Genomic DNA, 72,089 nt, shown 5'->3' on the forward strand with positions numbered 1-72,089 from the left:
GCAATGACAAAGCTCTGCTCCAACTATTTATAACCAAGACGAAGCTCCAAATCCAATTCATGATTTCCATTAATTTGATTCCATCCGATCTGATCTTCAACATCTTGATCATGATACAATTTCCCAATCGTTAGGCTCAAATTCGTACCCATATTCACTTCATGAACGTTACTAGACGAGAAACGGTTTGAACCACACGAGTTTTCATGATGATGATGATGATCATAGTCGATCACGTGATGAAGATGATCACGATGATGCTTTTGATCATCTTTCCCGGCCTTTGATCTTGAGGCTTTGGTGGCCTTCTCTTTCCGGTGAATATTCATGTGCCCTCCTAGGGCTTGAGCATTTGTGAATCGTCCCTTGCAGAAATTGCACTCATAGAATCGGCCAACGAAAGTGGTGACTTTATCTGTTGACTCGTGATCAATCGATGATTGTGGACTTGCAGTCTTTGTTCGATCCATGCTTACGAAAATATAGAAGATTTTCTAGGGTTAGCTTGTCTCAAATGAGGAGAGATGAGTGGTTTGTATGGGACAAATATTATATAGAGACTTAAAAGGACTTGACAAAAACCTTTTGTGTAGGGCTAAGTGTATATATAATTAATATGTTCACAATTTTTGATGGTTGCTATTGTTGTTTTCTATTCAGCCGGCTTTGACAAGTTGTTTTCTCCTCACAAAATTTCCTTTTCACATTTAAATTGATTATTAATTAAGACAAAACCATCATCAAGTCCGCTAAACTTTGAAATATATACTTTAACCTAAAGCAGCCTATATCATTAGATAAATCTCGTTAATTTTTCACCCAGCAAAAGTCAAAAACTCCTAAATCATTTGAAGTAAACATATAATAGCTTCTTAATTCATGAGTAAAATAATTAGATTAAATTACAAAATTCATGTAAAATTGATCCCAACTAGTTCGAGAGCTTTGACTGTTTTGATTTGTTGCAACAAAAATAGATCCTCGTGCACCAAGGTTCATATATATAGCTTTTTCATATTTGAATTTTGTACTCGATTTCAAACTGTATATTTTCTTTATTTATCTAAATATGAATATTTAAATCGTGAAAATATCATTTAATTACATTTAATTTCAGTGAAAGTTATAATGTAATAAGATTTAATGTGTAGTATATATTCATATATATATATATATATATATATATATATATATGAATATATATATATATAAAAGGTGGTACATAGGATTTCATTTATATTAATATCACAATTTATGTTGGAATAATTTTAAGGAGATTCCTAGTAGAATGTTGACTGACAGAATATCCAACAATGTTGAACTAGGTTTAGCTCATTCATGATGAGATGTATTTATTATTGTTTGTTTGTTTTTATTTTTATCCAAAAGATTGATCAAATAGCTATGCCGTGAAATAGTCAAATATTTATATATTATTTTTTTAATCTATTCAAACATCTTATTGAACTAATTGAATTAAAAAAATATAACAATTTGTTTGGGTCATAAATAAAAAAAATAAAAAATTTATATTTAAAAAAAGTACCTTCAATAGAGGTCATGGAAAACTTGGACTATGTTAAAAAGGGGAGAACATTTAAATATTATGATTATATTGGATTGTTGCGGGCAGAACGAATGGGGCGTGCTTTGGAAGAGGCGATTTGTTACCGAGCCGTCTTATTGGGAATAACAAGAGCATCTCTGAATACCCAAAGTTTCATATCGGAAGCGAGTTTTCAAGAAACTGCGCGAGTTTTAGCAAAAGCTGCTCTTCGAGGTCGTATCGATTGGTTGAAAGGCTTGAAAGAAAATGTTGTTTTAGGAGGACTCATACCCGTTGGTACTAGGTTTAAAGGATTAATGCACCCTTCAAGGCACCATAACAATATTCCTTTGGAAACCAAAAAGAAGAATCTATTCGATCGAGAAATGTGAAATGAATTCAATATTTTATTTATGTATTTATATATATTATTATTTTTTATTTTGTGAGTGTAGGAATATAGTATTACACTAATTCACTTTCTTTTAAAACGTTTTAGGTGATTATTCAACATCATAACTTTTAATTTCTTCAAAACCATTATTTTCACTTAAACTACATTAGTGAACATTAGTGAGAGTAATTCAATAAATTTTCATAACCATTAAAAAGAAAATTTTGATTATTGTTATCATTTGGTGGATATATTAGCACGATATTTAGAGTGACCGATCATATGGTAAGGCAAGCTAGGCGGTCGCCTAAAACTCTTCCCCGCGGGCACCAATAAAAAAAGTATCAAACAAGATTTGATCTCTAAGTCACTTGATGTATTAGCACTAGATTTAACTAAAGTATATAGGTTAATAATGTTTAAAATAATACAAACTTATTATTCTAAGTCCTTTGTATCATATCAAACTTTAAATGCAATCAATTTTTAAAATATTTAAAAGGGACTATTTCATTGTTTCATGTCTACCAAGATCAAATAAATCAGGGTAAACATTCAAAATCAAAAATATAATTAATAGAAACCATCATGAAAAAATTAAGTTGTCATGATCAATTGTGGGAGTGAGATACAATATAAGAAAAAGATAAAATCTAAGAGCTTGAATAGAAAAAAATGATTAATGAATTTAATTATAACAAGTCCCACATACATACATACATACTAATTAATTAATAATTAATAAAATCATTTCTAGTGCCAGGCTAATCATGTTGACCCGGTTCCATGCTAACCCATATTTTAAATAATTAATTAATATATAGTACTATGTAAATTGAGCTAACATCTTCCAGACATAAGCTAATTAATTAAGATAATTATAATTTAATAAAATGTGATTAATTAATTAAAGAGAGAAAAGGAAGAATGAATCGATGTAACAGATCATGAATTAGCATGGACTTTTGGAATTTCATGAAGACGGCCAAAAAGGATGGAAAAAGGTAATTAACGCGTTAATTAAATTGATTAATATTGTATATATATAATTGGATGGTAATTAATATTATTGATATATAGTTGTTACTTAATTATAAGTTATTAATAATATTTGACCAAGTCTTAAAGAGAAATCAGTGCATAAATACAAATTAGGGACGGCAATTTATCATCTTTTTGTTTTAATTTGACAGCTAGATCGATTTTCTTCATCAGTACTAAATCGATTAATTATAATGTAAAAATAGATCATGTTATTTAATGATAATAACAGAAGTACTAGTTATTATTATTATTACATTTTATTGGTTTGCTCTTAATTAAATCCTTTAATTGACAGTAACATCTTGTAAAAGAACACAATTATCAGTAATAAAAACTTCATCATCTTAATGTATGCTACGAACAAATTGCACCCCAGTAACCTTCTTGCCGCATCGAGGTGACCAGTTTAGACGGTCTACATCACCGACACATGCAATCTCAAAGACGACGTCGCTGCATGTGACCTTCTTTAGAGGAATTGACGAACAAAGTCCTCAGGTTCTTATGATGATGTGCTAGGGTTTATAGTCCTTGAAAAGATTACAAACCTTTCGCGTTAAAGATAACGAGAAATATTACATGCGATTAACACTGTAGATATGGCGCTTTTTTGGGTTAGGTGCAGAGATAACAAAAATGTAAGATATACATATTTTTTTTCTTTTATACTTGGCCGAATAGATAATATCATAAGATAAAGTTGGACAGACGACTTATTTATTCTTACAAAATTATTTAAAAGACAAAAATAAAATAAAATTAAGCATTATATATTATATATTATATTATATATTATATATTATATATATATATTATATATTATATATATATATATATATTATATATTATATATATATATTTATATTATATATTATATATTTTATATATATATATTATATTATATATATATATATATATATATATTATATATTATATATATATATATTATATATTATATATATATATATATTATATATTATATATATATATATTATATATTATATATATATATATATATATATACTAGCATTTAGCCCGAGTAATAATATAAAAATCGTGAAAAAAAATTACGAATAACATTTTTTATTTTATTTTTAACCGTTTTAAGTTTATGAGTGAGTCAACCCACAATCCGACCCAAATATCCATTTACTCAACATCATTATATATTACATTATATATTAGTTAGTTAAAAAGTTGAACTTATATTAATATTAAAACGTCCCGCGTTTATCAAATTTGGTGTTGAATTTAAAATATAAAATCTTTGTAGCCTAGTTGGTTAAAGAGTTATACTTGTTTTGTTAGGTTGCAAGTTCGAAACATATCTCTAGCATTTTTAATTTTATTTTTAACCGTTTTAAATTTAAAAACGGGTCAACCCACAATCCGACCCAAGTATCCAAATTAACCACAGCTCTCGACCCGGCAATCCGGACACTTTAAAAATTAAGCATCATTATATATATATAGATTTGGAACTACTACTATATAGGTAGTTATTGCAACTTTGGGCAAAATATACCATATTTATCTTACAAATAAACTAATAATATATTATATGTTTTAAAAAATGTAAATACATAAATATTTAATATAGACAATAAATTAATTTTTCTTTTAACTAGGCTTATATGTTTAGCCTTACCCTACTAATAAAAACTTTAACATCTTTATTTACAAATAAATAAGTCTAAAATTATTTTTTGAAATTGTTTTTAATAAGGTGTGAACATAGCTTTAGAATGATGCGGCTCTAGGTCATTGATCTATATTTGTTTGGGCCGAGGCATGATATGGGCCATGGCCCAAGAGATATTGTGCATCGAAATGATTAGCATCATGGAGCCCAGACTGCAGAATAAATTGTTTTTTTTCTCACATTTTAAAACTAGGCTTGTTTGATTATGATTTTTTCTCTATTTTTTCTTTACATATACCAAACTATATTTATTGAACACCTAAACTATCAAGTCACAATGAACTATTATATAAAATAATTAGACTTCTTTTCTAATAAATGTTAGATCAAATTATTAGAAAATAAATAGATAAATTATTTAATAGAATAACCAGTTATATTATTAAACTATATGATAAAGATTAAAGAATACATGAAAGAGTGACAATTCAAATGATGTTTTTTTTTTATAAACAAAATTCAAATGATGGGCAATAAATAATTTGATTGACGTGATATTACATTATTATTTGAATAATTGAATTTAATCTAAAACAAACAAGTTTACTATTACAAACAAGTTTAATTCTAATATCATCATATTGCCTTTTAGCCTTACTTTTAATTTATTGAAAATTATAAAGAAAATTTTATTTATTTAAAAAATTTAATAAGACCCTCACATTTATGTCATGTCATTTTCATTATGGTGGTTTTGGATTAGCAGAATTAGAATGGACATTAAAATTAATTTCAATTTCACAATATCAATTTCATTTTTTATAGTTTCATTTTTTAGAAACCTATAAAATTGTAATTTCATTTCAATTTCTATAGCTAAAAATAATATAGCAAAAATAATTTGAATACATATTACCTATATTAAAATATTGATTTGACACAATTTATTAGGATAATTCAAGTGTAAATAATTTTTTTAGGGTTCGATTTTTATTAAGAAAAAAGAAATACGAGTTTGACATGTTAACTTCCTAAATTAAACACAAAATAATAAATCGGTTGAACATGTTAACTTTTTAATTTTTTTGAAAGACGACGTAACGTCAATATAATAAAAGCCATAAAAAGGCAAATGCGTTACATGAGTTTAAAAGAAATCAGAGTAAAAACAAACTGAATGAGGTACAAAAAAGAGAGATAAAAGATGACAAATGAAAATTAAAGTGCAATGAAATCAGTGGTCATGGTGACTTTCTCGTAAACGATATTTCAGTTTTTACAGATTAACCAATTCTTCTCGCCTGTGGGAATACGTCTCCACGTTTGGATGAGGGAGTTTATGTCAGTGATAATATTGTTCCAAACTGTATTTACATTGTTAGGGATACTTGAGAAGGCTCTAGCGTTCCTCTCCATTCAAATGTGATAAACAATGTTGGCGAAAGCACTTAAAGGTATTGGAGCTGAAGTTCGTTGCTATAGCGTTCCTAATTTATAAAAAAACAAAATGTTGGTTCGATATGTTAATATTTTTAAATTAAAAAAAATTAAATATGGATTCAAAATGTTAAATATAATATAATATAATATAATATAATATAATATAATATAATATAATATAATATAATATAATATAATATCGGTTTTAAATGTGAACTTGTTTAACTAAAAAATATCAATTCAAAGTATGAAAACAAATAATGTTGAAAGTTAATAAAAAAAAAACCCAAATAAGTCAAATATCAAACAAGCTCTATACATAAAACTTGGCAAATCAATCTCTCAAGTTTAATTAGGCTAAGTGTAATTAGGCCAAGAGTTGATGACAAATTATATATTGATAATTTCCACAAAGGAACATAAAACACAAAAATAATAAACACATAGAAAAGAGAATAATGTGTAAATGGGATGGAGATAGATTTGTAGTCCCATAATGTTGAAAGTGAATGGAATTAGGCAATTAATTAAAGATAGTGATATATATTTGCCCATGCCTCTCTCTTTCACTAAAATGACCACTTCTCCACCTCCTCAATCTTTCTTCCTTGTCTCTCCCCCATTCTCTCTACTTTCACTTTCACTTTCATTTCCTTCCACATGAGAATTGAGAGGGACCTCTTTCCCTTTCTCCATCTCCTCCATTATTAACATTTAATTATCATCTTCATCATCACTCCATCCATTTCTTTCTCTCTTGCTATAGTTTTTTTTTTCATTTCTTGATTGACATTTATATAACTAGTTAGACATTATGGCATCTCATCTATTAAGATTTTTATGTGTCCACTACTTGTTTTTGTATTGTCACATCCCATTAATGGATTGGGTCGGGCGGGCCTCTAACCCGACTTGCATGTAGAAGATCCAAGAGGTTAGAGGGCATGATTGAATAACGAATATAATTAAACACTCGTAAAATCACCACATGTCATTTAGCAACTAGATCAAGTAATGCGACATATGAAGATTTTTGCGAGAATACTTTTAGCAACAATCTAATTAATGTAACTTAATTATAGAGTCAGAAAATATTAATGAACGGTGTATTTTGGAAAAACACAATTTGCATATTTGTTTTGGTAACTTATTTGTCAATATATTTTTATTGAATTTGCAACAACTATGAAATACACGACATTCTTTCCATGTCGGTATAATTGATACACTATATTTGATAAGGTGTGGAAGATTTTTCTAACCAAAATCTCATTTTTGGATAGAGCGTACGTCATCCATATGAAGATCCTCATAGACGATAAATGTAGGAGAAATTGCACTAGTCAATGTCGAATGTGTTGCAAGAAAGTGTAGACCAATTAATTATTTGTTATATTGTCAACCACTGGTGAAAACATTCTTGTTTAATAGAGCAAAAGTCCTGGGGCACGATCGTATGAGATCGTATTAACTTCTTCAAATAACAAACTTTGTTTTAAAAAACTAATTGTTGTATTATCAAGCGGTTGCTGGCATTGGAAGGCTCTTGGGTAGGATTTCTAAGGTGATAATGTGGATGGTTTGACTTACAAATCCTTACAAAACACACATTAGTCCATGAATTTTGTTTTGTGTAAATTAGTTTCATACATTATTTTTCTCGATTTGTATTATCGATTTGTATTATCATCAAAGTTATCTATCTTCTCATAAATTAATCTAACTTTAACTGGTTGATATGACATTTCATTTGATTCATGATCATGTTTAAAGACACTACATATATAATTTAATGACACCCATGCCTTATGTTCATTTTCATTGTGCATCACAAAATGTGGATCTAACAGTAGTACTATATTATCATAATTTAACTAATGAAAATTAACATGGAAGACATAGTAAAATATATGGATGATACAGCTCATAGACTATGCAACATATTTACCTCATTTGTAAACACTCTATAGAGTTAGTAACGTAGACAAATTTATGCATGTTTAATTTAGTTATCTTCTAAAATATTTATCGAAGTTTTTTCATTCTAGGTTTTCTCCGAGGTAGACAAATTTATGCATGTTTAATTTAGTTATCTTCTAAAATATTTATCGAAGTTTTTTCATTCAAACTCACACTTATCTCTAAATACATCAAATGTTTTCAAATAAACACAATTATTTAATTAATAAAGTCATGTTTGAATTGTCACTTTCGTGGTGCAAGACTGAGATTAAGAGAGTCGAAATTAAGGGTGGTCCTCTCATAGAAGTGAGATAGCCGGCCAATAAAAAGTCTAAAGTGGTGTGCATTGACAATCATCAATTTCCAAAGCAAGTGCAATATGACGGTTATTTAACAAAACCCTTTACTACTTTTTATTTTATTTTTATATTTGGAATGTAGCACGACCTGTAGCAATGACACTCACTTTAACTTAAAACTTTTAAGTAAAATTTAAATCTGTGACTTGAATTCATAACATTTATTCTCTTAGAAATCACTCTAGTTAGATGTGTTTTAAGTTATCTACACTTTTTAAAATATTAATGTTCTCATTTGGATTCAAAATTATATTCAAATTTAAAAACAAAAGTGATTCAAAATATGATATTAATACGTACATAATTATAGAAATGTGGGTGCGATTAAGGGTGAAGTGTAGTCATCGAGAAAGATGTTAATTAATGATGCTGGTGATGGGGAGGTTGGGGTAAAATTTTAAGCACCACAATTGGCTTGTTGCCCAAAACCCGATTTTGATATTTTTAGTCTTCTTCTTGACAAGGATGATATCAACACTGAGGTACTAGGAAATACAAAGAAGATCGAGAAATAAGATGATATCAACACTGAGGTACTAGGAAATACAAAGAAGATCGAGAAATATCGGTATGATCAAGACCTAAGTTGCTTAAAAAATGGCATCAATAAGAAAAAATTAAATTCCAATAGAATAGAGAGAATTGGAAGAAGCTTAATACAACTAAAGGCTCAATCTAGGTTTAGAATAAGTATATTTTGATTCATGTTGATCTGGCTTATATTAGAACATAAACCTTGTAGTACTTTTTAGTTGGAAAAACTCGTTTTTTTTCAATGTTTTTGATCTTTTTACTTATTGTTTTTACAATTTTTTGGAATGTTCTTAATGCTTATTTCTTTATAATTTGTGACAATTTATATCATGACTTAGAATTTTATTTGACTAATTTTACACATGATATATAATCTACTTTTCCACTTTTAGTAGAAATATAAATATTTTTCATATATTTTTTTAAAAACAATAGAACTTACTTACATACATTACACCTTTAAAGCTACAAAAAAAGAGAGAGTTAGATATCAAATAAAATGACTGTTAGCTAGAAAGTGTGCTTAAAAATACAACCTTTGACACATTTAATTATTTTATTTTAATTTATTTCCCTTTTGAATTGAAGGTTAGCCTTTGTCTTTTTTTTTTTAATAGGTAGTGGTTTCTATTGACTATTGAAATATATGTTATTTAACCTTTATAAAAGAAAAAGGAGTTTTATTAGATCGCGATTTTACTTTGTCATTACTATTGAAATATTTGGTTATTTTAACTTTATAAAAGAAAAAGACAACCTAGTTGGCCTTGCGAAAAAGACATTTTTTTTTTATTACGAGTTTATTAATATGAATTTGAATAGAATTTTTAAACGTGATTAATTCCATATAATTCATGAAATGACTCTTGCATTCTTTCATGAACTATGCAATTAATTAATAAACAACATTTGTCAAAGCGAACTCGTGGATACCAAGGGTTCGAATGTATCACATATCATTATTGACCGAGGATCATGTTGAGATTGATGTCTTAAATGAAATGATGCATGGATATATGAGCAATAATCCAATTGTCACATGTCAATTTCTTTTCATTCACGAATTTTGTTAACTATGTAGTCATCTCCCATTATGATCATATCAAAATAACCACCTCCATAAACAAAATTTGAAGAGAGTTTATTGATCAAAGTATAAGAAAAACTTGATTAATTGAAAGGAGAAATGAAATGAATAATTGAAAAAAGTTTGATCAGGGGACAAATATTCTAATCCTCGGAGGAGATCAAGAAAATGCAGAAGAGAGAATAAATGTTTGGAGGAAAAGTGGGTCCATTGATGAAGCTGCGAAATGGCCATTAATCTGGTTTCAATCTTCATGCGTGTGCATATTTGGCTAACTGTCTTTCTATATTGTTTGACAGTGGCCTTTAGCTATAATTCTGGCTGGCTCTTGTACCGAAGACAAATGAGAGCTTTGGTATTTTGCCAGAATTTGTAATCATTATTTATGGATATGACGTACGTAAAGGGTCCCTTTTCTCATAATATATTCTCACTCTGCCTATCTAGGGTTTCATTTCATTTCATCACAGATCATGAAGATCATCATCATCATCATGTAAAGCATGATGAGATAATTCTTTTTCAAGGCATTTGTTGACCCATTCAATTCAATTCAATTAATAAGATTTGGGTTTGAGTTTGACTACATACAATACAATAGTCTCATTCTCAAAAATTAAATGGACCTCAATAATTCTATATATATATAGAGAGAGAACAATTAAACATATAAACAAATTTAATAATTTGTTAGAACCAAATTAACCTATAAGATGTGAACAAGTTGAATCAAATTAACTTGTCATTTGTAGTTTCTAATAAGAGAGATAGAGACAAATGTTAAAAGAAAGTGAGACTTATCATTACAAATTAAGTTTATGACATCGATCATTTGTTGCAAATTAATCAAAATACAATTAAAAAAAAGTTGCAACAAAATAAACTCACAAAATACTCTAAATGAAAATAGTACTTTTTCCTAGTTGTAGTACTAAAGTTTCACAATTTAGGTCAAACTAGGTCTAAAAGTGATTGATTTTGCACTATCATTGCTTATAGATTAACATATTTTGTGAAAGAATTTAACATGATATGAGTATTGGCCACAAGGGGATAATGTAATTAACTAATACCAAGTAATTAAGTGATACATTTTTGTGATCTCTTGAATGCACGTGACATCTCCTTTTTTTTCAATGATCATTGTCAAAAAAAAGAAGTAAATTTTGAATATTTTTATTTTATTTGAAAAAGGATGAGGTGGGTTTGTAAGTATACAAGGTGAATGTCCTTGGAAGGGGATTACTAGGTTTAGTAAGAATGGTTGCTTATCAGTTGTCTGAAATGCTTTTGAAGATTGAAAAACTTCTCATTCTATTTAAGGAAAGACCATCATGGCATTTGACATCCCAGACTTTGTCGGGAACATGCAAACTATCAGATTTTGGGAAAAGCATCCAATTAATACTATTCTCTCATCAATTGCCATGACCCACAAAAACAATAATACCCTTTCATCAAAATCATTGACATCTCTTCTGCCAACGTTGCTAGGTTTCAAATTGTACACACACACAACACAACACACACTTACATGAGTGATCGAGACCCCTTTCTCTCTCTCTCTCTTTCCTCTCTCTCTCTCTCACACACACACACCACATGCATAGTATAGTAGTAGAAGAAGAAGATCTATTTCCTCGTGAAAGATGTTTAATTATATACTCTTTTTGTTGTTTGTAATAGATTTCTCATATCTATGATCATGGTTTCCTTTAATTTGATCCTAGCTAGCTAGATAGCTATATAGAGTCTAGATATGATGATAATTTTATGAAACAATGTAAATATTATAATTGGTTAGCTTCCCATCAAATGTCCAACCAGGTGTAAATACTAAATACCTTCTTCCTTTTTTTTTTACTAAATAATGGTAAATTGAAAAGGTCTAGTTTAGACCATTAATTGCTACATTTTTTGTGATTATAGTATTTGATATATAACAACCCTAGATCTAGCTAGGATCTATGAAGCTCTTAAACTATTTAATCTCCCTTTTGTTTATATATTATTTTTATTTAGAACCATGATCATTGTGCACGTATCCATCTTATTAGTAAAATGTTTTATTAGTCATAAAGTATTTTTTTTATAAATATTTTAACTATATTTTGACGATTCTCAAAAGAGTTGAGATCAACATTTAGCTGACTGTATGTTCTTCACCGCGTTCTTGTTCTTGTTCTTGTTTGTTTCTTTCAATTTGTTGTCATCGTAATTGACTAAACAATGAAGTATTATTTGTTCCTTATCAAGCTTACATTTGGCCTTCTTAATCTTATTTGCTCAAACTCTTAGTGGTTTCATCAACGTTTGTTTATTCCTCGGTTGAAAACCTAGACCATGTCTCTCACAAAGAGGATATCTTATTCTCTTTTCATAAGTCTTTCCCACTCAATAGGAAGAGATTGATCATCAATGGACAATAAATTTCATAAAACTTTTAAAATTCTAAAAAATTGAGAAGATGAAATGATAGAAAATAAAAATAATGAGAAAGACAATTGATGAGAAAGTGATTCCACATTAAAAAACAAAGATGGGTCCTTCACTTTGTCTTCATTTAATCTACTGGCTGTAACCAAGCTATAAAGTGAAACATGGACTTTATGGTCATGATTTGAGTGTTGGAACTTGCATCCAACCAGTTGCCACTAACACAGGTTGTTGTCAAGCTTTTATCTAGTTAATTACTTCTTTTTTATTTTATTTTATTTATATATGTAACTATTTTTATTGTATGTATTTATGTTATAGTACATAATAATGTAGACAGCTCAATTAAACTTGATTAACCATCTATACCTAAAATTAATTTTATTAGTGATGGGAAAGCGGTCCACTTTGTCGGATCTATATTGAATTTGAGATGCTTGATAATGATATCAATTAATTTGGTTTAAAAATGAATCTTGAAATCATTGTAAACACCAAGAAACACATTTCCTCCTCCACAAGTTAAATCCCAAGCTTTTGTTAAATGTTTTTGCTTGTTGGTTTGAGCTATTAATTTTTGCTTATCTAATATTAGCAATCGATCATTTATATTTTTTTGAGGTGTATATCCCTCTTTGTTCGGTTGAGTGACACTTTTTTACCCTTGACGTGTTTTATGTTTTCTTGAAAAACTTCAGACAAAATATTTTTCTCTCATATTACTCTTTTGATTTTGTTTTCATTTTAGGTTAGTTCGATTGAGGCGTATATATTTATGTAATGTTGGTTGTTTGTTTAATGAACTATTTGTATTTTTCAAGATACATACCATTTCTTAGAAAAAAAACAATAATAATATGCAAGATCTCTAGATTGTGATCTTAAGAAATAAGTTGTTAATATTGAATATGATCATTTGGTTATTTGAAATCTCATGTCTTCTCTCTTCGTAGGTTGGGTGAACTTTTTATAAGTATTTAGAGTACTCTATTCTATTCACAAAATAGATATTTTAATATTCAAGTTCCGTTCATCATCAATAATTTTGTAGAATAAAACATACTAGCTAGTAGACTAGTATTGCCTATATAAAATACGAGTAAAGGAGGTATTATAGCGATTATGTGTCGCATGTGAGTAGAATTGAGAATCGGCTACTCATGGAAACAAATATTTTATTGTGTTTTTTGTGTTTTAACTTGTAAGTACTCTCACAATAATAATAATAATAATAATATCTAAATTTTTGAAGAAAAATTATATATAGTGACTGCTACAGATAAATATTGACTTTTGTGACAAACATTGAAATATCAATTCTCTAACAAGTTCTTTAATGTCCAAGGCTACTATATACCACTCCTTATCTTGTTTCATTGGCTCAAGGAAATCTCACTTCTCAATTATGATATATATTTTCAGCATATATATATATGATATGAATTAAATATACATATAATATATTAGTGCAAGTACAATAAATATAAATGGTGACACATGTATGTGTTTTAAGTACCATCCCCCATTATGTTTTGTCACACCCCTTTTTGTGTAATCCATTTTGTGAGATCACTTCTCCCATCAAAAAGGCCACCACCCTTTTTCTCTTCTCTTACACAAAATCACTTAATTCATGTTCTTTCATTCAATCCAGTTCTATTTAAATATCTTTATAAAAAATTCTTTTAATATACATTTACAAGATAATTGTTCGTGTATTAGTAACATGCCTACTAAATAATTTAGTATAAATTGAGTTGTTTAATGTCTCATGTTCATAATACCGTATATATACATTGTTACATTGTTTGCATGATTATAAGTCGTTTTTGTAATAACTCTATTTTGTTGATGAAAATTATACAAAAAGATGTTACAAGAAGAAAACAACAAGAAACTATATAGATCAAAGAGATACAACATTTTTTATTATTCAATTCATAAAAAATAATAAAAGCTCTAAATCGATAGATCGAGCCGGGATTAACTTTTATCGTCATATTATCAACGTTGTATTTTTCTCATCCTTTTTAGATCAAAAGTAAATTAATTGATGTCTAAATGAAATCCATCAAAAGTGACATTGTTCAACACTACAAAAAGAAAAACCCTAAGGTTCAAATGAAAGACCAGACCAGACCAGAATTTAGTTGCTTAACATTAATAATTTGTTCTCTAAGAAAGAATATTATTACATTAATAATCACAAAAGAAGAAAGTCATAATCCTTTTTGTAAATTTGACAATAATGTTTTAAAGAACACACATTCCAATGTAGTATATATGCATACAATACGTACAACAATGATGCTAAAAACTCAGACTTATTTCAAAAGGTACCAAGTAAATCTAAGGCTGCAACATCTTTAGACAAAAATATGTTGTATCCCCACAGATGCACTCAAACTGATCAAACACATGTTTTATAATCGTGAAAGAAAAAACCCAAGAAATTAAAACAGTTTCAAGAACAAATTAGGTTTACCTGCATGGTTATGGAGCTCAAGAAAGATTAGACAAAACATGAATCTTAATTTAATTAATATTCAAACATGTTTCATCAAGGATTAATTCCCATTAATTAATCATATTAAAATGAGAAAATACATTAATAAATATTCGAGATTAGCTAAATTAAAAGAAGTACAAGATAAGTACCTTAATTAGCTATATATATATATATATATTAAAAAAGAAACATAGGTTTGAATAATTAATATATATATTATATCTTACTGAGAATCAAAGGTGCAAAAAAGGAGCTAGCTAGTAGTGAGTGTATCCCAATCGAAGCTCCAAATCCAAGTCTTGTTCATCATCCTCTGATTCTCTAACCAGTCCAATCTTCAAATCCAATTTCATAAAAATCTCATCTTTCTCCAAATCCTGGCTGAGATTAGCAGCGCAAATGGGTGTGGTAGTCGGTTTGGCCAAATGGTTTCCCCCTTTGAACATATAATTATCGAAATTTGTCCATTTCTTGATCTGGGGAGTGGGTGGGGATGAGGAAAGAGGAGAAATAGGATGAGGTGGGGAATGATGATCAAGATTAGGGTTAGGGTTTATGTTGAGGTTGATGATGAAAGGATCTCTTGAAGAAGGTAGTACTGGTGGAGGAGAGAGTTGTCTGAGTCTAGCTCTGTCTCTTCTATGGACATTCATATGACCTCCAAGTGCTTGAGCAGATCTAAACTCTCTTTTGCAAAAGCTACAAGTGTAACATCTTGGAGGCCATGAAAACATTCCCACAGTAGTACTACTCCCACTCATCATTTGATCATGATTCCGACACTCCCATCTTTCTTTCATGTTCTTGTTGCTGTTTTCTCTCATGACATTCAATCTTGAACTAACAACATTATTTTGTTGTTGTTGTTTCAAATGACTCCTCTCCATAGGAGCTAGAACCAAGAAAGATATTAATGTGATGTTATCAAATAAAAAGGAAGATAGATAGAAAGAAATATGCACCACTACATGGTCCTATATACCACTTCTTAGGTCTTGTTTGAGTAAAAATATTATATTTTTTAAAAAGAAATAAAAAATAATTAACCGGAATACCCCTAAGGTAGCTAATGTAACAAAAATAGTTCATAAAATACCAAATGTCACGGGTTTTAACCGGAATCCTCTTTCTTTTAGTTGTTGAATCTCTTTTGAATCATCGGTTTTTAGGGTATTTTAGTATTTTAATCATTAGTCGGTTAGGGTACGGTGGGTTAAATGAAGGAAGGCATAGCATTGAATAGAATGACATCAAATTCTTAGGGCAGGGGCCAAGAAGGTGTCTGAAAATACAATTGGGATGGTTTTAAATCTGCAAAAGAAGTCTCTGTAATGTTGGGTCACCACTTACTAAAAATGGAAACTAGTTGGACAGCTCATGCCTTTTTGCCGAATCTGGATTTAGACTTAGCAAAATGTTCTTCTTTTCCTTCTCATTTTTCCATTTTTTTTAATCCTAACCCATAATTAATCCATGAAATATTTCAACTGGACGTCTTATTTTCACTTTAATTTAAACAATATATATATAATTTAACTTATTTATGGCTATATTTTATTTAATTACGCAACATTTATGATTTGTCATTTTTAATATATTTTGACTTTTTTGACTAATTTTTTAAAGCATCTAGTGATGTAAGTAGGGGTATTAATGGTATTTTCAGTTCAAATATCATGGGCATAAGGTAATTTTGTCTCTTAATTAACATAAGACCAACTTAATTAAAAAAAAAGTTATTTAATAGTAAGACAAGCCCTCTAGGTGGCTAAGGTTTAAGTTTTGTTTATTTATGATACAAAAGGACATAAAAATAAAAAAGGAAATAAACTAGTTAAGTGAAATAAAAATAATAATTAACTAAACTAAGTATAGAAGTGGCTTAATTTAGTTGGTTTTACAAAAAATGTTATTATAAAAAGGTTTCAAAACATAAGGGCTATAAAGTAAATAAAAGTTATGTTTGATGGTGGTTATCAAAATTTGACAACAAATAAGTGATGGCAATGATTATATAATTAATAATTTATGGGGGAAAAGTAAAATATAAAAGGGATGTATTATTTTGTATGAAATTCATTTTTGTGATCATGATGTCATCTTAACATCTCTTAAATTAATGTATGTATTTTATTATTAACTTTCACAAAAGGAAAAAAAAGGTTTAATTGAAATCGATTGTGCTTGGGGAGCCTATATATTTATGAAGTCCCACAAATTTTTATAATTTAAAGTGAGCTTTATATCCTCATGAAAAGAAAGTCATCTATCATTGTTGTAAATATTGTAACTCAAAATATATATTATTTGTATTTTTATAATAAAATTTTACATTTTCCTAAAAACTTTGTGACACAAAAACACTTATTTAATAATAAATTTTAAATTTTATTAAAAATATTTTAAGTTAAGTGAGATCATAAATATTAGTTAGTGTGAAAGACATAATTGTAGGGTCTCATTTTAATTTTATACATTAAATAATAATAATAAAATAAATAATTTGAGCTAATTTACTTCAAAGAATAAATAAAAATTCATTCATTGTTGACACATATCTTAATTTTTGTTTTCAATTTATTTTATGTGTTTTTAAATTAATTAAACATCATTTTATCTACTCTCTTATAAACAATTTACTTAGGCTAACATCACCCAAAGTCCACTTTAACCTAACATCGTTCTACATTAAAATTAAACTTGCGACCGGATCTTTTAAACAATTTAGAATATTTTAAGTGAGAATTATTATATATTGATACCATTTAAGTCGCAAAAAAAAAAAACTTTCTCAAAAATCAATAACAATCGTTTTTTTTTAAATAATATAGGTTTATTCAAATAACCCATAACCCAACAAACCCTAAATAAATTGTTTAAATTTTTTATGCCTTGATCTTTCTAGGTAGCTAGGTAGGTATTTCCACATGATGTGCCAAATACCTTAAAAAAGAAAAGGGCCAAAGTAAGAACCAAGTTTCAGTACTTGAGTTGATATAGCTTTGATTGATACCCAGTCGGCCGGCCCTATGCATGCTATGGTTTGATAAATTAATATTAAAGAAGAAGATTGCAATAAAAGTAGACAGATCTAGTAGTAATTATTAACTAAACATATATATATATATATATTTCAATCTTTATGGAGAAAAGTTGGCACAGAAAGAACTAGACAGCCAAAAGATCCTCCCTAATATGGCTGAGATTTTGTGAAAGAGAAATGACCAATTAGATATCATCCTCAATATTCTTTATATGGCTCTTCATTTTCAAAGGTTATGCTTCCAACACTGCAGAGGTTTCCTCTTGATCTGATCGATGTTGTTTTGAAGTGAAAGAGTTTTGTTCGATCGGTCGGTCACTACAATTAAAATTTGCCATTTTTGTGTGTTGCAGAAAAGAAAGAAATAAGAAAGGTGATGGAGATTTGTATTTATTTGCTTTAGTTTATATATAGCAGCTTGTTAATGATCTTGTTTGTGAGGAATATATTGTATTTGATTGGTAGCTAGATTTTGGTGAAAAAATCATTTTTTTTTTATTTATTGTCTATTATTTTATATAAATAATTGAAATAATTTATCGATTATAATTCATTTTTATGTATTCCATCAAACCCTAGTTATTTATATAAAATATTGGTCCTGTTGGACTTTAAGACTTTAGAGTCAGAATGTATGTAGTTAAATAAATAAATTAATATTATTAAATTGGTTAATATATAGTATTTTATAATATTATTTTATCTAAATTAATATCCCACTAAAATATTTAAAATAAAAATATTGAAAAAAAATCATTCAAACTCAACTTCAGTTATGGAGCTGAGATTTCAAACAAGCTCAATTTTTAAGAATACTAAGTATAACCTAATAAGTATATCAATAAATTTTAAAATTAATACAATGATCTTCAAAGTAATAAATATGAATAAAAAAATTAAGTTGTATCATCATCTAAAGGTCTAAACATGTCATTTACCCTCATAATACATTTTTGTATATAAAAAAAAAATTACATTTGTTGTCTTGGCACAACTACTTCTTTATAATAAATTATTTTATTTGTAAAATGACGGAATTGTTATTCACTATAACTTATGATAAAATTATTATATTATATATTACATACAAAATTATAAAACTTATACTAAATTAAACCATATTTATTCATTTATTTATTATTAACTTTTTTAAAATTTAAAATTTTAACAAACCCAAAGTTATATATAACATATCTATTAGCTTGATTTTATTGTGTTTAATCTACTCATATTGTTTTATAATATATGAATTCATTTTAAAAATTTAATATAAATATTTAGAAAAGAGTTGCACATCAATATTCATTTTTAGAAGTCATAATATATCTTCTTCTTTCAACATAAAACAAAATGTTACTTATAACTTATGAGTTTCAAGAGATAAATTAAATTTATTGATTCATTAGTTTTCTTTATTGTTAAGCTCATTTTATTTAAAATATTAGATTGACCCATACTATTATTTTTCATAAATAAAATATAACTCATTTCAGTAAATTTGTTATTAAAAGGCCCATCCATGTTACTCATTCCATGATATTTATGGACTATTGAAAAATTGAGATGCTCTTCTAAGTTTCATTAAATTGTTCACCAAATTAATGTTCCTTCTCTAATTGCATGCATAAATTAACACAATATTAAGTTTTTTTGAATTTTTATTGAAGACCCAATATTCTTCATTCTTTTAATTCATCAATTCCATTAATTCATAAAATAGTTGTTAAACATTCAAAAATTAAGTCAAAGAAAGATTTGACTCAAAACTCTGATAACTAAGAAAAACCCAAGATCAAACAACTCTTGATTTAAAATAACCATACTTGGGATTTCATAGAATACTTATCATGAATTGAAAACAAAACAAATAAAAGGGAAGTAAAAAACATAGAATTGTTTATTACAATTTCAAGACAATTAAAATGTAGTATTATTATGCATCATCATCTTCATCTTCATCTTCATCATCATCATCCTCATCATCATCAACTTGTTCTTCATTCTGTTCCTCTGGTAATTTTCCCTGATGAGAAGTGATCAAGTTAACCAATTGTTTTATCTGTTCTTCCAATACATTTTTTGCTGTACAAAGTGTCTCCAAAAATTTCTCTCTTGAATGTGCTCTACTAACTTTATCAAGCTGCTTAACCACTACACCCAATTCCGAATTCACAGCTTCCAATTGATTACTAACATAGTACTCTTCATCGTCTTTGTCTTTGTCTTTGTCTTCGTCTTTGTCTTTGTCTTTGTCTTCGTCTTCGTCTTTGTCTTCTTCCATCGTCTCTACAACTTTATCCTCAATTACAGTTATGTCACCAAATTGTACTTGTCTCTTATCCATTTCTGTTTCAATTATCTTATCAGAATAAAATGGAAAAAGTTTCATAATATCAACATTTAAGTTCCACCCATGAACAACATCCCATTTTTCTTCTTCTTCTTCATCATCTTCTTCTTCCCCATATGTGATCTTTGTAGAAAGCTCAAACATCTTATCAACTTGATAATTTGTAGATTTATATCGTTTGAAGAATCTATGCTTTCTCAACATCTTCAAAGTAGGTCTCTTTTCTGGATTTAGTTTCAAACATTTCTTGACAAGACTCTTGAACTTTTTCGAAAAGGTAATGTCATGATCATTTTCTTTATAATTCGAACAAGAAAATCTCTGATTGATCTTCTTGTTCATAGACTTTGACATAGGAATGTCAGACAGAGGTGCTTTTCCATGAGCTAATTCAAGAGCTAAGATTCCAAATGACCAAATGTCGGATTTCATAGAATACCCATCATTAGATTCAATCAACTCCGGAGCAATCCAATAAGGATTCCCGTTTATGTTCTTCATCTTCCTCCGAGAAGAGCACCACAAACCGAAATCTGAAAATTTGAATGTTCCATTGAGATCAACAAGGATGTTTCCAGCTTTAAGTTCCATGTTGAGAATTTCCATGGAGTGAAGATAAGACAAGAGATTTAAGGTTTGTTTAAGAAATATATAGATATGACTTTCCGGCAATCCGGTGGGGAAAGAACGGGACATTAAGGATTGGAGAGAACCGGCAGACATTAATGGCATAACTACCCATATTTTGTTGTCGGCGGCTATGAAAGTGCAGTGGGAATTGAGGATGTTTGGATGATTTAGAGTTGGAGTGCACATGATTGAATCGAAATCGGTGAGAGATTTATCGAGATTGATGGATTTAATGGCGACATAAGTATTCATCGGCTCGCAAAATGCCCTGTAAACAATGGTGCTGGTCCCTCGGCCTATTTCTTCGCTGATTATGTATGATTTTGAATCGAGAGGGTATTCGGGTTCTTGATCTTCATCGATATCCATGATGAATGAAGATCAATTTTTGGATTCGATGTTTTTTTTGGGGTTTTTGATTCTTCTCAAGTGGGGTTTTTTGAAAGATTGAAGATTTTTTTCTTGAATCTTGATTAAAGCGGGAATAAAAAGGAGGGAATAGGTTTCAGCCGTTTTCTTTTGAAGATTGTTACAAGTTTTCTTTTTAATATTTGGAACTAGAAGACAATTTAATAATAACTATTTATATTATAAATAATTTAATTAAAAATATTATTTTATTGTGTATAAAAGAAAATTTGTTCAAACTCAATATTTTTTTCTAAATAGATCCGAATTTAAAAAGAACTTGGATAATTTGTTAGATCAATGAGAAAGTCGGTGAATTCGATCAGGAAGCTAATAGTTCTTTTTAATAATTTACGAGTTTAATAATACGTTTAGCGACTGTTTTATTTTATTTTTACTAATTTTTTTATGTTTTATACCTCTTTTTATATATTTTTTTCTTTCATGTTATCATTAATTGTTTGTGTGCTAAACCAGTATTATCATTTTCTATTATAAATTAATTATTTAAAAAAAAATACAACAATATTTTCAGTAGATTTATCTCTAGAAATTTATAAAATAAATGAGGATGGTGAATGACTCTATTAACAACTAACAAACTGATTTATGATTTTGTCAAGGAAAAAGAAATTAAAATTCATTTATTACTAATGGGGGATCATATTGAAAAGATAAAAATTGCATTGAATATAGGAGAAAAATAAACCAAAATAGATATTTAGTGTATGAGTTGCTAAGATATATAAAAAATAACTTTAATAAAATTCTTGTAAAAACTTAATAAAGTTGAACTTAGGTGTTTTTTATAATTTTCATTTTTTTTTAATTCAATTCTCCTTTTGATCTTTAAGAATTAGCACAATTTAGTATATTTCCAAGTTTTCTTAAACTTAATGAAATCATGAAAGCTTTATTATTCTAATGATCTTGTATTCAATGATTGATCAAACATTTTTCTTACAAATTCCTCTAGTTTAAGAGCCTTATCTCCTCCACAATCATCTAATGCCTTCCAAACTTCTTCAATGGAAAACCTAGCTTTAAGTCAAGTCCGTTGAACAAACGAGACACTTTTCATTGCGATACCCGTCGATTATGATTGTTTTCAGTGTAAAAATCCCTAGAATCTCATGATGTCCATTTTGATCCCAACTAGCATGATACTTTGGTTAGTATAACAAAATTTACAATTTTTCACAAATTTGAGATCTTTGCAAATAAAAAGGATCTAGATATAAAATGTTTTCTCATCTTTCCAAAACAAATTTGTGATGTTTTTGTACTCATTTTTTGAGAGCTTTAAATTTAATTGAGTTTAGTAAGAATTTCTTAGAATATTTTCTTCTGATTTTGCCCAATCTTTTAAGGTTTCATTTGTTTTACATGCTTGGATGTGTGTTTTTCTTTCTAAAGTGACAATCTTTTCATCAATTCACAATCAACACAATAGTCTGATATTGACAAGAGTAATCAAAATGAAGAAACACCACAATATCTAATTTAAAGACTCAATGATAGTAAGAATTATGCATTGTCTTCTTTTCCATTCTGTTCAGCTCGTGGAGGGTTGTAGAATGGCACCTCGAACAACACCCCGCCACGAGAATTAAACAAACTAGTTATTCGATTCAACTGCTCTTGTAATCTCGTTTTTACTGTAAAAAGTGTCTCCAAATAATCTGTTCTCGAAGAGGTCCAACAAACTACATCCAGCTGCTTAATCACTTTATGCAATTCGGCATTCACAGCTTCCAACTTAGCATAATCGCAGTATTCATCTTCATCTTCCTCCTCCACTTGGATTTCATTAGAACAAAATGGAAAAAGCTTCAAAATATCGGCATTTAACTTCCACCCACTAACAACATTCACTTCTTCATCATCATCATCTTTTTCTTCACCTCTGATCTCTGTGTAAAGTTCAAACCTGTTTACAATAGGAGGCAAGTCTTTCAGTATCTTATCCACTAGATAATATGTGGATTTACATTTTTCGAAGAAAGGATGGTTCTGCAGCATGTTCAACGTCGGTCTCTTTGCTGGATTACGTTTCAAACAACTCTTAACAAGATTCTTGAATGTTTCAGAGAAGGTCTTTTCAGTACTGTTTTCGTCAAATTTCCAAAAAGAAAATCTCTGTTTCATCTTCTTGATCATAGACTTGGACAGAGGAAAGTCATACAGAGGTGGTTTTCCATGAGCTAATTCGAGAGCTAAGATTCCAAATGACCAAATATTCGATTTGACAGAATACGCATCACTAGATTCAATCAACTCCGGCGCAACCCAATAAGATTTCGCTGTGACGTTTCTCATCAACTGCTGCGACGAAAGCCACAAACCAAAATCAGAAAATTTGAATGTTCCATCGTGATCAAGAAGGATGTTTCCAGCTTTAAGTTCAATGTCAGGAGATTCCATTTGTTGGAGATAAGACAAAAGATTAAAGATTGGTTTAAGAAAGATTGCAATATATTCTTCTGGAAGTCCGGTAGGGAAGGAACATGACATTATGGATTGGAGAGAGCCGACAGACATTAATGGCATAACTACCCATACTAGGTTTTCGGCAGCAAGGAAAGTGCAGTGGGAATTGAGGATGTTTGGATGATTTAGAACCGGCGGCGCGGGAATGGTTGAATCTAAATGACTAAGAGTTAGAGAATTGTTGGATTTATCGAATTTGATGGATTTTATCACGACATTGGTATTCATTGGGTCGCAAAATGCTCTGTAGATTATGGTGTTCGTCCCACGGCCGATTACTTCGATGATTGTGTAAGAGTTAGCATCGACTGGGTAATTGTGTTCTTGGTTTTCGCCTTTATCCATGGCGAATGAAGATCGATTCTTGGATTGAAGATCTGAAGTGGGTTTTTCGAAAGATTGAAGTTTTTTCTTGAATCAAGATGAGAGTAGGAATTAAAGGAGGGAAAAGTGTTTGATTTCTTGTAAACATAGATGGATAGAAAACTGTTAAATCGGTTATATATTTTCTTTTTGTATGGTTTTTTTAAAAACAATTTTTGTGGTTAATAATAGTTAAATTATTTAATTAATCAATTAAAATATTTTTACTTATTAAATATAAATTTTAAATACAAAATGATAATTTAGAGGGTATTCTAATTTGTATGATTTATTAAAAGATAACAAGGGTTGAAGAATCATATGGATTTTAAATGTTCAAGGTTGTCCAAAACAAAAATTTATTATTTTTAATTTCCGACGCTTAATAAGGGCCGTCATTTAAACGTTGATAGCATACCAAGAAGATTTATTAGTATTATAAAATATATCTATGGATTGGATTTTACAGATTTTATTAACCATTTATGACATGAAAAAACAAAAAATATCTTCTAAGACATTATCGATTTTATTAACTATAGAAAAGATCATTATTTATTTTAGCCACCAAAACATAAATTTGAATCACAAAATAAATAAATAAAATGAGAGAGGTATTTAATATACAAGATTATTAAGACAATATAAATTTTAAAATTGATTATTATTTAGACCCCAATTTTAACATTTAGATATAATATTTAACTAGATTAATATTGGATTATTAAGAACTCTCCCTTCAAATTTGAATTTGTTCAAAACCAAATGAGAAGATATATAGTATAAACTTATTGATTCATGTCTCATTTATAAACAAATCACTTATTATTATTAATCTTTACTTTTTATGTTATAACGTGTTGTATTAATATAAAACAACCAATTTCAAGTTAATAAATATGAAAACGATGACAATGAATAACCAAATACGAGTGCAAAAAGAAGTTAATCAATGATTTAACTAACGGGGATACGAACTCTTCTGAAACTAGTAGCGCGTAAATCATGTCAAATCAAGACAAAAAAAAAGTAGGTATATGAAATATTCAATTTTTTTATTATTCTTCTATCCCTATACCATAATCCCATTGTTGCAAGCAACGGTTTCGGGTAAGAGAAATTTGGTAAAAACAAAACCACCAAGTGGACATTATAGTAGCGTTAAACCATTTTTTTTCTTTCATTTTTTAGACTCATTTATTCCCTAGAATCACAGCAACACCATGACACATAACAAATAACTAAATCTAAAATACTATTAATCATTAAAGAATCCCCTAATTTTACCATATAAAGAAAAATTCAAACTAAGATACACAACTCTTAAGAATTGAGATATCCATTTTGTTTTTGTGACCAAATTGTTTAATTCTTTTTGACATATTCCATTATTAAGCAACATAAGAGTAATGCCATATATGAATAGAGAATTGTATCAAAACATTATGTTTTCAAGACAATATCAAACTTAAAAAGTATAGTAGTAGAAATATTAGTAAGTTCTATGAATCATCATCTTCTCGAGTCTATTCTATTACACCTAATTCATCTGCAACACCGAGTCTGGCTCCGGTAAGGGCTGCGCTAGTTCATTAAACTTCCCATTCCGCAACACTCCGCCGTGAGTAATGATCAAGCTATTCACTTGATATAACTGATTTTCCATGCTATCTTTCACAAAATAAAGTGTCGCCAATATTTCATCTCTACTTGTTGTTTCATTAACCTCATCCATCTTCTCACTGATTATATCCATCATCTCACTCACTTCTAAAAACTTGCCAAACTTCTTCTCTTCATTTTCCTCTTCCTCCAGCTCCTCCTCTGGCTGTTCATCTACCTCCATTACTTCTTTCTCCTCGATTATGGTTTTGTCTTTCTCCTCGATTATGGTTTTGCCGCCAAATTGGACATGTCGGGTTTCTCTCAAACCAATTGGAACATTATACAAAATTGGACAAAGTTCCAATTTTTCATCCTTTAAATTCCACCCACTAATTCTCAATTTAACTTCTTCCTTTTCTTTGTCATCTTCATCTGTCCTGGTTATAAGCTTAGACTTGCCTTTCACCATGCTCTTGGCTAGAAAGTCAGCGGATTTACAATCTCGAAAGAAAACATGTCTCTGCAACATCTCCAAAGTAGGCCTATTTCCAGGATCTTGTTCCAAGCATTCTCGAACAAGATTCTTGAAAGTTTCAGAGAAACTCTTGTCAGAACAAGAAGTTTTCTTATAGTTTTCATAATTCCCTAAAAAGAACCTCTCATTGATTTTCTTGATTAGAGATTGAGAGAGTTGATCAATTTCAAACAGAGGTGGCTTTCCGTGTAATAATTCTAGAGCTAAGATTCCCAATGACCAAATATCTGCTTTCACAGAATACCCATCACTAGATTGAGTCACTTCCGGCGCAACCCAGTACAGAGGTGGCTGCGAAGATGACGACGAAGACGACCAACAAGAAGAAGAAAGAGAACCCAGTTCGGATATGGAAGAAGAGTAACTGAAATCAGCCAATTGAACTTGTCCTTTATGATCAAGAAGGATGTTTCCGGCATTAATGTCACGATGAAGAGTTTCATTGGCGTGCAAAGACGACAACTGATTCAAGATTTGGTTAAGAATAACGGCAATACAGGCTTCTGTAAGTCCATTTGGGAAGGAATAGAACATTAAGCACCGGAGAGAGCCGGCGACGGAGAATGATGGCAAAACTGACCAGTTATTGCGGCGGTTGTCGACTGGTTCGGAACCCTGACCAGATTGATTGATGGATTTGATCACGACATAAGAATTCATGGGGATGCAAAATGCTCTGAAGATAGTGCAGTTCTTGCCGCGACCGATTTTTTGGATGACTTTGTAACATTTTGGATCCATAGGGAATTTGGGTTCTTCGTTGATATCCTCTTTTGAGACTGATTGATTATCCATTGAAACTGCTATAGAAGAAGAGGGAATGAATTTCATGAATCTTGATGATCAGAGGATGTGTAAATGAGTCTTAATTTCTTGATTAGTAGTATGAAATGCTCTTAATATAAAAGGTATTATACATTGGGTTAGAAAAATTAGTGATAAAAATAAGTTAAAACAGAATAATAATAATAATATCCAAATATTATTTAATATATCTAATCTCTAAAACATTATACCCAAAATAGGTAAATATGGTATTAATGTTGAAATTATTCATACATTAGGAAAATTTTTAAATTTTGATATTACGTTTTACACCGAAATAAATAAATTTAATATTAATTTAATTATAAAAAATATTTTTTTTAAAAAAAATTAAAATATAATTACATGTAATATTATTAATATGCAATCTCTAAATATTATATTGTAAAAAGTATAAAATTATTTTTTTTAATTTAAAGTGTTTTTATTAATTAAATTAATATCGATTTGTTCAGTATACCAAAAAAATAGGTAAAATATAATATTTATGATGCCGAAATTATTGATACTGGAAAGTTATGAAAATTTTGAAAAATTTGATATCTAGTTATATACCGAAACAATATTTATAAATAAATATATATATATAATACTTATATGAAAATAAATAGATTTAATATTAATTTAATTATAAAAATTATTATTTAAAATCAAATCAAAATATAATTATACCTTAATATTATTCGATAAAAATTAAAACTAATTTTCTTTCACTATAAATTGTTTTGTTTTTATAATTAAATTAATATAGAATTTTTGTATAACAAATAAAAGTATAGCACCAATGCCTAAAAATGAAAATTTGATATACGACAATATACCAAAATAATATTTATAATACTTATAAAAAATAAAATAAATTTATATTAATTTAATTAAGTTAGTTATGTGATCAAATCACTATTTTATCCTTTTTATTTTGTCAGCAGAACACTCATAAGTAAACAACACTAAACATAGAACATGTATAGTCAATGTTTTACAATATTTGGAAATCACTTTTCTTTTCAGTTTGTTTCACCAATCCACATATATCCAGATTCAACACATAATGCATTCAAAAAACAACATTAATAATAACCGACTTAATAAAAAAAAAATTGTTGTTGATCAAGCTACACAATTAATAGAAACATATTAGGGATTTACAAGGTTTACTGGACTACCGGGCAAGAAGATCCAATTCCTCCATTTATTTCAATTATGATATTTTTATTTTAATAAAATAAAGTCCAAATTTTAATTATAAATGAGGGGTAAAATGTGGGTATCTATACTACCCGACTCCGAACCCGATGGGTATATCTATTTTTATCTCATCCAAGATTTGTTGGGTATCCGATCTTCGACGGTACCCATTACCCGATTAAAATATGAATTTATATTTATTATTTTTTAAATATACTAATATTAAAAACAGAAATGAAAATATTACTTACATCATGCATTATGTACATACGTTATAAAAGTTTATTGTTGTTACATATTGGAGTTCAACAAAATTAGAAAGGAAGCGAAGAAAGTTTGGAATTTGTTAAATTTGAAAATAAAAAGTGATGAGTGAGAATAGAAAAAATATTTTATTATTAAGAGAGGAGTTCAACAAAGTTAGAGGAAGTGAAAAAAGTTAAATTTGTTAAATTTGAAAATAAAAAGTGATGAGTGAGTAGAGAAAAATATTTTATTATTAAGAGAATGAAGATTAAAAGTTACGAGAAAGATAAATTAAAATTATTTTAGAATGGAGTGTGGTATGAATAACATAAATAATATATTTACTGTAAACTAGGAAAATTCTCGTGCAATGTACATGGATAAAAATATAATTAAAATAAATTTAATAATAATAAAATAAAAATATGTATTTAATGTTTAAAATTCTTAATAAATCACAAATAAAAATAGAACGCTCTCAATCCACATTTTATTTACTTCGGTAAAACAACTTATCTTATCACATATTTTTTCTAAATGAAACTCTAATCTCGTGACCTTACACTTTGGTCAATCAAATATTTGATTCATATAGATTAGTTAGTTAAAAAAATTGAACTTATATTGTTAAAATGTTTTACGTTCATCAAATTTGGTGTTGAATTTAAAATATAAAGTGTTATTCGCCTAGTTGGTTAAAATGTTGTACTTATTTTGTTAGGTTGCAAGTCCAAACATATATATAACATTTTAAATTTTATTTTTAACCGTTTTAAGTATATATGTGCGAGTCAACCCACAATTCGACCCAAGTATTCATTTACTCTCACATATATATCCAAATTAATTACGGCTCTCGACCCGTAATCTGGACAGTTTAAAAATTAAGCATTATTATTATATATATATATAATGATGGTAATATGTGAAATTTAAGAAGTCATTTTAAATTATTTAATTAATTAATTAAACTATTTTTACTTTTATTAAATATAAATTATAAATAAAAAACACAATTTAAAGGGTATTAAAAATTGTAGGATTTATTAAAAGATAACAATGGTTGAAGAATCATATGGATAGTAAGGGTCTAAGGATTATCCGAACTCAGAAGTATTACCCAAAATGTTGGCAAAATTTATTATGTTTTAACTTCTGACGCTTAACAAGTGCCGTCATTTAAACGTTGATAGAGTAACATTTGTTATGAAATTGGGCAAAAATATGTATGATGTATTGGATTTTACAGATTCCATTAACTATTTATGATATGAAATCTTACAAGGAAAAAACAAAAAATATCTTATTCAATACATTATCAATTTTAATCGCGGATCTGAATTGAAAGAAATAAATTACCCCGACTCGATTAGTACCACTCCGTCTTGAGTTGGGGCTAGCTATTGACTTTGATTCTTAATAAGAATAGAAATTAAGACTTTTACAATTAAGATGATTTTCTTTTTTTTATTACTTTTTTTTTCTTTCGCCTAAGGAATCATGCCTATAGTTCAATAGCAGGAATTAAGGGTTGATTCTCGTCTAGGTGCCAAGTTGAAAAAAAAAATAAATAGTTTAGTTAATCACCGTAATAGATTCATTATTATTTAGAGAGAGTGTTGAATTAGATTAATATCGGACTTTAAGAACTTTTTGAACCATTCTTCAAACCCGAAAGAGATATATTGTGAACTTGTTGATTCATGTCTCATTTTATAATTGAATCACTTTTTATTATTAATTGTTTTTAAGTTAAAACTAATTTCATTAATATAAAAAACCAAGTTAAGGTAATAAATGTAAATAGGATGACAAACAATATATAACAAAGTAAACAATTTTTTCTTTCATTTTGGAGACAGCCCTAACCCACTTCAAATTAAGAGATCACATAACAAATAACTAAATCTAAAATACTATTAATCATTAAAGAATCTCCAAATTTCACCATATAAAGAAAAATTCAAACTAACTCTTAAGAATTGAGATATCCATTTTGTTTTTGTGACCAAATTTCTTAATTCTTTTTGAATTGTCCAATTATTAAGCAACATAAGAGTAATGACATATATGAATGGAGAATTGTATCAAAATATTATGTTTTCAAGACAATATCAAAATTAAAAAGCTTATTAGTAGAAATATGAATAAGTTCTACGAATCATCATCTTCTCGAGTCTGCATCGCGGACTCTGGCTCAGGTGTCGCCGACTCTAGTACATTAAACTTCCCGTCCTGCAACACTCCACCGTGAGTAATGATCACGCTATTCACTCGACTCAACCATTTTTCCAACCTGTCTTTCACAAGATAAAGTGCCTTAGATATAATGTCCTGCAACACTCCGCTTTGAGTAATGATCAAGCTATTCACTCGACTCAACTGTTTTTCCAAGCTGTCTTTCACAAGATAAAGTGTCGCAAATATTTCATCTTTACTTGCTGTTTCATTAACATCCCCCATCTTCTCAATCATTATATCAATTTGCTCATTAACTTCTATGAACCAGTCAATCTTCTGATTCAATTCCTTTTCCTCTTCCCCCAACTCCTCCTCCTCTTCCGACTCGTCCTCCTCCTCCTCTGGCTGTTCATCTACCTCCATTACTTCTTTCTCCTCGATTATGGTTTCGCCGCCAAATTGGATTTCATCTCTGTTTGTTGTTTCATTAACACCATCCATCTTCTCACTGATTATATCCATCTGCTCATTAACTTCTAAAAACTTGCCAAACTTCTGATTCTCTTCATTTTCCTCTTCCTCTGGCTCCTTCTCTAGCAGTTCATCTACCTCCATTGCTTCCTTCTCCTCGATTATGGTTTCCCCGCCAAATTGGACATGTTGGGTTTCTCTCAAACCAATTGGAACATTATACAAAATTGGACAAAGTTCCAATTTTTCATCCTTTAATTTCCACCCACTAATCCTCAATTCAACTTCTTCCTTTTCTTTGGCATCTTCATCTGTCCTGGTTGGAAGTTTAAATCTTTCATTCAACATGTTCCTGACCAGAAAGTCAGCGGATTTACAATTTCTAAAGAAAACATGTTTCTGCAACATCTCCAAAGTAGGCCTATTTCCAGGATCTTGTTCCAAGCATCCCTTGACAAGATTCTTGAAAGATTCAGAGAAACTCTTGTCAGAACAAGGAGTTCTCTTATAGTTTTCATAATTCCCTAAAAAGAATCTCTCACTGATTGTCTTGATCAGAGATTGAGAGAGTTGATCAATTTCAAACAGAGGTGGCTTTCCATGTCCTAATTCTAGAGCTAGGATTCCAAATGACCAAATGTCTGCTTTCATAGAATACCCATCACTAGATTGAGTCACCTCCGGCGCAACCCAGTAAAGAGGTGGCTGCAAAGATGACGACCAACAAGAAGAAGAAAGAGAACCCAATTCGGATATGGAAGCAGAGTAACTGAAATCAGCCAATTGAACTTGTCCCTTATGATCAAGAAGTATGTTTCCAGCATTAATATCACGATGAAGAGTTTCATTGACGTGCAAATAAGACAACTGATTCAAGATTTGGTTAAGAATAACGGCAATACAGTCTTCTGAAAGTCCATTTGGGAAGGAATAGAGCATTAAGGACTGAAGAGAGCCGGCGACGGAGAATGATGGCAAAATTGACCAGATTTGGCGGCGGCGTTGGCTGTCGACTGATTCGGAATCCTGACCGGATTGATTGATGGATTTGATCACGACATAAGAATTCATAGGGATGCAAAATGCTCTGAAGATAGTGCAGTTCTTGCCGCAACCGATTCTTTGGATGATTTTGTAACATTTTGGATTCATAGGGAATTTGGGTTCTTCGCTGATATCCTCCATTGAGACTGATAGAGGAAGAGAGAATGATTTTTATGAATCCTGATGATTAGAGAGATGTGTAAATGAATCTTAATTTCTTGATTAATAGTATGAAACTCTCTTATTATAAGAGGTTAGAAAATTACTATAATATATCAAAAAAATATAATATAATAATATATTTAAAAATAGGTAAGTTATTGTGATATCCAAATTATTGATTACAAATTTTGTAAATTATGTTATATTGGTTATATCAAAATAATATTTGTAATTGAATATATATATATATATATATATATATATATATATATATATATATATATATATATATATATATATATAAAAGTAGATATATTTGATATTAATTTAATTATAAAAATATTATTTAAAAAAATTAAATTAAAATATAATTATGCTGTAATATTATTCAAAATATGTAATTTCTAATTATTTTATTTTAAAAAATATATAATTAATTTTATTTTACTAGTGTTTGGGTTTTTATAATTAAATTAATATTAATTTTTCAATATACAAAAAAGTAGATAAATATAACACTGATATATTTAATATGTATGAAAATTTTTATATTTTGATATATTGCCAATAATATTTATAAAATATCACTTATAAGAATTATATTGTAATATTATTATTATTGTAGTATATATAATTTTTAAATATTTTATTTTACAAGTTATATAAAACTAATTTTATTTTATAAAAAATATTTAATTTTCCCTTTTTAAAATAGACCTAAATACCTAAAGAAATATAATATATTAACAAATTCATCTAAAATACAAAATATTTTATTCTTATATTTTAGTTTAATTTGAAAATTATATTTATTTTATTTTTGTTAATTCCAACTTTGTATTTAAATTTAATTTTTAATATTAGCTAGTTTAATAATGTTAGATTTAAAAATATATATATATATATAAAATAAATATCTTTAATTTTGTGTGATGTACTTGATAACCTTATTAAATTATTTTTTTTAGTTAAGTTAATATGTTTGTAAATATTAAATATATCAAAAGAAAAAGTACACTAGCAGCCTTATAATAAGGCTACTTATTAGATTCTTAATTTTCATTTTAGTTGTCTAATTGTTGGTATTTAATTTCATTTACTTTAGTAAAAGTTTAAATGTGAATTTTTAAAGAATAAAATATAGCATATCCAAACAAAATAGGTCTAACCCACCTAATAATATTAAAGATTGGATACAATAAGACTAACATCTTTATTATTATAGTTAGAGAAAAATCATAAACTTTCAACAATTTCAATCTCCTCTGAAAATAAAAAAGATTATTAGTAGTAAGCTATTTGGTGTAACAAGTTCTTCTTCATGTTTCAATTATTATTATTATTATTATCAGTTAACATGTTACTTAATCGATCCAACTCCATATCCAAATCAGAATCCACCTTCTTTTGTTTCTCTATCAGCTCCCTCAATAACTCGGTCGCAGTCCCTGGTGCCAATATCACCTCATCTTCTAACTCATTCTCCATATCCATATAACAATTATTCACCACCCCGGTTAACTCGTCTTCGTCGTCATGCAACACTACCCCGCCGCCATGAGCAAGGATCAAGTCATTTACTCGACTCAACTGTTCTTCCAAATTCCTCTTTACACTATGAAGTGTCGCCTCTGTTTCTTCTTTTTTCCATTTCTTTTCACTCAATTCATCCATTTGATCACCCATATCATTCAATTCCAAACTCAATGCTGCAAATTGTTTACTCATGTATTTTTCCCATAACTCATTCTCATTTTCCGATTCCTCCTCTTCTTCTTCTTCCTCGTCTTTCTCTGCCAAATCAATTATGATTTCACCGCCAAATTGGACATGTCGGGCTTCTCTTGAATTAACTGACACACTATGCAAAATTGGGCAAAGCTTCAATATTTCTACATTTAAATCCCACCCACTAATTCTCCATTTAACTTCTTCTTCATCAACTTCATCTTCGTCCATAGTGTAACGAAATCTCTCCATTGAATGCATAAACCTGTGTTCTAAACTAGGCAAGACATTCAGCATCTTCTTGACCAATAAACTTGTGTCTGAGTTCCAACTTTTGAAGAAACTATGTTTCTGCAAACCATCCAAACTAGGCCTATTTCCAGGATCTTGTTTCAAACATTGATTAACAAGATCCTTGAAAGATTCTGAGAACCTTTTTTCAGAACAAAAACTATTCATATGATTTTCGTAATTTCCTATCAAGAATCTCTCATTGATTTTCTTGGTTAGAGATGGGGAGAGATAACCATCAACGTCAGACAGAGGCGGCTTCCCATGGGCTAATTCAAGAGCTAGGATTCCAAATGACCAAATATCGGTTTTCACAGAAAACCCATCACTAGAATAACTCACCTCCGGTGCCAACCAGTAAGGGCGGCCGGAGATGTTTGGAATCTGGGGTGTCTCCAACAAAGAACAAGAATAGGAAGGAGAACTGATGTTGGATAAACAAGCAGACAAACCGAAATCTGCAAATTTAATTTCTCCATTGTGATCAAGAAGGATGTTTCCTGCCTTAAGATCATTGTGGACGATTTGATCAAAATGGAGATAATAGAGAAGATTCAAGGTTTGCCTAAGAATAATAACGATACAGTCTTCTGGCAGTCCATTGGGGAAAGAATATGAGATTATGGACTGAAGAGATCCGGCTGATATTGAGGGCATAACTACCCATACTTGGCTGTCGACGGCGAAGATACAGTAGGAACTGAGGATGTTTGGATGATTGCGAACTGAATTGAACTTGGTCGAAGCCTTTTGTATACCTTCATCCAAATCACTTGATTGATCAAGATTGATGGCTTTTATGACCACATACATATTCAATGGTAAGCATAGTGCTCTGTAGACATGGGAGTTCTTCCCGCGCCCAATTTCGTGAATGATTCTGTAAGAATTAGCATCTATAGGGAACTTGAGTTCTTTGTTATCCATTGAGAGTGATAGAGAGAATGTGGGTTGATCTGAAATGGGTTTCTTTTGTAAAAGATTGCACATTTATAGATGATTGGTTTCTTGAATCTTTATCACAGAATGTAGTAAAACCGTAAAATCAATTATCCAGATTTATTAGTTGTACAATAATAATAGACCAAGTCTAAAGTATAGCTAGTATTATTTTGGTTTGATTTATTCACAGTTATTTAAGGCATAAATTAAGAAAACATTTTTCAATAATGAATGGCTTGTTATTGTCATATCTAATAAATAAGACTAATTCCAAATATGAAAGAATTTACAATGGTGGAATTATTTATGATTAGAATGTTCTTTTGCTACAAGGCAGAGGTGTTCATGGTTATGGCATAGGAAGAAAATAAAATTAGTCATCATCATTTTCTTCGTCAAGATTGAGACGATTGAAATTATATAATGTTATGCATCATTCTCTTCTTCAATTTTCATCTAAATCGAATCCATCTTCTTTATCTACAAGATCAAATGTACTAATGTTCTTTTCCTTCTAGACTTAAAACAAAAACCAATTATTGAAAATGTTGCAAGAAAAAACAATCTAATTGTAAAGAAGACTAACCTTATGAACTAACTAAGGTAACATTTCTTGAATCCATTGCAATGAATATTCTTATTATAATATAACTCGAGTAGTTTCTAAGAAAACAAATGTAACGGATTCGATTATCATTTATAATATCTTAAAGTAGAGAGATCAATTGCGTGATTTTGTTTTAAGATTAAACAAATTTTCACAGCATGTCAGCAACAGATGAAAACAAACATGAATATATACAAGTATCATCACATTTTACTTACTAAGCAGAAAAAGTCATGTTATTATCTATTACATACTTGCTCGTTGCTTATGCCATAGTGTGTTTCCCCTTTTAGACCAGAGGTCGTTTACCCTTGTTCTCTCGATTCTTTGTCTGCACCACTAACTTGTTCACTATTTCAGCTTTCATTCTCATATCTGCGATCCTCTCCTCAGCCTCATCACGGATCTGCTTCGATAGAGATACTATCAAATAATCAAACCAGTCTCCAAGAGTCATTTTCTCCAAATCCGGTTCTTCATCAAAATCAGCTGCTGCATCTTGTTCTTGAAGCACGGGTTCATTCCCATCGATTTCATCATCTTCTTGAGTCACGGGTTCATTCCCATCGATTCCATCATCTTCTTGAAGCACGGGTTCATTCCCATCCATTTCATCATCTTCTTGAAGCATGAGTTCATTCCCATCGATTTCATCATCTTCTTTCGTTGGATCAGAATTGTTCCCAGACTGAACCTTAATGGGTTCTTCCTCAAAATGGGAATCTTTCAAGCCACTGCTCTCAGCAAAATCAGCCTCATTTCTGGTAGTTAATGCTGGATTTTCCTCCACTTTTTTCTTCCTACCTCTGCCTCGTTTAGTTTTCTTCTCAACAATCTGAGCTGAAGCCTCTTCTCCCAACACAAAAGGTATATCATTTTCTTTCCTTGGATCAGTATCTTCCTTGATGGTTTCTTCCTCATAATGGGAATCCATCAAACTACTGTTCCCTGCAAAAGCCTCAGTTCTGAATGTTAATGGCAGATCCTCCACCAGTTTGTTCTTCCTACCTCTGCCCCGTTGAGTTTTCTTCTCAACAATCTGAGGTAAAGCCTCTTCTCCCAACACAAAAGGTACATCATTTTCATTCCTTGGATCAGTATCTTCCTTGATGGTTTCTTCCTCATTATGGGAATCCTTCAAACTACTATTCCCTGCAAAAGCCTCAGTTCTGGATGTTAATGGCAGATCCTCCACCGGTTTGTTCTTCCTACCTCTGCCCCGTTGAGTTTTCTTCTCAACAATCTGAGGTAAAGCCTCTTCTTCCTTCATACTATCATTCACAGTTGTTAATGGCGGATCCTCCACCAATTTTTTCTGCCTACCTCTGCCCCGTTGAGTCTTCTTCTCAACAATCTGAGCCAAAGCTTCTTCTTTCAACACAGAAGGTGTATCAATAGTTGAGCTAAGCGGAGGCAACAAGCTGGGGTTCGTCTTCAGTTGATTTCTTAAACTACGAGTTGACCTAGTTTGGTTTGTCCCAACTTCTACAGCCGTAGGCAAACTCTCTTGAACATCAACAACACTTTCAGTCACAGCCTTTCTAACTCGAGAAACCCCAACATCACCATCAAACCCTAACCCTAACTCTGGTTTTTTCACATCAACAATCAAAGCAACCTTACCTCCACGACGACTCCTAGTTGTCGCAATCCCAACTGATTCCTGCTCCGCATTCTTAACAGTTCGCCGCCTAGGGTTTCTCCGTACATCAACATCGTCATTTGGCACTCCAATACTAACTTTGATGGAAGAACGCTCTCCGATCTTAATTGTATCGCCATCCACTAGCTTAGCAGGGTTATCGGCCTTAATAACTTCGCCGTTCACAATTGTTCCGTTGGAGGAGTCTAGGTCGGAAAGAATCCATTCGCCGGAGACGAATTCAATGGAGAGGTGATTAGAGGAAACACCGGCGTCTTTAATTGCTAAAGTGTTACCTCGAACGACTCTGCCGATCTTAACCGGCTTTCCAGGTTGGAATTCTAGGGTTTCTCCTTCTCGATGGCCTTTTTCTATAATCAACTTGAGAAGATGACCTCCCTCCATAGCTTTCTGAGAAATCGAACGAATCGAGCTCTGAATCTGAATTGCAGAGATTAGAAATGGAAATTGCGCACTTATTTTGTAGATGACCGCGATCTTGAAGGAAAACTTCAAATTTCAAATAAATTATAGGGAGCCAAATCTGACAGTTCTATTATTATTTGTTAATACATTTGAAATTATTTTTACCCAAAAATATACATTTTTTTAAATAAATGAAGTTGATTTTAAATAAACTCATACCCAACCCACCTCTTAATATCCTTTCAATAGTCATATAAATAATAATTTTTTTAACTAATTTAGAAAATTATTTTTTATATAATAATATAATTTTGGATTAATGTTAGTTTTGTACTTTCTAGAATGCAACATTTTGTATAAAATTTTATCAATTTAATTATCCTTAGAAAAAGAAAAGTTAATGATAGATGTAATTCTTAAAGGTGGTTCGATCCTCGTTTGGTCTGATGCATATGTTTTACTTCCCACTTAATGCTCTCGTAGTAGGAGACGAGGGGTTTTAATAGTAAGCTAGACTCTGAGTACCTTTTAATAAATGTTTTGGTCAATTACTTTGTTTTGTTATGTCTCGTAATTTATATTTTTCTCGAATCTCGTAAAATGAAGTGGAAAATTGACTATCTCAAGAGTCATCTTGTCTTAAATTGATATGAGTAGCTAAAATATAACTTAACAATAGCTATACATACTTTTGACTATCTAGAAATTAAGAAAAAAAAAAATTAGAAATTTATTTTGGGTTCAGTACTTGGTTACGTGTGACTGTGCAAAAGAATCGAAAAATCGATAATCGGACTGAATAATAGCTTAGAGGTTTCATTTTACTGATTAATTTATTAGTTAATCGGTTTAACTGTTCTAGTTAACTGTTTTTTTACCAATTAAACGTCCAGTTTTGATTAAACTATTTTTCTATTAGTTAAACCGATAAACCAATAATAATTTAATTATATTTATATTTGTTATTTTATAAATATTAAATATATTATAATATTTAATAATTTATATTTATTATTTTTATAATTATTAAATTTTATAATATTTAATAATCTATATATAATAGAATAATATGAACAAGTGCATCCAAAGTTTAAAAAAAAAAATAGAGTTTGCCTCTTAACTATTTTTAAATTTAATTTAACTTAAGTTTCTTTTAATTATTTTTCTTTTTCACAGTTTACTATAGATATGGACTTTCAATTAATAAAATTCATTTAAAAAGTTTAATATTTAATTTAAAAAAATAATTGTCAGTTTCTAGTTAACCAATTGAAACCAGTACAATCATAATGGTAAAGTCAATACAAATACCGAACGAATAACCTATTAGTAAAATAAAAGGGAAATTTGAGGAAATGACCCCAAAATAGGGCCAAATAGTCGATGGTGCGGCCCACTAATTTTTATAGCGCTGGTGACCCCCAAATTTTTTAATGACCATTTTACCCATGTGTCACGCACCCTCCAGGTGCGTGACGCACCCTGAACCCTATAAAGGCTTAATTTTTTTTTATTTTCGTTTCAGTTTCTCTCTCATCCAGCCCCTTTCTTCCCGTCTTCTCCGCCGTGAAACCCTAATGGTGGCGGAGAAGATTTTCTCTTCTTTCTCAGCGATGAAGAACGAATCGAAGAGGCACCGTCGACCATGGCACCATATTCAACGGCCTATAGCTTCGAAGAACATCCAATGGAGACGAGTTTGCACAGCGCTGAGGATTTCGAACAAATTGACATTTCATTCGGCCATTCCACTATATTTTGTGTTTATTTCGTTATTGTTTGTTTCGTGTTTGTTTGTTCCTCATTGATTCGCTAATTCCTTTACTGATTCGTTGAATGCAGATTGTTTGTTTGGTAGGATGCGTCAAGATGGATGCGTCAAGATGGATGCGTCAAGATGGATGCGTCAAGATGGATGCGTCAACTCGGATGCGTCAAGATGGATGCGTCAACTCGGATGCGTCAAGTCGGATGCGTCAAGATGGATGCGTCAACTCGGATGCGTCAAGTAGGATGCGTCAACTCGGATGCGTCAACTCGGATGCGTCAACTCCGATGCGTCAACTCGGATGCGTCAACTCCGATGCGTCAACTCGGATGCGTCAAGTAGGAGACGATGCGTCACATTTATTTTTATTTTATATAAAAACCCAAATAAGCCTCGACCACTATTCATGCTCTCTCTCTCTCTCTCGCACCCGACGACGCACCTGCCTCGACGACGCACCTGCCTCGACGTCTCTTCCTGCTCGTCTTCGTCTTCATCTTCTCGTTCATTCATTGACTTCTTGAGGTTAGTTTTAGTTATGTTTGTTTATGTTCATGTTAGGTTTTAGGGTTGGTTGCTTCTTGTTTGCAAATGGTTCATTCATGGTTTATGTTAGGGTTTAGGGTTGCTACATGCTTGCAAATGCTTCATGCATGTTTTATGTTATGTTTTTAGGGTTGCTTCTTTCTTTCAAAAAGTTCATGCATGTTTTATGTTAGGGTTTTAGGGTAGGTTGCTTCCTGCTTTCAAACGGTTCATGCATGTTTTATGTTAGGAATTAGGGTAGGATGCTTCTTGATTTCAAATGGTTCATGCACGGTTTATGGGTTGGGTTGCGTCAAGCAGCTGCGTCAAGCAGCTGCTTGACGCATCTGACAGTTGTTTCTAGCTATTTTGACGGTTGCTTTTCTTCTCGTTTGTTTATATTTGTTGTGAAATGTTTTCACAAACATTGTTGTTTTTCTTTTCCCTTTTGTAGATGGCAGACTTCACGGTTCATGATTTTCCTGGTAGGATTTCATTGAAATCTGTCCTAGCCTTGAAAAAAGTATCTGATAGGTTTGAAGCGCTGGGTCTTATGGAGAGGGCTCTAAATTCTCAATTTCAGTATTTATTGAGAGGAGTCCCAGACTTGTTGTTCTCAGGGACCATTTTACATCAGTTGCTGGTTCGGAAGGTGAAGGCCAATTTGAATAGGATGATTTTCAACTTTAATGGGGAGGAATATACTTTTGGTCTGAAAGAGTACGCATTGATTACAGGCCTCAACTTCGACAGATTGCCTGAATACAAAGATGAATGCCGAGGTTGTCCACCCTTGCTGATAAAATATTTCAAAAGGAATACGTCAATTCGAATGATGGATTTGGAATCTATATTCATGAAATGCACCGATAAGGAAGACGCATGGAAGATCGGGTTGATCTGCTTGATTAACCAGTACCTCTTCTCATATGACCCAAAACGACTTTTAAATCTCAAAATCATCCATATGGTTGAAGATGTTGAAGACTTCCTCCGATTTCCATGGGGGAAGGTGTCCTTTAGATTCACCATGAGGGGTCTTGACCAGGACATGAAACACCACAGGTCCGTATATATGTCCAGGAAAGGGAGTGGAGTTACTAATTCCTTTGCTTATAACGTGTATGGGTTTGTACTAGCACTACAAGTGTGGAGCTATGAGATCATTCAAAACTTGGTCCCTAAATTCGCCACAAGGAAAGACGTTGATGGCCCTTTTCGCCCAAGGATACTGTTGTATCAATCGAAAAGGAAGAATACATTTCAGGAGATGCAATCTGCCTTTAACAGCGCTGTGTTTTCTAAGATGCAAGAGTCCTCCGAGGAGACGAGTTTGTACAGTGGGGAGGATTTTGAACACATTAACAATTCATACGATGATTTGTTTGAGGGAGTTACTGATGGGGGAAAAAAGAGAAAGGCTGATGAAGATGTTGCTGAAGATGATGATGATGAAGATGTTGATGAAGAACCTACTACTGTCCAACCTTCCAAGAGGAAGAGGAATGTTGAATATGATGATATATCCCCCCCCAGCAAAGCAGCCATCAAGCGTCGTAGCCTGCGTAACATGACTCCCCCATCCGCAACTTCAACACCTCCATCATCACCTCCACGTGAACCTGCACCGGCATCTCATGTTCAGATAAAGGATGCCGAAGTGATAAAGAAGGATGTCGAAGAGATAAAGAAAGATGTCGAAGAAATCAAGAGAGACATAAGAGACATCAAATTGAATCAACAAAACTACTTTACGAGGTTTGAAAAGATGATTCTCAGTTTAAGCAACCAGTTCGCCAGCCATGTCACCAACCAGGTAATTCTGTTAGAGCTTTCTGTTTTTTACTACTTTATGTATTTGACGCGGCTGCTTGACGCAGCTGCTTGCTTGACGCAGCTGCTTGCTTGACGCAGCTGCTTGACGCAGCGCAGCTGCTTGACGCAGCTGCTTGACGCATCCTTAATTTAAATTCTTTTCACTTTTGTAGCAGGAGCAGAAGGAGAATGACATCGGTCTGAATGACAATCGTGACAATGAAGAGGAAGAAAAGCAGAATCATATTCGTGTTGAAGAAGAGGAAGAAAAGCAGATTGACATTCGTGACGAAGAAGATGAGAATGCCATTGGTCTGAATGACATTCTCAATGAAGAAGAGGAGCAAAAGGAGAATGAGAAGGTTAATAATGTTGAATTGGAGCAAGACAATGTTGAATTACCAGGGGAGAAAGAGGATGTTGAGGCTGTTCAACCGATAGAGAATGTTGAGGCTGTTGTCGAGAAAGAGGTCGTTGTCGAGAAAGAGGTCGTTGTTGAAGAAGGGGAGAAGAAAGAAGAAGGGGAGATTGAAGAAGAAGGGGAGAAGAAAGAAGAAGGGGAGAAGAAAGAAGAAGGGGAGATTGAAGAAGAAGTGGAGAAGAAAGAAGAAGTGAAGAGAAAACCGATTCAAAAGACTTTTAAGAAGAAGGTTGGGAAGAAGAAAGACGAAAATGACGAAGATGAACTGGAAATAGTGAATACTCCTCCTCCTCTTCCTAAGAAAGTCATATTGGTCACGCGAAGGAATAGGAGGCCGAAGAATGATCCAGATTTCACCGACCCCAATCTGAAACAGCCCAAGTTGAAAGATCCAATCACCGTCAATCCACTTCTAAAATATGACGATCAACTTCTTCATCAATTGCAAACATGGCTTAAAGATCCAAACACTGACAACAACAAAATTGAGCTCCATACTATATTAGGTGATAAGGCATTATTTCGCAGAATGCTAAAAAGGTTCACCTGGCTGACTGATAATGTAAGTAATATTTATGTTACAATAATTTTAGATTTGCAGATTGTATTTTAAATGTGTTTCTCTTGTGTAGGAAATCGATGCAGGTTGCTTCATTCTGAGAAGAAGAGCTTGGGTATATCCAAAGACATATAAGAAGAACTTCTTTATTGGAGATTGTTGGCTCCACACCAGGTTCACTGCTGAGTACGCTGCGTTTAACAAAAGTCGTATTGAGTTTGACATTGAAAACTTTTTCGAATACTTCTTGGGCGATGACAGCAACTATAGGAATAGTTGGAAAGTATGCGATGATATATATATTCCTTTGAACATCAAAGACGTCCACTGGGTACTTTGTGTTGTCCGTCTACAGCAATGGCGCGTAGACGTATATGACTGCGATCCTGGATGTTATGCTAATCTTGATGAGTTTGTGCTACCGATGTGCCAAATGATTCCGGTTATATTTGACAAGGCATTGCCTCTTGAAGATAAACAACGATTTCCAATGCTCAACCCTGATTCCGTTTTGCCATACACAAGACGTCCAGAGTCAGAAGTTCCCAAAGCAACAAAGAGTGGAGATTGTGGTGTATTTGTACTTATGTATATTGAGTACTTGACTGCAGGTCTGAATCTATCAGAAGTGACCTCAAATGAGATGAAAGCTTGGAGAGAAAAGTGGGCAGTGAGGTTATTTCATGGTATTGTAGATCCATAGGTTATTTATGAAACTTTTGTACTGTACTGATATCAAATTTGGGGTTATTAATGTTAATCTCAAACCTTTGTAATATGGTTGATTTAATGATATAAAATGTTGTTTATGATATATATGTTATTGTAATTAATTAAATGCCTGAAGTACACAGTTATATAAATCATGTCTAATGTAATAGGTTCTGCACTAATGTAAACCATGTTTCGTCAAGCAGTTTCGTCAAGCAGCTGCGTCAAGCAGTTTCGTCAAGCAGCTGCGTCAAGCAGTTTCGTTAAGCAGCTGCGTCAAGCAGCTGCGTCAAGCAGCTGCGTCTAGAAAAACACTTGGTAGAAAAACCCTGTCCCTGTATTATATTCACCAGAAAACTACAAAAACACCAGAAAATACCAGAAAACAACATTAACACCATTAACAATACAATACACTTTACTGAATCCTTGAATCTTGAATCCTTGATGCAAAAACAACATTAACACCTCCACACAAGACATTTGGTAATAAGTCTACAAAAACAACATTAACACCACAACACAACACTAACAAGTTCATTCTAAGCTAATGGCTCGTAAGATTGAGTTGATGGCTCGTAGAGCTGAGATGAGGGCTCGTACAGTTGAGATGATGATGGCTCATTCTGCTGAGATGATGAGGGCACATGCTGCTGAGATGATGAGGGCTCATGCTGCTGAGATGATGCTCTTGCTCTTGCGGTAGACGGTGCAGGCATCACTGCTTTGCATGTTGCTCTATTATGTCCTAGACCTGCACATGAACTGCATCGTCTCGGGACCTTACGGACCTCACCTTGGGATGTCCTACGTTTAGTTTGTGGCCGACCTTTCTTAACCTTCACAGGTGGTTTTAGACACACGCGTTGTTTGATAATATCGGGAAGATCCCAATTCTCTTCATCACCAACCGGATAACATGTCTCCGCATATGCATTCAACCAAGATACAGTTGTATAATACCTATGAGAAGGAAAATAAAACGATTAAAAATAGGTTAAATAAATAAGTTCAAAACGATTAAATACCTTGAGCATAAGTCGTAAGGAACCACATTCCTGTGACGGGCAGCAGCCAGTGCATGTGTACAAGGAAGACCGGAGACTTCAAATACCCTACAAGTGCAGTCCTTGTCCTTCAAATTGACTTTATAATGTGCCTCATTATCATGCACATACAACTCAAATCGGTTAAGGGATGATACGGTATAGAATCTTGCTTTCTCAAAACCATCACATAATAACTTTTCATACGTTGGAGATAAAAATTCTTGGTGGTTGGGCGCTTTTTCTCTTCTATCATTAAACCACCCTTGTAATGTTGTTCTTAAAAACTCAAGCATTGCTGAAATTGGATACTTTCTGGCTTCCCTGCACTGACTATTCAAACTCTCTGCATAATTGCTTGTGAGTTGATTGTATCGTTTACCGGGGAAATATGCTCTACTCCATCTTTGAAACCCAATCTCTTCCAAATATGCAGCAATCATATGATCTTTAACCCTGATCTTGTCAAAAAACCGATTAAATTGGGGGATAGTGTACGCACGAGAAGCCAAATCAAACTCGACATGACAATTATCAGTTTTGAATTTGGCATTAATATTCATCTTTATGTGATATGTGCACGCACCGTGGTCTGCTTCTGGAAAAACAGCACACAAGGCATTGGCTATACTTGGGTGTCTATCGGATATGAAGACGAGATCATCAACTAATCCAATTTCTTCTCTAAGTTTTTGCATGAAATAAGTCCACGAGTTATTATTCTCTGAATCAACAACGCCAAATGCAACAGGATACAGTTGCTCATTGGCATCCAATGCAACATCCACCAATAGTTGACCTCCCACCTTGTGCTTGAGAAAACTTGCATCAACACACAATACGGGACGACAGAAGGCTTTGAAACCCCTAATTGAGAGGCCTAGAGACATGAACATATATTTGAAGTGCCCGTGCTCGTCTGTCTGAATATCTGTTATGGTACCCGGATTATTCTTCTCCAACATGTATAGGTATGAAGGCAATTTTCCATAGGAATCCTCTACCGTTCCTCGCACCGCCGTTAAAGCCGTTTCCCTTGCCCTCCAAGCCTTATTATAAGTCAAAAACATCCCATAATCTGACTGCATGTCTTCAATTATTTTTTTAGGCAAGTGGTTATGGTGATGGTCCATGTACTTACCCTTCATGCACTGCCCAATAACCCATGCCGGTGTTTGCATTTTTTTTTCCGGCCTCGACAAAACTGAGCATGAGTGTTGTCGATTGAATTTCCGAATCTCAAACATCTCGGAAAACTTACCTTTCACAGCACGTAAGCTCCACTTGCATGTCTCATCCATACATTTCACATACCAAAGATGTTTTCGAGACTTTTTCACTTTGAATTCAAAATGATAAGTCATCGCATATTTATATAGCGTCAGTTGAAGTTCTTTTTTAGTATCAAATAACGTACCGACTTCCAATACGGTTTCACTAGTTAACGCCAATGCAAATGAAGGGTCTGTCGGTGATACGTCTGTAGGGTCTGTCGATGGTGTACCCATTGACGCTCTTGCACTAGATGGTGTACCCATTGACGCTCTTGCACTAGATGGTGTACCCATTGACGCTCTTGCACTAGATGGTGTACCCATTGACGCTCTTGCACTAGATGGTGTACCCATTGCTCTTGCACTAGATGGTGTACCCATTGGTGTAGGTATTGACCGGTGCGGCGTGCGTGCAACTGCTGATGCAGGACTAGTAGTAGCTTGGAAATCACTAACCCGTTCATAATTAAAGTCAATAACGCGTTCATGATTAATCAGTTCATGATGAGCCCGTTCATCTTCTTCTCCTCCTCCTTCATTATCACTTTCAAATAAAATCTGTTGAGAAACAACTCGAGAAACAACGCCGGGTATACTTTTTTGAGTAATGATTGGTAGTGTAGTATCTTGACTTGGGTACTTCTCTACTAATGAGACACAAAGTGGTGACGAAGACGACGAACTTCGACCCGATATCAACCGTGATAAATACATGCCCACATCTTTATCTCCCTCAATAACAACAGGGGGAAGTTTTGCAGAAGGATCATACATGACTTTAATCACTAAATCATATGCAGACTTTTGCACGTTAATCGTCTCATAGATTGTATCAACTAATTGAGCAAATGTAGTACATTGAGGTATATCCATGGTTTTGCATGATTGTGCAGAGAAAGACCTGGTACCATTGGCTGCAATTTGCCACTCTCCATTGTACACAACAAATACGTCAGCAAATACTTCAGCTGCAATTGAAAAAATTATAGTATAAATCGAGAGACACCGTAACAATGAAATGCAAGTAATAGTTATAAATGGTCTGGGGTGCGTTACGCATCTGCGTAACGCAACTACGTGACGCAACTGCGTTACGCAACTACGTGACGCAACTGCGTTACGCACCCGGTTTCCGCCGCGACGGTGGCATTCCACCTGCTCATTCCCTAATCACTACAGCCTAACAACCAAAGCAATCCAAGAGATAAATGAAGAAGGAGAAGAATACCTGTAGCAGCAGAAAGAGACATGGTGAAGGAAGAGAGGATTCAGCCGTCGTCTTCGTCGGTCGGTGGTTGGGTTTTTTAGAGAGAAGGAGGAGAAGGGAAGTGAAGAAAGAGAAGAAGAAAGAAAGAATGAAAAGAACTGATATTTTTTTCCTTATATAGTAAGGGCATTGTGGACTTTTCACAATGCCCTCAGGTGCGTCACGCAACGGGAGGGTGCGTGACGCAACGGGGGTATTTTCGGCAGAAAAATGTTTGGGGGTCACCAGCGCTATAAAAATCTTGGGCCCGCACCATCGGCTATTAGGCCCTATTTTGGGGTCATTTCCTCAAATTTCCCAAAATAAAATGGCACAATCAGACTTAACTCACAGGTTGAACACTCTTACCTGTGGGGATTCGACGCTATGGCCCACACTCCGCTCCAAATTAACCGTCTTTATTCCAAAATAAATTTGACATTTTTATTTTATCATGACATGACATGTTACACATTTTTTTTAAAATAAAATAAAACACAATCCTAATATTGTTTCATGATAAAAGATTCTACTTATGTCATAGTCTAGGATCTAAATGAAACATGTTTTTTTCATTCTTAAAATGCATAACGTAGGTAGTAAATATTAACCGAAAACTGATAAACGATTCGGGTCAAAAATTCTTTAAACCTGCAATGTGTTCGTAAATTAAAATTAGTATGTACAAAATTTAGAAATAATTTAAGAATCATTATGAAGTTTTTCTCATATTTTTTAACATATCTAACACAAGTTATAGATATTGAAAGTTAAGCTAAGTGACATAAAATGATCAAATTGTTCTTAATCAGAAATTTTGAGTTTCATAAAATATAAAAAATTAATAATTATTGTATTTTAGAAGAAAAAAAAATGTGTCACAAGAGGTTAAGCACATAACCCTCAAACACACTAAATTAAACATTTAACTATGCACAAAACTTAGATGATAATAATAATAATAATTGTAACATAAAAAATCAACCCCTTCCTGAGAAGGGGTTTTCGTTTACTCGATAGTTGCGTCCCATAACTCACATTCCTCTCGAGTCTTGAGTGAGACGAGGAACCAAAATGATAGGCTTGATTAGAGTGCATTTAAAAAACATCGATTTAGACTAGTTTTGACTTTTTAGAGTCGCCACATAATTTATTACTCGAAAAATTAGAAAAGAAAAATATTTTGTGTGTTCAAACACATTTTAGAGATTATATTTTTGGTTCGGTGATTAATTACACGTGAGAAATGGCTCTCACACTATGTCTCACATTTCTGTCACATTATAGTCTCTACTTTAATTTTTTGTCATTTAAAAGAATATTATTTTACACCTCATTTATCCAATCTTATGAGATGTGTTTAAAGATAAATCCAAACTTAAACCTATGTGTAGTTTTGTATCATTAAGTTCTTAAAACATGCGTCTATGTCATGATCATAAATCTAAACTTAATGAAATAAAATAAAATGCTAGTACCTATAGGGCGAGAAGTGAGTATCAAAAATGGTACTTATAAAAAAAAAAAAAAGTTTAAAGGTTAGTTTGAAAAGAAAAGTAAAATTCAAACAAAATCTTATTTAAGTTTTATTTTTATATATTATTTTTTATTGATAATAATTTTATTGCATTTTTATATTATATATATTGAAATTTAATTTAATACAAGGTTTAAAAGAAGTAAGAAATTAAAAGAAATATTCAAAGGGTTCTAAATAAGTATATTTTTTGTTTTTATTGAAAATATTATTTTTGGATATTTTATATTATTTTGGATGTTTTAAAATTAATTAAAGTATCTGGATTAAAATAAAAACAAAGATCTAGCAAGAATTGGGAAACCAAACTCTTTAAATGGAGTTAGGTGGCCGGGTAGATGGATCGGCTAAAGGTGGGTAAGCGGGTTTCGAAACAGATGGATCGGCTAAAGGTGGGCAAGCCTGTAACCCCTTTTATTTTATTTATTTTATTGTTACCTCTTTGTTTTCTGAATCTGAACCATTCAACCCCACATATACACACTTTCTAAGAATATGTGAAATGAAAAGATAAAATATTAATTTTAATTAAGATATTTTTATTATATTAAAATAAAGTCTAAATTTTAATTATAAATGGGTTAAAATGTGAGTGTCTATAATAATAATAATAATTTCATTAATAATAAAAATAATAAAAATAAAAATAATAACAATTTCATTAATAATAATAATAATTTCATCATCATTAATAATAATAATAATAATAATAATAATAATAATAATAAATTTATTAATAATAATAATAATAATTTTATTATTATAATTATTATTATTATTAATATCATTATTATTATTAATAATAATAAATTCAGAATTTATAATAATAATAATTTTATTATTAATAATAAATTGATTATTAATAATATTAAAAAATAAAGTAAGAGCAAAATTAATAAGAAATAAACCTAAACCTCTGTAAAACAAACAATAAACAGATTTTTTTTTCAAATAATTGAAAAGAAAATTTTAAATTAACCTAAATCACGGATATGGAAGTTCATCTAATTGAACTTTCCTTTATCATAAGAATGATGTTTACATAATTAATGTCACAAATGGATTTGATCACCACATAAGAGTTATGGAAATGCAAAATGCTTTGAAGAATAGAAAATAACAATTCTCCTTTTCCATCTATAATGATAAAATAAGCTAAATTTTAGATGCATTCTTGTCCAAATTTGAGTGTAAGAATGCAAATATTAATTAGATAGTAAAAGTAGAAGAAAAACAATTATTGATACACCGAGATGAAGACATAAATACTAACCAATTTTGTACAATTTTTTTTTTCCAGAATTCAATAGTTCTATCTTCTTGAAGAAAAACTTTGAAGAGAATTTGTAGATCACTAAACATTATTCAAGGATCTAATTATCATTTTTTTGATAATAAAATCCCTTCAAGGACAGGATAACTTATAATCAACCCCACACAACAAACAATGACTTGCCCAAACATCTCCATTAGACTTAAACCTCCATCCCAACTCAAAACCATCCTTCCAAATCCTCCAACCAAACTAACCATATTCACAACCACCAACAATGTCATAGGAACCATGAAAACCTCGGCTCCATCCAAGTTAAACTTCCCCTTCTCGTACCTCTCCACCTTCTCCTTATCCATCGCCTTGTTTGTCAACCGAAACTTTGCTTTCGACAACCCTAAGTAGTTCATAACAAAATCAACCACCCCAAAAAGACACCCCGTGACTAACCTTATCACCCACATCCTTTGCTCGTTCCACCACGTCTTGATCGAACCACCGGATGACTTAACCTCGTACAAGTGTTGGATAAGTGCCGAAGAGTATATGCATGCGAAAACCGCGAACCATGGACTACTAATATTAGGGTAAACGGGAACGCCACCAAGGAAGCATAATTGAGGGACGGTCCCATAGATCACGAGAGCAATTGCGTTCAAGGTTACTAAGGTGAAGTACCCATAACACATGCTTTGGAGTGTGGACATTCTTGATATTCCATAAGTGAGGGGACTAAACTTCGAGACTCCGACTTGTAAAAGGCCGGAGCTCCATTTCATTTGTTGGACCAATGCATCCTTCATGTCGATAGGTGCGCACCCTAAAAAGCATGGACGATTTGGGTAGAGGTAGACCGACTTCCAACCCTTGCAATGTAAGAGGTAGCCCGTAAACGTGCTCTCTAGCAAGCAATAGTACGAGTACCCGACCTATCATTAATTCGATGAAACATTAAACCAATAATGGAATGAGAATTTAAAGAGATTATAAGGTTTTTTTCCCGATAACTTACCTCGTTTCCCCATTGAGTTCCTTCCTCAAAAATGCATGAAGTGAGCCTCTTGGATTCTTGTAATGTCTCCGTATAGGATTTCTTTTGATTTTCGCCTTTTAGCGAAGTAATCAACTCTGAAGACCAACCAAAATTCCTTTCCGCCTCACGAAGAAAAATATCTGTTTATTACGAAGTCGAATCTCATGAAAAAACTGATCGAAGTGAATTAACAAAATATATAAAATGAATTATTTCGTGTTTCTTACCCTCTCGGTTAGGATAACCATACAAAGCTTTGCGCTTCACGTAATAACCCGTGCCAGTAAAAAGAGGGCCTCTTAGTCCATCCATTCCTTGCCATTTGGTCTAAATCAAAAGTTCAAGATATTAAAAAAAATGTAACTAAGAATAAGTAACACCCTTAATAGTTGAAAACTAACCTTATAAGCCGATCTAGCTTGGCCATCGTAAATATCATTTTTTCCAACATTATGGAAGATTTGCGGGTATTGAACGAAAGCAAGAGAAGAAGACATATTTTCGTCAAGATGGAAGCACATTGCTTGCCTAGCTGATGTTGCATCATTACAATACATGTCACAGTCTAATACTAATACATATGGTCCATTGCTCATTATCCCCGAAACTCGGAGCTGAAATGAATATAAAAACATAGAACACAAAGTTAGGATCCTTTTCCAATACATACATTAATAGAGTGAATGATAAAGAGACCATACTAGAGCGTTAAGGGCTCCGGCCTTGAAACGATGAGGACTCGATGGTCTTCGTTCGCGGGAAACATAGACAAGAAGAGGCAACTTGGATTGCTCATTGATGTTCTCTTCATTCCCTCCTTTATTTTCATGTATCACCTTACATAGTAAAAAAAAGAACTATAAATTAAATTGACATCCTAAATGTCAATACCAACCACAAATGCGCATATTCTAATTTATACCATGAAATGAAATCAATATTTTTTTTATTTACGAGCTTTATACTTAAGAATTTAGATAGAAGTTCATTATTATTTTATTAAACTTACATCATGTACTTGGTTTGCTTCCTCAATTTATGTTTTCTAGCTAGTTTCATGTACTTTTGTGGTGTGGTTGGTTAGATGTGTTAGGAAGTTATCACTATTGGACTAGCTTATACTCATATTGAACTAATATGTTATACTAAACAAAACCCTACAAATTACTTATTAGGAACAATTTTTGGATAACTCTATTAAGTTCAATTAATCTCTACACAATATATTAGAAGTATTTGGGAAAAACTCTAGGAGTTACAACAAGATAAGATGCATAGAGATTGGAATCCAACTAGCGATAAAACAACAAACTTAAAACGTTTTAAGTGAAAATTGAAAGGCACATTTTGATCTCTTAAGAAACATTTTTTTGTCACTCGAACTATCATAGTGAGTTATTTTATTTTTATTCTTAATAGATCTGAAATAAGTTTAATAAATTTTAGTATAAAAGAATATACCTCAACGTGAGAAGGTCGGTCATGCGTGATTAGTTGCTTCAATTTGCAGGCCTTGTTCTTTATATTGTTCTTGAACTCTTCGTATGCACACTGTTCAATTATATACATAAAACATTACAAATATAAATAAACTCCATTAACATTCTACTAGTAAAGATTAAAATATGAAAAACATTATTATTAAAATCTTATATAATTAAAAAATCACGACTCCATTTCAACTTAATTAAAACGTTTTTAATAAGAATTTAATGAGATATATTTGATCTCTTAGACATTATATCATTTAAGCTATTTTAATAGATTTATATGATAAATAAATGTAGGAAACTAGTTGTCTAAAACTTGAAAAATAAAGCATAAGAGCTATTGTTTGCAAGGTCATAAATTCGAATACTTATTTTTAAAAAAAGTACTAAAACGCGTCTATATAAATTTATGAACCCATTACGAAGGTCCACCATATTTTGAGTTCATTCCATACAATAATCATAAGAAAAAAACTTAACATATTATAGATGAGATCAATTTAACGTTAATAAGTAATTTAATTCATAAAATTAAATTGAATTGGATTTAATAAGATTATAATCCAATAATTGCTCATACAAAAAAATGGAATATAATCCAAAGATAAGGTATAAGTGATGATAAATGAATCTAAATTATAATCTACTATTTTAAAACCAAACTTTAATTTTTTTTTTCAAATAATTTTGAATTTTGCACATTTGTTTCACGTGATTCACTATTCAATCAATCAAGTTATTGAATTATTTAAAAGATAAAATAAGAATATTTTGATTGAAAATTCAAATGAAGGATTGAAAAAAATGGGTGATTAATATATTAATAAATAATTCAGATAAATCAAAATCAAAATCAAACAATGGATATAATATAAACACTTGTTTAAAATAAAACAGCTAGTTGACTGTAAAGGCGGAGACTAAGTCAACCCATTTGTCCGCACTTAAATTCCATTAAAGTGGACCTAGTGGTGTCTCAAAGATTATTTGATTTTAATTCAAAATATCATGGCTGGCTTGAAAATTATAATTAAATTTATTTTCACAAAAAAAAAATACTTTTTATTTATTTAAACTCATATCCAAACAAACACTTTATTAATGAGCTTTTTAGAAAAAATATCCCATTGACCAAACTTTAATAAAGATATATATTGACTAAAGAAATGTAATCTAAAAAGATTATGTAATCTAATCTAAATTTGTTAAATAACTTTTTTACATATATAAAAGTTATATTATAAATTTATGTTAAATATAAATAAACTTTTTTTATTTTTTATTCTATTAATTAAAATAATAAAATATCTAAAATACAAATATCATTATATTATCACAAATAATATCAAAATAATTCATTTCTTTTATATATATCACATTATATTTATCCCTACATAGTTAAGATTATTTTAAAATAACCCCTATATCAATCAAACAAATTTTAATAACTTTGATACTAAAATATTTGATAGAAATCAAGAAGAATCTTAAATAAATGTTTTATATTGTCTGATTAGCCTTAAATATTAATTAGTAAAATCATTATTTTAAATGTAGAGATAATGATCAATTATTATTAATTAGCATTTATACTTTAAGTTATTTTCATTTTTTTAATATAATAAACTAGATTGATTTCTTTTAGAACATAAATTTAACGTCGAAAATGATGAATACACACGCACGTAAGTAGACTTGAAAAATGAAATTTTTTCTAAACACATAATTCCCGATAACATCTATATCATTTCCGACATATTCATGCTCTATGATATGATTAATGATAATAATATGAACTAACCTTGGTACTAAGTTGATCTTCATTAAATTCATCACCCAAAACCATCCTTTCTTCATCAGCCAACGGCGAAAAGAAAGCCTCCGGACATCTCGTCTTTATCAAATACTTTCTACAAAACGGCACCCAAATCTCAGCAAATCCAAAAGCTTCCTTAACCGCATATCGAGTCAACGGTGACCCACCATCATCGGAGATATAAACCGCCAGTTTATCCGGCGGATATTCAAGAGACAAGGCGGAGATAACTGTATTCATCACCTCCACCACCGGTTCCTTGATCGGATCGGCGGTGCAAATAAAGACATCTAGACCGGGAAGAAGGTTATTGTTGAGATTTTGAGGAAAAACCGTTCGAACGACGGGCAGCCATCGGAAGGGTTGAGTGAGGATCCAAATGAAAGAGAATATTAGTTCGGCGGTGGTTATGAGAGCCCATGGGAGGACGGCGACGGCGCCGGCGGCGAGGTGGGAGAGTCTGTAATAAAAAAGGAGAATTATTAAGGATGAATGGAAGAGGATGTGAAGGCGGTTAATGGCGGCGCGTGTTTTTTGAATGGTGCATGTGTGGAGTATGGTCATGATCTCTAAATTAAAGTCAACAAACAATCTTATTATGTTTTTTTAACAGCTTCAATTAATATATATAGCCATGATATTTATATATACTACTCATAAGTCATCATCCACAAAGTCATTTATATATATTATTTTATAAAGATATACATAAATAAATTTGACTAAAATGGTATTAATTGAGTTTCAAAGTTGGATAGATTTATTTCGAATTTTAAATTGTGTTATATTAGATTTGAACTATCACATTTTTAATGATTTATACTTGTGTAACTATTTTTTGTTCGACAAGTTTATGATAAGTTTTTTATAATTCGAGTCTAGTTTTTGCGGATTTGTCTGATAATTGAAATTAATGAAGATTAGAACTAACTAAAGATTTTTCGAGGTGGGTATGTCGTCGTGGCGGAAATAGAGGAAGCAAGTATAATTCTCTTTTCTCAATAGAAAGAAAAGATGGAGGGTAAGAAGACAGTAAAATACAGTTTTTTTGCAATTATGTAAAGTGTGACGGATTCATGTTTAGTATATTTTACATTTGTAAACTAATTTGTTATATTTGTAAAAATTAGTAATATAAAAAATGTCAAAGTAAAAGAGATAGGTGATCTGTTTTCATTTGAAAAATGTGGTTGAATTAAATAAACTCTGGTAAATAATAGAAAAAGCAGTTGTTTGATGATTTTTTTAGATCAAACTACATAAATGTTTGTTTGAATAAATTTTTTTATATATAAAATATGATTATATTTGAGTTTTAACAAAATACAAAATTCTCTACCAAATAATTTATGGAAGAAAAATATATTTTTTTTAAGGCACTCTATTAATTTTAATATTATATTAATTTTAAATAAAAATATATTTGTTTATTTATGATCTATATTTTTATTTTAATTAAACTAAATTATTGACATCATAAATTATGGTGTAGATTATAAGAATTAATATAATACAAATTTTATTTTTAAAGAGATGTTAAAAAGATTCGGTAAATCACATGCATTCAAAAGTATTAAATAATAATAAAAAATATTTGAAGGTAAATTATTATTGATTTTAATAATTATAAATAGTTATATATATATAAATTAAAATTATTACTTTTATTAAAATTTAAAATAAAATCATAATTTCAAAATATTTTATTATATATTATTTTAAGTAAAAATATAAAACATTTTTTGGTAGATAGTATTTAATTCAAGGCATATTATATATTTTAATATTATATTAATTTTAAATAATATTTAAATAAAAATATATTTGTTTATTTACTCTTTATGTTTTTATTTATTGACATCATAAATGTAGATTATAAGAATTAATATAATAAAAGTTTTATTTTTTAAGAAATGTTAGAAAAAAATTCCGTAAATCACATGCATTTAGAAGAAAACAAATATGAAGTTGTTAAGTGAATTAAAACGGTGGACCCCATTTTTATTATTTTTTTTACCGTCACACACATGGCAAACGTAATCTCATATGCATGCCCAAAAAAATTATTAGGTTGTCTAAAAAAAAATGGGTTTATTAGTTTTTCAAATAATTTGGATTTTTTAAAAAATGAAAATTTTTTGGTAAAAAAGTTTAAAGGCTACCATGATAAAAAATTTTAAAATAAATAATATTTTAGTATTTTAATTATTGAATTAAGTGGTATAATTAATGGGAGAGATTAAAATAATATTTGTTTATGTTGAATTAAATAATTTAATACGTCATATATGTTAAAAAAAACATGTGTCTATTAAACATTTGCCTATTTTTTAAAATAGGCTAGATCACCGAGATGTCTAAATTATAGGAAATAGTGTATTTATATGATCACACAATTTATTTACATGATAAATGGGTTTGTTTGAGAAGTAGGTTTGTTTTTGTGTACCAGGGTGAGACGAGCTAGTTAGCCGTCTAAGACCATCTCCAGCGCATGACCTGTGCCCACATCGGACAGCGTGGAAAAGGGCATGTCATTGGTTTTTTTCATTTTTTGCATTGTAGATAAAAGCAAAAAAAAGAGGGCAGTGCCCTCTATGCCGGTTTTTTTGCATTGTAGATAAAAGCAAAAAGAGGGCAGTGCCCTCTATGCCGGTCATGCCCTCCTCTGACTTTTTCATAATTATATAATATAATATATTATATAATATAGGAATATTAGTTATATATTTAATTATAATATTTTTTCTTATTTTTAAGTAACATTATAATAACATTAAATAAATATATATTCTAAAGTTTTACTATAATATATGAATATTAATTATATATTAAATTATAATAATATTAATTATATATTTAATTATAAAAATATTATAATATATTTTAAATTATAAAAATATTTTATATTTTATTATAATATAGAAATATTAATTATATATTCTCAAATTTTCCTATAATATAGGAATATATGTTATATATTCTGAAATTTATTCTTTGTAATTGTTTTTAATATTATAATATATTTTAAATTATAAAAATATTTTATATTTTCTATTAATTATATTAATATGTTTTAAGGGTGAAATTTTAAATTCTCCTATAATATATATAATATAGGAATATTACTTATATATTTAATTAATAAATATATATTTTAAATAAATTAATATATTTTTTATTAATTATATTAACACGTAAGTTTAAAATCTCAAATTTTTCTATAATATAGGAATATTAATCTCAAATTTTTATATAATATAGGAATATTAATAAATCCCAAATTTTTCTATAATATAGGAATATTAGTTATAATATTCCTATATTATAAATTAGTTATTTATTTAAAATATTATAAATAAAATTTATTATTTAGATAAGAGGGCGGGCGGAAGCATTAGAGTGTTTTGGCCAAGTATAAGTATAATGTGTGCCCGCTTTATGCTGATGTGGAATATTGATTTCACAAAATAAGAGGGCAGAGGTCTTGTGCGCTACTGATGCTCTAAGGTCATCATTTCCCTAAACCTCTAACAAAATTAAAAATTTAGTCTATAAAGTTTGAATGAGGGGACTTTATAAATCAAAGTTAACCTATAATAATGAAGTAGACTAGATTAAAATTTTAATTATAATATAAAATTATTATATATTTTCAATATAACATAAAATATATTAAGTTAAATAAAAAATAATATTTTTTTTCCTAAGACAGCCCAAACTTCGAAACCAACACTGACTAGAAAAGTTATATTCAATTAGATTGTTTGTTGTTGCGAGGCTTTCAATAAATACTAAAGTTAAAGTTGATCCATTAGGTTCATTGATTTGTTCAGAAAAGAAAGGGATGTAGTTGTAGATACATTAGTCAAAGTGTGTCCACATGTAATCTTCTTCTATGACATGTTGTTGTCGTCGCCATATTCTATATGTCACTTAGTCATCTCTCGTTGCGGGTCCGGAGAAAGAAAGGGAGAACTTCATTCGATGATTCCGCTATCGCCCTCTAAATGATTTTTCGTAAAACTTGAAGATAAATTTTGTATATGAATTTAGAGAAGATTTAACCCACTTCAGTGAATTAATGGAAAAAATACTTTCTAATAGATTCCGTTAATACTAGACTTAGAATTATAGAAGCGAAATAGACCGAAAGCACCTCTACCCTGCCCCAATTTATATTTATATTGATAGTTCCTCAAATAGATCTTTAGCCACTCTCCCTGTCTAAACCACTCCTTCGTCATCTTTCCTAGGTAGATCATTTGTGTGAGAAGAACCTATAATCCTATCAGAAAAAATCAGAAAAAAACATAGTTATCTTGAAATCGTGATCAACCCCATTTAGAAATGAATGGAGGGATTAGAGTTAAGATTGACTTGAAAAAAAATTATTATGAATTTAGAAAAATAAGAAAAGTTATAGACAAAATAGGTGGATCAATATTGTCTCTATTTTTTCTAAAATAAAATTAAAAAAATTAAAAGGCTCTAACTTCTAACCATTATAAATAAATAAATAAATATATATATATTTTTTTTAAATGACTTACGCTATTAATTAAAAAGACCCGAAAATGGTAAAAATAGTACAATAGCTGAAATTGAGCTTACAACAGTTTGCTCAAAGTCAACACACGACGGCCATAAGGAATCCACAGTTGGCCTAAGAAACGCACACGGACATGAAATCACAGTACAAAAGTGAATAAGAAATGAAACTAACAATCAATCAACTAAAACAAGACGATAGGGGTTGATTTCCTCGGACTCGTCTCTCTTGTCTTTACCCTTGTTCTTTCTTTCCTTCTTTTTTGTCACTATTATGTCTTTTTGGGATATATTTCCGGATAGAGTTCTAGCTTCTTCGTCTTCGCTAGCTTCTCTTGTCACTTTTTTCTTTTGGGCTTGAGTTTGGAGTTGAGCGTATGAGTTGTTTCCCTTAAAGTGGTTTCTTTGACAACGTTGCGACTTTCTTTGATTTCGGAGCTCATGGTTTTTGAGATGTTTTGGCTTTCGCTATCATCCACGTCGACGTCAGGTTTTTCGAACCTAATTAGTGGGAAAAGGGCTTCGGTTTCATGCTCGGTGGGATCGGGATCAGTTTGGTTCTTGTTCACGTGTTCGTTGTGGTTTTCATTTGCTTTGAGGATTTCGATAGAGGATTTCTTAACCACCTTGAGATTCTCTTGTTCGGGGGTGGCCACAGATTTCTTTTACTTTTCTCCGTCCTCTTTTTTCGGCTGCTCGTACATGACTTCAATGACAACCATGTTTCCATTCCGGCATCTTAACTCGATTTTTTTTGGTTTTGTACTCATTTAATCGATCTCAATGCAAATGCGGGCAAACGTGACTCGTTCAAATGAGTTAAATTTGGGATCGAGCTTAAGCGGCTTTCTAATGAGTCCGGTGAGATAGGCAAGTGCATTGGCATTACTAAGGTGCGGTGGAATGTTTCTTAGTCTCACCCACACTTGTTTGGATTGTGGCGATTTGCTATTGATGTCCATTTCTTCATTCCATTTAGCAAACTTGAAACATAAGCTGAACATGAAGGTGAAATTTGAGTCGGCAATGGCTTGGGCTTCGGTCTCCGTGCCAAAAGTGAGGAAGAAATAGGCAAAGTCATTGACTTTGACTTTTTGAAGTCCATTTTCGCTCTATTGTAAAAAAAGGGAGGCCTTGATTGCTCGGAATGGGGCCTTATGGGTGCCCATGAAGTTATCGACAACAACTCGCTTCCAATCGTTAATGCATTTCTCTTCAATTTCTAGGGGGAGTTCGATTTGGAATGGGTGTTCGAGCGTTTTAATTTTTAGGCTAGGATCCACATTGAGTTTGCCTCCATTAGATGTCCCGTTTTTTTTCCAAACATTATTGATTTGCCATGTTCGGTTTGCATTTGTTTGTGTAATGTAGGCATAGGTTTTAGGGCACTTGTAGAACTCTCTCATGACACTAACCGACCACAAATGATTTCCTCGTATTCGGTTTTGTCGAATGAGTTCCAATCTTGCTCGAATCGGATTTTGAATTGGCAAATGATTTGCTCACTCTTTTCATTGGTCATGACAAGTTCATGCCTTTGGAACTGGGCAAGGGATTTGAGAATTTGGTTCCTAATGCCCGCCAGATTTGCGATTTCATTTTGTCCCATGGTCCACGACTTATTAGGGATTTGAGCGATCGGGGTGGGGATGTCGTGACATGTTGTAGTGGTTGAGGTGAGCCCGACTGGAAAAACAGCATCGTGACCGATCAGGGTGGCAGCGACATGGCCTGTCGAAGGAGTAGCACTACTGGTTTGATTGACAGCAGCCATGACGATCGGGATGGAGGATACATGACCGGTCAAGGGAGATGAGTCGGGAGATGGGCGTGACCGGTTGATAGACTAGCCATGTGAGTGGTCGATGCAACAGTTGGATTGAAGTCAGCGTCATTTGCATCAACAACGTTGTGACCGGTCGGACACTTAGAAGAAGTGGCAGCCCTTTCAGCCAATTTCTCTAGATTCCCTTTATTTTTCCTTATGTTTTTAGTTCGGTTGAGGAGGATGGTCGAGCGTAGGCTCATCGTGGCTTAGTCCGCATATCAGACAACCAAATGCCTTAGCAACTATCAACAATTCAGACCTGCATCAGAAATCAACAACAGTAATTTGTAACAGTAGATGACAATAAAGGAGCCAGCAAAGTCACACAACCTAGACTAGCCTAATTGAGGAACAAACTGTACAGTTAATGTCAACCTGCAGATTCAAAAAAAGCAGCCAAAAGAAACCAAAAACAGAAATAATAGTCAAAGTCAACTACACAACAGAACGTCGCTAGACAATATCGTGTCGTCCGTGCAGATCGGGTCGTGTCGTCGGTGCCTATTGTGCCGCCCGTGTTGAACGTGTCGTGCTGCCTATACCAATCGCGCTTCCTTTGATTAATATAATATTGTGTTATCCGTGTAGATCAGGCTGTGTCGTCATTTTCTAGCATTTTTTTCTTTTATAATATATTATTGGTGGGTTGATAATTGAGATCTGGTAAATGAAATCCAATTATTGGGACCAGAGCCCTATAAATGAGAATAGGGGAATAAAAAAATGTTTTTTTTTAATAAAAATTATCAAGCTCCCTAAGTGATTAGAGGAGTCCTACACCTCCTTTTAACATATTTTTTTTCTAAAAAATAGTTGTTAACTATATATTAAAGTATATATATCATAAATTAGACCTCTATTTATGGTAAAAAAATGAAAGAAATATGTTATATTAAAATTATTATTAATTACATTTAAAAAATTAAAAATAAAAATTTTTGTTCAATTTTTTCATCTATCAAACTTAATAGTGTATTCATACTATATATTATTCAATTTAAAGAAAATAGAGATTAACTATTTTTTTTTTTTGTGAAATTTTGTAAGTCTATATCTTTTAATTAATCTCTTAAGAATCATTATTAATATTTGAGCTATCTTAGTGTTATTGTATGAATACACTATTGAGTTTGATAGATGAAAAAATTGAACAAAAATTATTATTTTTAATTTTTTAAATTTAATTAATAATAATTTTAATATAACATATTTCTTTCATTTTTTTTACCGTAAATAGAGGTCTAATTTATGATATATATACTTTAATCAAGAGTTAACAACTATTTCTATACTAATTTTATATAAATAGAAAAAAGTATGTTAAAAGGAGGTGTAGGACTCCTATCACCTAGGGAGCTTGTTATTTTTTATTAAAAAAACCGCTTTTTTTATTCCCCTATTCTCATTTATAGGGCTCTGGTCCCAATAATTGGATTTCATTTACCAGATCTCAATTGATCAACCGACCACAGAATAATATATTATAAAAGAAAAAATTGCAAGAAAATGTGAATATCTAATTTGGAAAACAGATCCATTGAATTGATAATATTTTTTATACTCATTTTAGATGGAGATCGTAAGGCCTAAAAGTGGTTGTGGGGTTGCCCTTCGGTGTCTTTGGTTGAGTTTATCTTGGGCAAGACTGCATATTTTTCTTTTAGTCAATTCCTTTAAGATCTCAAATTTAATAATATTTTATTTTTATTTTTACTATGGCCTTGTTTGAAGAGGTGATTTTTTTAGATTTTGTCTGGGTTTTATCCAAAAAAAAACACTTGTTTGATAAAAAGTAAGAAAAAATTGGTTTTTAAAATTTAAAGACTAATTTGCCCTTTGACTTTAGAAGATATGGTGTAGGTGAGAGAATGATGGTTTAGAGAGAAGATAAAATTAGAGGATAATTTTGATATTTAAATGATAAAATTATTTAATTTGATAGTTGATAAGATGTTTGGGTTTTGGGATAAAAACTGGGTTTTATCCCCAAAACCCCTTCATCAAACGAGACCTATGTTTAAGGGTAACTCAAATGTATGGGCAGTGTTTGATTAGATGTTTAGATATATTTTCTTTTATTTAAAAACGTCTTAAATTAAAGTTGAAATAATTACACTTGGACGGTTGATAGTTTTCTACGTTCAACCTTTTTTTTAATTATATATTATAACTTAACAAATTCCTTAAAGACCAATTATGTGTTTGTTTCCTAAATTTTATACATAATTTATGAATATAAAAGATTTAAACACCATCACCTAAACATAAACTCTTGTCATATTTTGATGGCAAAAGTATTGCATAACAGACCAATTTTTAAGTTCAATTTTTGGAAGAGAGCAATATGTGTGGTAGACTCATATCTTACGTGGTGATCCAAATAATCGGACCTAAACACCAACTCCGGATAGATATGTGACAACAACACAACACCGCGCCCCTTCTCTAGGACGGTAGATTTGTCTAGAGAACCGAACTGTCTCATGATTCCCTACCGGTTATCGAATTTCTCAAACAAACAAAAATTCATACCACCAACATTAATATCTATGCACTATTGGGAAAGTAGATTGACAACTAGGAACATAGTTCTTACCATTCACCAATGTCCTTCCCAATACCTTGTCAGTGGCAATAAGCTAGCATGAATTGTAGGAATAAATATCCCAACCAAAAAACACAATATGTTTAGCCTTACTCTAACTTGCTTTTTATAACAACCGAAAATTCGTTATGATATATTTAATTTCGAGAGAATTATGATTTATCTTTTAAATATTATGACAAAAGTGTAATTTCTACCACTATATAGTGTATTTTATTTTAAGAATAAAGTTTAATGTCATATTTAAAGTTATATTAAGTGTACCATAACTCCAATAATATTCCAACACTTGAATACATTGAGATTTATAATATTTCTCCAATAGAAAACAAGAAGTATTAAGAGGAAGTCACTTTCATGGAATAATATGTAAAATAAGTGACAAAACTAAATATTTATTTTTGCAATGCAATCATAACTATATATATATATATACATGATATTTGACAATAATTATCCAAATAAAATATACATATTCTCAATTAAAATGATTACATATCTAATTTCTAATTTATATGATCACCTTCAAATAAATAAATTATGTATTTAAATATTACACCCCATTGCATATCACGTCAACATTACCTAATTTACTCTATAAAATGTTTTATACAAGAATCAATACTTATTAATTTTTCGTATTAAACTAGTATTTATTATTTAAGGACTTTATATTCGATCTCCCAAAAATATAGTCATCCATGTCCCCTTCATATCAACCTCGTGAGTGATTCAAAACTCCTAAAAACTGTATATTCTCACTATATTTCCTATCACCTTTGACTAATTATAAAAATTTACATTTTATTATGTTTTATATCATAACTATTTGAGTTGTTACCATCTTTATCATCCCTACTAAAATTAAGTTTACAAGATCAAAGGTAGTGTTGTGCGGAATGCAAGAAAATAATGAACAATGAAGTGTGGAAATAAACAGATGAAGAGAGATTTCTAATTGTCAAAAGATAAAGATAAAACAGATTACAACTTAATGAAAAAGAATTGCAGCTATCTAAAGTCAGAAAAAAAAATAAAACGTAAAACACCTAACTTAATAAGCATAACTGAATAAATGTGAAATAACTGAAATTATTAATTCCTATACTAAAGGCAAAACGTTACAAATCTCCACCTTGCCTTAGTATCACCCAACAAAAAAAGCCTTATCAGGCTACTTCCAACTGTCAACATTTAGCAAATCCAAACAATGAGTGAATTTGCTAAGTGGGACCGGCTTCGTGAACATGTCAGCAGGATTATGATGTGTGCTGATCTTCTTCACTTTGATTCTCCTCTCAGTACGAAGAAAATGATAACGAACATCAATATGTTTGGTTCTATCATGATGCACTTGATCTTTGGCCAAACAAATAGCACTTAAGCTATCACAAAAAACAATTGCCTGATCATGATGGATACCAAGGTCACTGATTAATCCTTTCAACCATATACCTTCCTTGGCTGCTTCAGTTAGCGCCATATACTCAGCCTCGGTAGTGGACAACGTCACCGTCGACTGTAATGTTGCCTTCCAACTAACCACAGAGTCACCAAGGGTGTAAACATAACCAGTCATTGATCTTCTACCATCGATATCTGCAGCATAATCTGAGTCAGAATAACCAGTTACGAGACACTGGTTATTACTCCCATAAATAAGACCAACATCGGATGTGCCTCTCAGATAGCGAAATATTCGCTTTACCGCTTGCCAGTGTTCCTTACCAGGTCGAGACATAAACCTGCTAACAACACTAACTGAATACGCAATATCAGGTCTAGTGCATACCATGGCATACATTAAACTACCCACCGCACTAGCATACGGTACATTAGACATGTATAACTTCTCAACTTCAGACTGGGGTGCGAATGCAGACAAATGATCAGTAACAGCAGCAGGAGTATTGAGAGCCTTTGCTGTACTCATCCCAAAACGAGACAACATTTTCAAAATATAACTCTTCTGTGAAAGAAATAGCTTCTTTTGAACTCGATCTCTTACTATTTCCATGCCCAAAATTTTTCGTGCTCCACCTAGATCTTTCATATCAAACTCAGAACTAAGAAGGTCTTTCAGCTTTTGAATCTCCGACATCTTCTTGGCTGCGATTAACATGTCGTCTACATACAGGAGTAAATAAATCAAAGAACCATCACTGACTTTGTTGTGATAGACACAACAATCATATGCACTCCTATTGTAACCATGTTCAATCATGAAATTGTCAAACCGCTTATACCACTGTCGAGGAGACTGTTTAAGTCCATACAAAGACTTCTTCAGACTACAAACATGTGTTTCCTTACCAGGAACAAGAAATCCTTCAGGCTGACTCACCAGTATATCCTCTTCAATCTCACCATGTAAGAAAGCCGTCTTCACGTCTAATTGCTCGAGTTCCAGATTCTGATGTGCTACTATAGCTAGTAGTACCCTGATAGAAGTGTGTCGGACTACAGGTGAGAATATCTCATTGTAGTCTACGCCTTCCTTTTGACTGAATCCCTTTGCAACTAATCGTGCTTTATATCTGGTCCCTTCAGCACTAGAGGTTCCATCTTTCCTTTTGAAAATCCATTTACACCCAATGACTCTTCTTCCCTTAGGTAAAGTAACCAGCTCCCATGTATTATTCTTGTGAAGTGATTCCATCTCCTCACACATGGCAGCAATCCATTGCGCAGAATCAGCACCATTAACAGCTTCATTGTAAGAAGATGGCTCGTTATGTATGACATCTTCAGCTACCTGAAGTGCATAACTTACCATTTCTGCAGTATCATTTATAGAGGGACTGATTGTCCTACTTCCAGGACCAGTTGAGATTTTTCTTCCCTCGATTGAATGAATTAACCTGTCAGGAGCTTTAATTTGCCTTCTAGGTCGTGTTGCAATGTCAGATTGACTTTCAGGTGCTCCAAATTGATAAACTTCCTCAGATGGCTTATCAGTATCGTGTGTCATGTCAGTTGTCCCTTGAACTGGAGCCACCTCAAGCTCCACCTGTTTCTCGGTATTATTATTTTCTCCAGAAAGTGATGGCTTGATAGAGGAGTTAAGTATAAACTTCTCATTAAAGGTGACATCCCTGCTGAGGATTACTCTACCTTCAGAAGATGACCAGATTCTATATCCCTTGACTCCATCTCCATAGCCCATGAAAATACCCTGTTTTGCCCTTGGTTCCAACTTTCCTTCATTAACATGATAGTAAGATGTGCACCCAAAGACTTTTAAATGAGAATAATCAACGACATTACCAGACCATACCTCGTAAGGGATTCTGCAATCAATCCCAGTGTGTGGTGCACGATTTATCAGATAGCAAGCTGTTAAGACAGCCTCGCTCCAGTACTTTCTAGTCAATCCCGCATTAGAGAGCATGCTTCTAACTCTCTCTAACAATGTTTGATTCACCCTTTCTGCTACACCATTCTGCTGTGGTGTACCTCGGACAGTGTGATGTCTTGCAATCCCCATATCCCTGCAGAACTCATTAAACTCAGATGAACAGAATTCAAGCCCATTATCTGTTCGCAGCCTCTTAACCTTCTTTCCAGTTTGATTCTCCACCAGTGCCTTCCAATGTTTGAAGGTCTTAAATACCTCGCTCTTATGTCTCAGAAGATACAACCAGGTCATCCTTGAGTAATCATCTATGAATGTTACAAAGTAGCTATAACCTCCTATACCTTCAACTTGAGCAGGACCCCAGCAATCAGAGTGGATATAATCCAGTGTGCCCTTAGTTTTGTGAACTCCCTTACTGAACTTGCGGCGATGTTTTTTCCCGAAAATGCAGTGTTCACACAACTCAAGGTTGGTAACCTTGTGGCCAGATAGAAGATCTCGTTTGGACACAATTTGCATCCCCCTCTCCCCCATATGTCCAAGTCGCATATGCCACAACTTGGTTACATCAGGGTGCCGATTCACAGATTTGGATGCGACCGCAGCAGAACCTGTCAGCGTCTTACCTTGTAGTATATACAAGGTATTCTGTTTAATACCTTTCAGTATTATTTTTGAACCTTTACTGATACACAATGTTCCTTCTTCACCGCTAAACTTGAAACCTTTAGCATCTAAAATGCCTAAAGATATTAAGTTCTTCTTCAGTTGAGGAACATGTCGAACGCCAGTTAGGGTCCGTATCTTACCATCATCAGTCAGAATTTTGATAGTCCCAATACCCACCGTTTTACATATGGCATCATTTCCCATGACAACGTTTCCACCATCATAATCTTCATAGGTATCGAACCACTCTTTGTTCGGACTCATATGATATGAACACCCTGAATCCAACACCCACGTATCAATAGGGTGTAGAGAAGCGTTAGCTACAAGGGCAATGTCCTCCTCCGAGTCGGTGTCTCTGTCTTTATGTGCTATTGCAGCCGTAGAATATTTGCCCCTTTTCTTAGGACAATTATTCTTCCAGTGACCAGGTTCTTTACAATAATTGCAGATGTCTTTAGCATTAGGGCCCTTAGCTTTGTATTTCTGATCCTTCTTCTTTCCAGACCCTTTGTAGTTGACTGTGTTGGCAATCAACCCAGATGCTTGATTGTCTACAATTTCACTGCTCGCCTTATGACGCAGTTCTCTAGTATGAAGTGCTGACCGAACTTCCTCTAGAGTTACAGAGTCTTTACCCACAACGAACGATTGAACAAAATTTTCAAACGAGTTGGGTAAAGATACCAACAGAATTAATGCAGCATCTTCATCTTCGATCTTAACATCTATATTTCTCAATTCAAGTAATATAGTGTTTAACTTATCAAGATGTTCACGAAGAGACTTACCTTCAAGCATACGAAGACTGAACAGACGTTGCTTCAATAACAACTTGTTAGTCAGTGACTTTGTCATGTACAAAGCCTCTAACTTCGACCACAGACCGATTGCGGTATCTTCATCTGATACCTCAGTAATCACTTCATCAGCCAGACAGAGTAAAATTGTTGAGTGCGCCTTCTCTTCCAAGACCTCAAGCTCAGCAGTGATTTTACCAGAGGAAGACTCCTTTGCAGGACCTGCAACTATCTTCGCCTTTTCCTTCGACAATGGTGCCCAGACGCCTTGTTGTTTAAGCAAGGCTCGCATTTTGATCTGCCATAGACCAAAACTGTTTCGCCCTGTGAATTTTTCGATTTTCAGATTCATTGAAGACATTCTCTCGCCAGAAAACAAAAATGATAATCTGATCGGATCTAACCCGCTCTGATACCAATTGTTGTGCGGAATGCAAGAAAATAATGAACAATGAAGTGTGGAAATAAACAGATGAAGAGAGATTTCTAATTGTCAAAAGATAAAGATAAAACAGATTACAACTTAATGAAAAAGAATTGCAACTATCTAAAGTCAGAAAAAAAAAATAAAACGTAAAACACCTAACTTAATAAGCATAACTGAATAAATGTGAAATAACTGAAATTATTAATTCCTATACTAAAGGCAAAACGTTACAGGTAGTTTATAGAAGAAAAAGGGGAATGATTTATCAAGAGCCTAATAATGAATGGAGATTAGAGATTTTATTTTGCAAAATTTTATTATGGGTTGAGATTTAAAACACAACCCACAAGTGTGAAGTGTCGTGGTGGATAAGAAATAAACAGTTTTTCTTTTAACAAAATTATCATTAAAAACAATTTAAATAAAAATAAGATTGAAAGTTTCCAATTTAAACAAATCCTATTAGTAGTGCCAACCTTAATTGAGCATGAGTGAGTAATTTGTATACAAGTGAGCTGAGTAAATTTAATCAGTATCGATATATGTAGTATCGAAACGAATCAGAAAAAAGAATCTGAAGTGAATGAACACGTCTCGATCCCAAAGTACCATATTAGTATAGAAGTCGATGTGAAAGAAGGCTACCCTGCGTGATTGGGAGGACCATGTTTACAGGTCGACCGAGAAGGCTCCACCCCTCTATCAATATGTGTTATTATCGAGGAGATGAAAGTTAGGAATGGACTTGTATGCACAATAAGAATTTGATAGTTATGCATAGATGCTTAATGAATAACTAACTAGTAATAATATTGATCATAAGTATGTTAATAATTTCAAAAAATAGATTGAGAGAATAACAAAATTCTGATAATCCTACTAGATTCATAATGAGGTGAAATATGATAGAAATAAGGTGTTAGATGTGATGATCATTTAAATTTACATTGAACATCATTTCCTCATTTCTTAATGTTTTATTAATATAATTTATTTTACTTTTTTGTGTTTAGTTCTGAGTTTAAATTATTATATTGGGTTATGTTAATTTCTTAAATTTAAAATAAAATTTATATTAATAAAATAAGACTTATAAATCACAATCAAGTAGGTAACCATGATTTCATCACACTTTTGACATCAAATAAAATATTATAAATTTAACCATTTTTTTCAATGTAATTATAATTGAGTATAAAATAACAGTTTTTCAAAAAATCCATGATGTAAAGATTGTTGTTGTGCATGTTATTTTATGTGGAAAAATAGCCGTTTTCAAAGATAGGTATGTGTAAGCAAGCTAAATGTGACGTTAACAAGAATGAAAGAGAATAAATATATATTTATATAAATGGATGATGTTGAGTTATATATTGGAATGATACTGCAGATGTCATTAGAGACATAAAAAAGTACATTACAACCAATCATTAAAGAAATTAACATTTAATCAAGCCAGCTAGCTAATCAATCAATTTTTTTTAAGAAATTATTTTTCATTGTTTCCACTATGTTTTATATTGACATACATGATAGTTTTTTAAAATATTTTATAGTAAAATACAACTTTGATTATTAATTGTGCGAATGTAAATAAAAAGATTAGTTGAGATTTTGAAAAATGGGTCTTCTAAGATAAACAAATTTAAGGAGTATTAATTTATAATAAAAAAAATTAAAAAATATTTTTATTGATGAATTGAGTAATATGAAAGGAATTATGATATCCTCTAATTTCATTGTATTGTATGATATTTTAGGTAACCGGAATTGATCAAAACTTAGATCCAAGATGTTAAATATTTATGCTAAGTATCTTGTAATTGAAGTAGCTACACATATAGGCATGATTATAAAGAGATAAATAGTTTATTATTGTCAAATAAGTACACTATTGAATATGCATTAGACACGTAACTGATCGATTAATTATCTTATGGTCTAATTTGCATTTTTTTTTTTATGAAAATGGATCAATAACCAAAATATTATTCTCGGCTCACTGATCACTTATTTAACATTGGAGTGTCTTATGTTTTTTTTTTTTTACATTACATCACTCTTATCTTATCATTAAGTGTTTTACTTGATTCATATATTATTTAGCTGGATGAAATTTGTTGTCCGAATAATATTTTTAATTTTTAGTGGGTTGTTTGTCGTTCATATTTATCATTTTTTTGGATCATTTTTTAGTCTATGTTCATCTTCTTTGTTTTAACAACCAAACATAAGAAGTTACGAGATCTATAATTATTTCTTTTTTGATTGAGCTAATTTGAAGACCATCCTACATGTAGTACTCTCTTCGGTGACTAGTAACCTACTGTTAAAAAAAAAAATAGACTAAATCTCCATTGATCATTCTATTCCATCGACTATCCTCTCTTGATTTGTACAAGCTTTTCATTATTTTAATCATAACTTGACATTATTTTTTTCAACTTTTTTATCGATCAGATCAACGGGTAAAGAGAAATTTTACTATCGTTTATAATATTTTGTAAAAAAAAAATTTAATAGCGTTTATTGGTTTGTCCAGCTTGCTCTACTCCATCGCGCTCAAACGAGTTTGTAGTTAGAATCATTTTTAAAAAAAAAAAATAAGACGGTTAGATTATTACCACTAAAATTTAATTTTATCAAAAATTTATATTATTTAACATATAAATTTTCTTTTATTAGTGTTTTAGAATTTGTAGATTTTATTTTGTATTATTTATAATTAATTTATTTCATATCTAATTGTTTATTTAAATTAATGAGAACTAATTTTTATAAAAGAAAATGGATCAATTTAAAAATTGATTTATATATATATATATATATATATATATATATATATATATATATATATTAAAATAATGAGGTATAATGACTCGAATTCATTAAATGTGTTTTTTTTACTTTCCCGAATTAATAATTAAGTTTACATTAAATTGATTAATTATGTAAATTGCTTGAGGAAGCATTAACTCTAGTGTTGTCATCGTGATATTTTATTTATTTATTTCTAAGTGATCAATTTTGTTTTAACTTAGTGTTTGAGTGGACACAGTTAATTCGAAAAGTATTTGATGGGAGTCATGTTTATTGATGTAGATTATTTAGATTAAAATAATTATTAACTCATAATTTTTTTAATTATTTAATTAATTAATTAAAATACTCTTAAATTTATAATTTTATTTTAAATTAAATACCAAT

At 31.2% G+C, this 72,089-nt stretch overlaps 9 protein-coding genes across 11 annotated transcripts; all 9 read right to left on the reverse strand.

Annotated features, from left to right (window-relative positions):
- Positions 1 to 23: 23 nt before the first annotated feature.
- LOC124939400 (transcriptional regulator TAC1-like) lies at positions 24 to 470 on the reverse strand. The gene has a single exon (XM_047479879.1). The coding sequence runs from the start codon at positions 468 to 470 to the stop codon at positions 24 to 26; it is 447 nt and encodes a 148-aa protein (XP_047335835.1).
- A 14,683-nt stretch (positions 471 to 15,153) lies between these two features.
- On the reverse strand, positions 15,154 to 15,825 carry LOC124940602 (transcriptional regulator SUPERMAN-like). The gene has a single exon (XM_047481126.1). The coding sequence runs from the start codon at positions 15,775 to 15,777 to the stop codon at positions 15,211 to 15,213; it is 567 nt and encodes a 188-aa protein (XP_047337082.1). The 5' UTR covers positions 15,778 to 15,825; the 3' UTR covers positions 15,154 to 15,210.
- A 2,029-nt stretch (positions 15,826 to 17,854) lies between these two features.
- On the reverse strand, positions 17,855 to 21,345 carry LOC124939401 (serine/threonine-protein kinase BLUS1-like). Its single transcript, XM_047479880.1, has 2 exons — positions 20,305 to 21,345; positions 17,855 to 17,896 (listed from the first exon to the last, which is right to left on the reverse strand). The coding sequence occupies exons 1-2, from the start codon at positions 21,343 to 21,345 to the stop codon at positions 17,855 to 17,857; spliced, it is 1,083 nt and encodes a 360-aa protein (XP_047335836.1).
- Positions 21,346 to 22,911: 1,566 nt separating this feature from the next.
- On the reverse strand, positions 22,912 to 24,219 carry LOC124939402 (serine/threonine-protein kinase BLUS1-like). The gene has a single exon (XM_047479881.1). It carries the CDS (start codon positions 24,217 to 24,219, stop codon positions 22,912 to 22,914), a length of 1,308 nt encoding a protein of 435 aa, XP_047335837.1.
- Positions 24,220 to 25,777: 1,558 nt separating this feature from the next.
- Positions 25,778 to 27,208, reverse strand: LOC124939403 (serine/threonine-protein kinase BLUS1-like). Its single transcript, XM_047479882.1, has one exon. The coding sequence runs from the start codon at positions 27,206 to 27,208 to the stop codon at positions 25,778 to 25,780; it is 1,431 nt and encodes a 476-aa protein (XP_047335838.1).
- Positions 27,209 to 30,790: 3,582 nt separating this feature from the next.
- On the reverse strand, positions 30,791 to 32,473 carry LOC124939405 (serine/threonine-protein kinase BLUS1-like). Its single transcript, XM_047479883.1, has one exon. The coding sequence runs from the start codon at positions 32,471 to 32,473 to the stop codon at positions 30,791 to 30,793; it is 1,683 nt and encodes a 560-aa protein (XP_047335839.1).
- Positions 32,474 to 33,820: 1,347 nt separating this feature from the next.
- LOC124939406 (serine/threonine-protein kinase BLUS1-like) lies at positions 33,821 to 35,440 on the reverse strand. The gene has a single exon (XM_047479884.1). It carries the CDS (start codon positions 35,438 to 35,440, stop codon positions 33,821 to 33,823), a length of 1,620 nt encoding a protein of 539 aa, XP_047335840.1.
- On the reverse strand, positions 35,030 to 38,208 carry LOC124939824 (FHA domain-containing protein At4g14490-like). 3 transcript variants are annotated; one of them, XM_047480274.1, is made up of 2 exons: positions 36,317 to 38,208; positions 35,030 to 35,393 (listed from the first exon to the last, which is right to left on the reverse strand). In XM_047480274.1, exon 1 carries the CDS (start codon positions 38,107 to 38,109, stop codon positions 36,352 to 36,354), a length of 1,758 nt encoding a protein of 585 aa, XP_047336230.1. In that variant the 5' UTR covers positions 38,110 to 38,208; the 3' UTR covers positions 35,030 to 35,393; positions 36,317 to 36,351. The 3 variants fall into 3 exon arrangements, with proteins under 3 accessions (XP_047336230.1, XP_047336232.1, XP_047336231.1); XM_047480276.1 differs by lacking the exon at positions 35,030 to 35,393 and having other exon boundaries at positions 36,175 to 37,113; positions 37,318 to 38,208; XM_047480275.1 differs by lacking the exon at positions 35,030 to 35,393 and having other exon boundaries at positions 36,175 to 36,602; positions 36,642 to 38,208.
- A 12,180-nt stretch (positions 38,209 to 50,388) lies between these two features.
- LOC124939407 (cellulose synthase-like protein G3) lies at positions 50,389 to 55,222 on the reverse strand. The gene is made up of 7 exons (XM_047479885.1): positions 54,630 to 55,222; positions 52,800 to 52,889; positions 52,040 to 52,195; positions 51,740 to 51,952; positions 51,566 to 51,665; positions 51,318 to 51,478; positions 50,389 to 51,234 (listed from the first exon to the last, which is right to left on the reverse strand). The coding sequence occupies exons 1-7, from the start codon at positions 55,206 to 55,208 to the stop codon at positions 50,413 to 50,415; spliced, it is 2,121 nt and encodes a 706-aa protein (XP_047335841.1). The 5' UTR covers positions 55,209 to 55,222; the 3' UTR covers positions 50,389 to 50,412.
- Between the last annotated feature and the right edge of the window lie 16,867 nt (positions 55,223 to 72,089).

This window comes from Impatiens glandulifera, chromosome 5, assembly GCF_907164915.1.
Source record: "Impatiens glandulifera chromosome 5, dImpGla2.1, whole genome shotgun sequence".
In the NCBI taxonomy this organism is placed as follows: domain Eukaryota; kingdom Viridiplantae; phylum Streptophyta; class Magnoliopsida; order Ericales; family Balsaminaceae; genus Impatiens; species Impatiens glandulifera.

What these genes read in the sequence shown, in the direction of transcription:
- LOC124939400 (XM_047479879.1), bottom strand. Translation starts at nt 470, where the DNA reads ATGGATCGAACAAAGACTGCAAGTCCACAATCATCGATTGATCACGAG.
- LOC124940602 (XM_047481126.1), bottom strand. Translation starts at nt 15,777, where the DNA reads ATGAGAGAAAACAGCAACAAGAACATGAAAGAAAGATGGGAGTGTCGG.
- LOC124939401 (XM_047479880.1), bottom strand. Translation starts at nt 21,345, where the DNA reads ATGGATATCGATGAAGATCAAGAACCCGAATACCCTCTCGATTCAAAA. An exon ending in TACAATTTGGTGACATAACT is followed by an intron (nt 17,897 to 20,304) that starts GTAATTGAGGAT and finishes TTCTTTTTTAAG; the next exon opens with GTATTTGGCACATCATGTGG.
- LOC124939402 (XM_047479881.1), bottom strand. Translation starts at nt 24,219, where the DNA reads ATGGATAAAGGCGAAAACCAAGAACACAATTACCCAGTCGATGCTAAC.
- LOC124939403 (XM_047479882.1), bottom strand. Translation starts at nt 27,208, where the DNA reads ATGAAATTCATTCCCTCTTCTTCTATAGCAGTTTCAATGGATAATCAA.
- LOC124939405 (XM_047479883.1), bottom strand. Translation starts at nt 32,473, where the DNA reads ATGGAGGATATCAGCGAAGAACCCAAATTCCCTATGAATCCAAAATGT.
- LOC124939406 (XM_047479884.1), bottom strand. Translation starts at nt 35,440, where the DNA reads ATGGATAACAAAGAACTCAAGTTCCCTATAGATGCTAATTCTTACAGA.
- LOC124939824 (XM_047480274.1), bottom strand. Translation starts at nt 38,109, where the DNA reads ATGGAGGGAGGTCATCTTCTCAAGTTGATTATAGAAAAAGGCCATCGA.
- LOC124939407 (XM_047479885.1), bottom strand. Translation starts at nt 55,208, where the DNA reads ATGACCATACTCCACACATGCACCATTCAAAAAACACGCGCCGCCATT. An exon ending in AAGATCAACTTAGTACCAAG is followed by an intron (nt 52,890 to 54,629) that starts GTTAGTTCATAT and finishes ATAATTGAACAG; the next exon opens with TGTGCATACGAAGAGTTCAA. An exon ending in TGGTTATCCTAACCGAGAGG is followed by an intron (nt 51,479 to 51,565) that starts GTAAGAAACACG and finishes CGTAATAAACAG; the next exon opens with ATATTTTTCTTCGTGAGGCG.